Raw genomic sequence first — 72,089 nt, 5'->3', positions numbered from 1 at the left:
CGTATTTGGTTTTGGAGTTATGATTATAAACCTTTCATATTTAGTATGACAGTTACACTGTTATATTGGAAAAAAAAACTAACTTGTGTCTTTGCAAACCTTACAAAAGATAATTTTTCTAGTACAACTAACCAAAATACATATCTCTAGGCATTATTAGCCATTTTGCATTTGTTGTTTAGAAGTTATGTGTGAATACATTTTTATTGCTTTTTTCGCATTATCTCAGGATCCGAAGACTATTATAGTCATATTGAGTAAAAAACTACTTTTTGCATTTGCAAGATTTAAAAAAGCATATGTTTCGAGTAAAACTCCCAAAGATGCATTATTTCAGGCATTATTAGCCATTTTTCATGTGTGGTGTAGGAGTTATGTTTAAATAACTGTCATATTGAGTGTTACAGTATACAGTCCTATTGAGTAAAACCTCATTTTTGTATTTGCAAACCATTGAAAAACAACTGTATCTAGTAAAACTCACATGTATTCAATATCACAGGCATTTTTAGACATTTTGCACGTTTGGATTAGGAATTATGTTTGAATAAATTTTTATTGCTTTTTTCGCATTATCTCAGGATTCTAAGTACATTACTGTCAAATTGAGTAACACATCAAATTTTGTTTTTGCAAACCTTACCAAATGTTTTTTTTTTTCAGGAAAACTCTCGAAGATGCATTTCTTCAGGCATTATTAGACATTTTGCATGTGTATTTTTGGAGTTATGTTTCAAAAACTGTCATTTTGAGTGTGACCAATATGAGGCCAGTAAAATCTAATATTTGTATTTGTGATTCTTTCCAAAATACCTGGTTCTGCTAAAACTTACACAAATTCAATATTAAAGGCTTTTTAAGACAAATGTCATATTTGGTTTTGGAGTTATGATTATAAACCTTTCATATTTAGTATGACAGTTACACTGTTATATTGAATAAAAAAAACTAACTTCTGTCTTTGCAAACCTTACAAAAGATAATTTTTCTAGTACAACTAACAAAAAAATATATCTCTAGGCATTATTAGCCATTTTGCATGTGTTGTTTAGAAGTTATGTTTGAATACATTTTTATTGCTTTTTTCGCATTATCTCAGGATTCTAAGACTATTATAGTCATATTGAGTAAAAAACTACTTTTTGCATTTGCAAGATTTAAAAAAGCATATGTTTCGAGTAAAGCTCCCAAAGATGCATTATTTCAGGCATTATTAGCCATTTTTCATATGTGGTGTAGGAGTTATGTTTAAATAACTGTCATATTGAGTGTTACAGTATACAGTCATATTGAGTAAAACCTCATTTTTGTATTTGCAAACCATTGAAAAACAACTGTATCTAGTAAAACTCACATGTATTCAATATCACAGGCATTTTTAGACATTTTGCACGTTTGGATTAGGAATTATGTTTGAATACATTTTTATTGCTTTTTCGCATTATCTCAGGATTCTAAGTACATTACTGTCAAATTGAGTAACAAATCAAATTTTGTTTTTGCAAACCTTACCAAATGTTTTTTTTCTGGAAAATTCTCGAAGATGCATTTCTTCAGGCATTATTAGACATTTTGCATGTGTATTTTTGGAGTTATGTTTCAAAAACTGTCATTTTGAGTGTGACCAATATGAGGCCAGTAAAATCTTATATTTGTATTTGTGATTCTTTCCAAAATACCTGATTCTGCTAAAACTTACATCAATTCAATATTAAAGGCTTTTTAAGACAAATGTCATATTTGGTTTTGGAGTTATGATTATAAACCTTTCATATTTAGTATGACAGTTACACTGTTATATTGAATAAAAAAACTAACTTCTGTCTTTGCAAACCTTCCAAAAGATAATTTTTCTAGTACAACTAACAAAAAAATATATCTCTAGGCATTATTAACCATTTTGCATGTGTTGTTTAGAAGTTATGTTTGAATACATTTTTATTGCTTTATTTGCATTATCTCAGGATTCTAAGACGATTATAATCATATTGAGTAAAAAACTACTTTTTGCATTTGCAAGATTTAAAAAAGCATATGTTTCGAGTAAAACTCCCAAAGATGCATAATTTCAGGCATTATTAGCCATTTTTCATGTGTGGTGTAGGAGTTATGTTTAAATAACTGTCATATTGAGTGTTACAGTATACAGTCATATTGAGTAAAACCTCATTTTTGTATTTGCAAACCATTGAAAAACAACTGTATCTAGTAAAACTCACATGTATTCAATATCACAGGCATTTTTAGACATTTTGCACGTTTGGATGAGGAATTATGTTTGAATACATTTTTATTGCTTTTCTCGCATTATCTCAGGATTGTAAGTACATTACTGTCAAATTGAGTAACAAATCAAATTTTGTTTTTGCAAACCTTACCAAATGTTTTTTTTCTGGAAAACTCTCGAAGATGCATTTCTTCAGGCATTATTAGACATTTTGCATGTGTATTTTTGGAGTTATGTTTCAAAAACTGTCATTTTGAGTGTGACCAATATGAGGCCAGTAAAATCTTATATTTGTATTTGTGATTCTTTCCAAAATACCTGATTCTGCTAAAACTTACATAAATTCAATATTAAAGGCTTTTTAAGACAAATGTCGTATTTGGTTTTGGAGTTATGATTATAAACCTTTCATATTTAGTATGACAGTTACACTGTTATATTGAATAAAAAAACTAACTTCTGTCTTTGCAAACCTTCCAAAAGATCATTTTTGTAGTACAACTAACAAAAAAATATATCTCTAGGCATTATTAGCCATTTTGCATGTGTTGTTTAGAAGTTATGTTTGAATACATTTTTATTGCTTTTTTTGCATTTTCTTAGGATTCTAAGACTATTATAGTCATATTGAGTAAAAAACTACTTTTTGCATTTGCAAGATTTAAAAAAGCATATGTTTCGAGTAAAACTCCCAAAGATGCATAATTTCAGGCATTATTAGCCATTTTTCATGTGTGGTGTAGGAGTTATGTTTAAATAACTGTCATATTGAGTGTTACAGTATACAGTCATATTGAGTAAAACCTCATTTTTGTATTTGCAAACCATTGAAAAACAACTGTATCTAGTAAAACTCACATGTATTCAATATCACAGGCATTTTTAGACATTTTGCACGTTTGGATTAGGAATTATGTTTGAATACATTTTTATTGCTTTTCTCGCATTATCTCAGGATTCTAAGTACATTACTGTCAAATTGAGTAACAAATCAAATTTTGTTTTTGCAAACCTTACCAAATGTTTTTTTTTTCAGGAAAACTCTCGAAGATGCATTTCTTCAAGCATTATTAGACATTTTGCATGTGTATTTTTGGAGTTATGTTTCAAAAACTGTCATTTTGAGTGTGACCAATATGAGGCCAGTAAAATCTTATATTTGTATTTGTGATTCTTTCCAAAATACCTGATTCTGCTAAAACTTACATAAATTCAATATTAAAGGCTTTTTAAGACAAATGTCATATTTGGTTTTGGAGTTATGATTATAAACCTTTCCTATTTAGTATGACAGTTACACTGTTATATTGGGAAAAAAAACTAACGTGTGTCTTTGCAAACCTTACAAAAGATCATGTTTCTAGTACAACTAACCAAAATACATATCTCTAGGCATTATTAGCCATTTTGCATTTGTTGTTTAGAAGTTATTTTTGAATAAATTTTTATTGCTTTTTTCGCATTATCTCCGGATTCTAAGACTATTATAGTCATATTGAGTAAAAAACTACTTTTTGCATTTGCAAGATTTAAAAAAGCATATGTTTCGAGTAAAACTCCCAAAGATGCATTATTTCAGGCATTATTAGCCATTTTTCATGTGTGGTGTAGGAGTTATGTTTAAATAACTGTCATATTGAGTGTTACAGTATACAGTCATATTGAGTAAAACCTCATTTTTGTATATGCAAACCATTGAAAAACAACTGTATCTAGTAAAACTCACATGTATTCAATATCACAGGCATTTTTAGACATTTTGCACGTTTGGATTAGGAATTATGTTTGAATACATTTTTATTGCCTTTTTCGCATTATCTCAGGATTCTAAGTACATTACTGTCAAATTGAGTAACAAATCAAATTTTGTTTTTGCAAACCTTACCAAATGTTTTTTTTTTTCAGGAAAACTCTCGAAGATGCATTTCTTCAGGCATTATTAGACATTTTGCATGTGTATTTTTGGAGTTATGTTTCAAAAACTGTCATTTTGAGTGTGACCAATATGAGGCCAGTAAAATCTAATATTTGTATTTGTGATTCTTTCCAAAATACCTGGTTCTGCTAAAACTTACATAAATTCAATATTAAAGGCTTTTTAAGACAAATGTCATATTTGGTTTTGGAGTTATGATTATAAACCTTTCATATTTAGTATGACAGTTACACTGTTATATTGAATGAAAAAAACTAACTTCTGTCTTTGCAAACCTTACAAAAGATCATTTTTCTAGTACAACTAACAAAAAAATATATCTCTAGGCATTATTAGCCATTTTGCATGTGTTGTTTAGAAGTTATGTTTGAATACATTTGTATTGCTTTTTTCGCATTATCTCAGGATTCTAAGACTATTATAGTCATATTGAGTAAAAAACTACTTTTTGCATTTGCAAGATTTAAAAAAGCATATGTTTCGAGTAAAACTCCCAAAGATGCATTATTTCAGGCATTATTAGCCATTTTTCATGTGTGGTGTAGGAGTTATGTTTAAATAACTGTCATATTGAGTGTTACAGTATACAGTCATATTGAGTAAAACCTCATTTTTGTATATGCAAACCATTGAAAAACAACTGTATCTAGTAAAACTCACATGTATTCAATATCACAGGCATTTTTAGACATTTTGCACGTTTGGATTAGGAATTATGTTTGAATACATTTTTATTGCTTTTTTCGCATTATCTCAGGATTCTAAGTACATTACTGTCAAATTGAGTAACAAATCAAATTTTGTTTTTGCAAACCTTACCAAATGTTTTTTTTTTCAGGAAAACTCTCGAAGATGCATTTCTTCAGGCATTATTAGACATTTTGCGTGTGTATTTTTGGAGTTATGTTTCAAAAACTGTCATCTTGAGTGTGACCAATATGAGGCCAGTAAAATCTAATATTTGTATTTGTGATTCTTTCCAAAATACCTGATTCTGCTAAAACTTACATAAATTCAATATTAAAGGCTTTTTAAGACAAATGTCATATTTGGTTTTGGAGTTATGATTATAAACCTTTCATATTTAGTATGACAGTTACACTGTTATATTGAATAAAAAAACTAACTTGTGTCTTTGCAAACCTTACAAAAGATCATTTTTCTAGTACAACTAACAAAAAAACATATCTCTAGGCATTATTAGCCATTTTGCATGTGTTGTTTAGAAGTTATGTTTGAATACATTTTTATTGCTTTTTTCGCATTATCTCAGGATTCTAAGACTATTATAGTCATAGTGAGTAAAAAAACTACTTTTTGCATTTGCAAGATTTAAAAAAGCATATGTTTCGAGTAAAACTCCCAAAGATGCATTATTTCAGGCATTATTAGCCATTTTTCATGTGTGGTGTAGGAGTTATGTTTAAATAACTGTCAATATTGAGTGTTACAGTATACAGTCATATTGAGTAAAACCTCATTTTTGGATTTGCAAACCATTGAAAAACAACTGCATCTAGTAAAACTCACATGTATTCAATATCACAGGCATTTTTAGACATTTTGCACGTTTGGATTAGGAATTATGTTTGAATACATTTTTATTGCTTTTTTCGCATTATCTCAGGATTCTAAGTACATTACTGTCAAATTGAGTAACAAATCAAATTTTTTTTTGCAAACCTTACAAAATGTTTTTTTTTTTCAGGAAAACTCTCGAAGATGGATTTCTTCAGGCATTATTAGACATTTTGCATGTGTATTTTTGGAGTTATGTTTCAAAAACTGTCATTTTGAGTCTGACCAATATGAGGCCAGTAAAATCTAGTATTTGTATTTGTGATTCTTTCCCAAATACCTGATTCTGCTAAAACTCACAGAAATTCAATATTAAAGGCTTTTTCAGACAAATTTCATATTTGGTTTTGGAGTTATGATTATAAACCTTTCATATTTAGTATGACAGTTACACTGTTATATTGAATAAAAAAACTAACTTGTGTCTTTGCAAACCTTACAAAAGATCATTTTTCTAGTACAACTAACCAAAATACATATCTCTAGGCATTATTAGCCTCTTTGCATTTGTTGTTTAGAAGTTATGTTTGAATACATTTTTATTGCTTTTTTCGCATTATCTCAGGATTCTAAGACTATTATAGTCATATTGAGTAAAAAACTACTTTTTGCATTTGCAAGATTTAAAAAAGCATATGTTCCGAGTAAAACTCCCAAAGATGCATTATTTCAGGCATTATTAGCCAATTTTCATGTGTGGTGTAGGAGTTATGTTTAAATAACTGTCATATTGACTGTTACAGTATACAGTCATATTGAGTAAAACCTCATTTTTGTATTTGCATACCATTGAAAAACAACTGTATCTAGTAAAACTCACATGTATTCAATATCACAGGCATTTTTAGACATTTTGCACGTTTGGATTAGGAATTATGTTGGAGTACATTTTTATTGCTTTTTTCGCATTATCTCAGGATTCTAAGTACATTACTGGCAAATTGAGTAAAAATTACTTTTTGTTTTTGCAAACCCTACCAAATTTTTTTTTTTTTTTTCAGGAGAACTCTAAAAAATGTATTTCTTTAGGCATTATTAGACATTTTACATTTCTACTTTTGGAGTTATGTTTCAAAAACGGTCATTTTGAGTATCACCAATATGAGGCCAGTAAAACCAAATTTTTGTATTTCTGAACCTTTCCAAAATACATGTATCTAGTAAAACTCACATGTATTCAATATCACAGGCATTTCTTAGACATTTTGCACGTTTGGATTAGGAATTATATTGGAATACATTTTTATGGCTTGTTTCTTATTATCTCAGGATTCTAAGTACATTACTGTCAAATTGAGTAACAAATCAAATTTTGTTTTTGCAAACCTTACCAAATGTTTTTTTTTCCGGAAAACTCTCGAAGATGCATTTCTTCAGGCATTATTAGACATTTTGCATGTGTATTTTTGGAGTTATGTTTCAAAACTGTCATTTTGAGTGTAACCAATATGAGGCCAGTAAAATCTAATATTAGTATTTGTGATTCTTTCCAAAATACCTGATTCTGCTAAAACTTACATAAATTCAATATTAAAGGCTTTTTAAGACAAATTTCATATTTGGTTTTGGAGTTATGATTATAAACCTTTCATATTTAGTATGACCGTTACACTATAATATTGAATAAAAAAACTAACTTGTGTCTTTGCAGACCTTACAAAAGATCATTTTTCTAGTACAACTAACAAAAAAACATATCTCTAGACATTATTAGCCATTTTGCATGTGTTGTTTAGAAGTTATGTTTGAATACATTTTTATTGCTTTTTTCGCATTATCTCAGGATTCTAAGACTATTATAGTCATATTGAGTAAAAAAACTACTTTTTGCATTTGCAAGATTTAAAAAAAGCATATGTTTCGAGTAAAACTCCCAAAGATGCATTATTTCAGGCATTATTAGCCATTTTTCATGTGTGGTGTAGGAGTTATGTTTAAATAACTGTCATATTGAGTGTTACAGTATACAGTTATATTGAGTATAACCTCATTTTTGTATTTGCAAACCATTGAAAAACAACTGTATCTAGTAAAACTCACATGTATTCAATATCACAGGCATTTTTAGACATTTTGCACGTTTGGATTAGGAATTATGTTTGAATACATTTTTATTGCTTTTTTCTCATTATCTCAGGATTCTAAGTACATTACTGTCAAATTGAGTAACAAATCAAATTTTGTTTTTGCAACTCTCACCAAATGGTTTTTTTTTCAGGAAAACTCTCGAAGATGCTTTTCTTCGGGCATTATTAGATATTTTGCATGTGTATTTTTGGAGTAATGTTTCAAAAACTGTCATTTTGAGTGTAACCAATATGAGGCCAGTAAAGAGATATGTATTTTTGTTAGTTGTACTAGAAAAATGATCTTTTGTAAGGTTTGCAAAGACATAAGTTTTTTTTTTTTATTCAAATTTGATTTGTTACTCAATTTGACAGTAATGTACTTAGAATCCTGAGATAATGCGAAAAAAGCAATACAAATGTATTCCAACATAATTCCTAATCCAAACGTGCAAAATGTCTAAAAATGCCTGTGATATTGAATACATGTCAATCAATTCAATCAATTTTTTACTTATATAGCCCTAAATCACTAGTGTCTCAAAGGGCTGCACAAACCACCACGACATCCTCGGTAGGCCCACATAAGGGCAAGGAAAACTCACACCCAGTGGGACATTGGTGACAATAATGACCCAGTGGGACGTCGGTGACAATGATGACTATGAGAACCTTAGAGAGGAGGAAAGCAATGGATGTCGAGCAGGTCTAACATGATACTGTGAAAGTTCAATCCACAATGGATACAACACAGTCGCGAGAGTCCAGTCCAAAGAGGATCCAAGACACAGCAGCGAGAGTCCCGTTCACAGCGGAGCCAGCAGGAAACCATCCCAAGGGTAGCGGACCAGCAGCGCAGAGATGTCCCCAGCCGATACACAGAGGGACATAGAAGAAAAAGAAAAGAAACAGCAGATCAACTGGTCTAAAAAGGGAGTCTATTTAAAGGCTAGAGTATACAAATGAGTTTTAAGGTGAGACTTAAATGCTTCTACTGAGGTGGCATCGCGAACTGTTACCGGGAGGGCATTCCAGAGTACTGGAGCCCGAACGGAAAATGCTCTATAGCCCGCAGACTTTTTTTGGGCTTTGGGAATCACTAATAAGCCGGAGTCCTTTGAACGCAGATTTCTTGCCGGGACATATGGTACAATACAATCGGCAAGATAAGATGAAGCTAGACCGTGTAGTATTTTATACGTAAGTAGTAAAACCTTAAAGTCACATCTTAAGTGCACAGGAAGCCAGTGCAGGTGAGCCAGTACAGGCGTAATGTGATCAAACTTTCTTGTTCTTGTCAAAAGTCTAGCAGCCGCATTTTGTACCAACTGTAATCTTTTAATGCTAGACATGGGGAGACCCGAAAATAATACGTTACAGTAGTCGAGGCGAGACGTAACAAACGCATGGATAATGATCTCAGCGTCTTTAGTGGACAGAATGGAGCGAATTTTAGCGATGTTACGGAGATGAAAGAAGGCCGTTTTAGTAACGCTTTTAATGTGTGCCTCAAAGGAGAGAGTTGGGTCGAAGATAATACCCAGATTCTTTACCCTATCGCCATGTTTAATTGTTTGGTTGTAAAATGTTAGAGTTGTATTATTAAATAGAGTTCGGTGTCTAGCAGGACCGATAATCAGCATTTCCGTTTTTTTGGCGTTGAGTTGCAAAAAGTTAGCGGACATCCATTGTTTAATTTCATTAAGACACGCCTCCAGCTGACTACAATCCGGCGTGTTGGTCAGCTTTAGGGGCATGTAGAGTTGGGTGTCATCAGCATAACAGTGAAAGCTAATACCGTATTTGCGTATGATGTCACCTAGCGGCAGCATGTAGATGCTGAAGAGTGCAGGGCCAAGGACCGAACCCTGGGGAACTCCACACGTTACCTTAACGTAGTCCGAGGTCACATTGTTATGGGAGACACACTGCATCCTATCAGTAAGATAAGAGTTAAACCAAGACAGGGCTAAGTCTGACATACCAATTCGTGTTTTGATACGTTCTAATAAAATATTATGATCGACGGTATCGAAAGCAGCGCTAAGATCGAGGAGCAGCAACATAGATGACGCATCAGAATCCATCGTTAGCAATAGATCATTAGTCATTTTTGCGAGGGCTGTCTCCGTGGAGTGATTTGCCCTGAAAGCGGATTGAAAGGTTTCACATAGATTGTTAGACGCTAAGTGTTAATTTAACTGCTCCGCAACAATTTTTTCAAGGATTTTTGAAATAAAGGGAAGGTGAGACACCGGTCGGTAATTTACCATGAGGTCAGGATCGAGGTTAGGTCTTTTAAGAAGAGGATGAATAACCGCTTTTTTGAATGCTAGGGGAACAGTGCCCGAGGAGAGTGATAAGTTTATAATATTTAGCACTGATGGACCTAATAATACAAAGAGCTCCTTGATCAGTTTCCCAGGAAGAGGGTCAAGTAAACATGTTGTCTGTTTTATTCCATTTACACGTTGTAACAATTCCTCTAATGTTATTTCCTCAAAACGAGAGAAACTATTTTGGAGGGCAGTATCCGCCGTATATACAATCGTGTCAGTGTTAATAGAACCCCGTTGTAGCTGGGACGCATTGTCTTTAATCTCCTTTCTAATGACTTCAATTTTCTTACTAAAGAATTGCATAAAGTCATCAGCTGAGTGGGTTGAGCTACTGGAAGGAATCCCTTGTTGGGTTAGCGATGCTACCGTACTAAACAAAAATTTAGGATCGTTTTTATTACGGTGGATGAGATTTGAGTAATATTTAGCTTTAGCTAAGGTAAGCATGCGTTTATAAGTTATTAAACCATCACTCCATGATTGATGGTGCACCTCAAGTTTAGTCGTGCGCCATTTGCGTTCCAGCTTTCTACATAATAATTTCTGAGCTCTAGTTTCTTCTGTAAACCACGGGATGCGCTTTTTTGGAGCCTTTTTTAACTTTAGCGGTGCTATGTTATCAATGGTTTCGCGCAGGGCGTCGTTAAAGTTGTTAGTGAGGTTATCAATAGAGCCCACATACTTTGGGAATGGTGCCATTACCGAGGGCAGTAGGTCAGCAAGAGTTGTCGTTGTGGCTGTATTAATGTTGCGGCTGCTATAGCAGGTATTATTATTATTAGTTTGACGAACATGCGTCTGAACCTCGAATTTTATAAGGTAATGATCGGACAATACTTTAGTATACGGGAGTATCGTAACTTTGGAAACGGTGATGCCCCTGACAAGCACTAGGTCTATCGTATTACCGTTGCGATGCGTGGGTTCATTTATTATTTGTGTGAGTTTTACTATAGTACAGTTGTTTTTCTATGGTTTGCAAATAGAAATTTAGGTTTTACTCAATATGACTGTATACTGTCACACTCAATATGAGAGTTATTTAAACATAACTCCTACACCACACATGAAAAATGGCTAATAATGCCTGAAATAATGCATCTTTGGGAGTTTTACTCGGAACATATGCTTTTTTAAATCTTGCAAATGCAAAAAGTATTTTTTACTCAATATGACTATAATGTTCTTAGAATCCTGAGATAATGCGAAAAAGCAATACAAAAGTTTTCAAACATAACTTTTAAACAACACATGCAAAACGGCTAATAATTCCTAGAGATATATATCTTTGTTAGTTGTGGTAGAAAAATGATCTTTTGTAGGGTTCACTGTGAAAACAAAATCCTATTTGTATGGTTAGTTTACTCTAAATTTCTACTACAATTTTTAGATTTTTTTTTAAATAGGTTATAAATCTGTAGAATTGAAGACATTATCTGTAAATTTAAAAAACGCCTGTTATTTTAAGTAATATGCCAGTAATGACAAACTATGTATATTCCTTTTTTTTTAATAGAAAAATACCAAATTATTTATACATATTATTTTCTGTTTTCTCAAATTACTTTCAATTTCATGTAAAATTACAGTAATTAACTTTAATTAAATATGTAGCTTGTTATATAAAAGTATTTGTTCATACTAACAATCTAACAGTTTTATATGTAATTTTAAGGTAAATCAAATGTTTTCAATATTTATGTGTATTTTCACATTCAAGTCGAAAAATATATGTAGCCTCTTATAAAAGGTGTATGCTCAAACTGTAATATGACGTACATGAAATACTGCAAGAGATTCTTAATCAACAGTCAACAGCCGTACAGATCACACTGACGGTGGCCGTACAAACAACTTTAACAATGTTACAAATATGCGCCTCACTGTGGAGCCACATCAATCAAGACTGACAAACACATTTCAGGAGAACATCGTCACCGTAACACAACATTAACACAACAGAAACAATTCCTAGAATTCCATGTGTTACAATATACACCCCCACCACCTAACCCCGCCCAGCTCAACCAACGCACGGAGGGGGGCGGTGATGTTTTGGGGCACGGGGTTGGGTGGTAGCGGGATTGTAGCCCGGAAGAGTCAGCGCTGCTTGGGCTTCTGGGTATTTGTTATGTTGTGTTTATGTTTTATTACAGTGAGGATGTTTTCCTGAAATGTGTTTATCATTTTTGTTCGATGTGGGTTAACAGTGTGGTGCATATTTGTAACAGTGTTAAAGTTGTTTGTACAGCCACCGTCAGTGTGACCTGTGTGCCTGTTGACCAAGTATATCTTGCAGTCACTATCATATGCACAACAATACTGTGCGCATCACATACCTCAATTGGCACGCTTATGATTTGGTGAATGAGCGTACAAAAAAGCCCACCGCGGTACTACTTGTCATATTCGCCCGGCCAAGCTTTGAGTCAACCCTACATGAGGGTCAGTGAAATTCACAGTTGTTTTTCTATGGTTTGCAAATAGAAATTTAGGTTTTACTCAATATGACTGTATACTGTCACACTCAATATGAGAGTTATTTAAACATAACTCCTACACCACACATGAAAAATGGCTAATAATGCCTGAGATAATGCATCTTTGGGAGTTTTACTCGGAACATATGCTTTTTTAAATATTGCAAATGCAAAAACTATTTTTTACTCAATATGACTATAATGTTCTTAGAATCCTGAGATAATGCGAAAAAGCAATACAAAAGTTTTCAAACATAACTTTTAAACAACACATGCAAAACGCCTAATAATTCCTAGAGATATGTATCTTTGTTAGTTGTGGTAGAAAAATGATCTTTTGTAGGGTTCACTGGGAAAACAAAATCCTATTTGTATGGTTAGTTTACTCTAAATTTCTACTATAATTTTTAGATTTTTTTTAATAGGTTATAAATCTGTAGAATTGAAGACATTATCTGTAAATTAAGTAATATGCCAGTAATGACAAACTATGTATATTCCTTTTTTTTTATAGAAAAATACCAAATTATTTATACATATTATTTTCTGTTTTCTCAAATTACTTTCAATTTCATGTAAAATTACAGTAATTAACTTTAATTAAATATGTAGCTTGTTATATAAAAGTATTTGTTCATACTAACAATCTAACAGTTTTATATGTAATTTTAAGGTAAATCAAATGTTTTCAATATTTATGTGTATTTTCACATTCAAGTCGAAAAATATATGTAGCCTCTTTTAAAAGGTGTATGCTCAAACAGTAATATGACGTACATGAAATACTGCAAGAGATTCTTAATCAACAGTCAACAGCTGTACAGATCATACTGACGGTGGCCGTACAAACAACTTTAACAATATTCACCCCAAAACGTTTCATGAAAATTTCTGTAAATATAATATTTTTGATCATTATTTGGTTTACAATGTTTTACTTTAGTTTTATGGTTTTTGTTTGGCAGCCGTCGCTGCCAGTAAATGACCGTTTCTTTACAAAATTTATTTTTACAGTGTTTGCAAAGATTAAAGTTAGTTTTTTTTATTCAATATAACAGTAAAACTGTCATACTAAATATGAAAGGTTAATAAACAGAACTCCAAAACCAAACATGAAATCTGTCTAAAAAAGCCTGTAATATTGACTTTATGTGAGTTTTACCTGAATTAGGTATTTTGGAAAGGTTCACAAATATAAAAATTTGGTTTTACTGGCCTCACATTGGTCACACTCAATAAGACAGTTTTTGAACCCTATCTCCAAAAATACACATGCAAAATTACAAAAAAATGCCTGAAGAAATGTATCTTTGTGAGTTTTACTGGATAAAAAAAACATTTTGTAAGGGTTGCAAAAACAAAAAGAAATGTTTTGTAATGTTAGTGTAATTTTAAGGTAAATTAATTTTTTTTAATATTTATGTGTATTTTCACATTCAAGGCGAAAAATAGATGTAGCCTCTTATAAAAGGTTTATGCTCAAACTAACATTTACATTTTTTTCCCTGTAATATGACATACATGAGTGACTGCAAGCCATACTTAATCAACAGTCAACAGCCTTACAGATCACACTGACGGTGGCCGTACAAACAACTTTAACAATGTTACAAATATGCGCCACATTGTGGAGCCACATCAAACAAGAATGACAAACACATTTCAGGAGAACATCTTCACCGTAACACAACATTAACACAACAGAAACAATACCCAGAATTCCATGTGTTACAATATACACCCCCACCACCTAACCCCGCCCACCTCAACCAACGCACGGAGGGGGGCGGTGATGTTTTGGAGCGCGGGGTTGGGTGGTAGCAGGGGTGAAGCCCGGAAGAGTCAGCGCTGCATGGGCTTGTGGGTATTTGTTATGTTATGTTGTGTTTATGTTTTGTTACAGTGAGAATGTTTTCCTGGAATGTGTTTATCATTCTTGTTCGATGTGGATTCACAGTGTGGTGCATATTTTGTAACAGTGTTAAAGTTGTTTGTACAGCCACCAGCAGTGTGACCTGTGTGGCTGTTGACCAAGTATGTTTTGCAGTCACTATCAAGTGCATGACAATACCATGCACATCACACTCATCAGAAGGCATGCTGATGATTTGGTGAATGAGTGTATAAAAAGTCAACCGGCCAGACTTTGGGTCAATCCTACATGACGGTCAGTAAAATTCTCACTGTGAAATGGTAGGATCGATAAGTATGTTGCTCGGGTGGGGTAGCCATTCATGCAAGGTGAATCCACTTTGCATCAAGTTCCTGCATCCAGTGGCCCCCCGCTAAAGTCAATGAGACACCCCTGATCCGAACAATTCAGAAAACATCTGTAAAACAATGGTATTTTTCTGTGGAACCGCCAGCATTGTCACTTCACTAAAAGTGGTTGATCCTAATAATTTGAAAAAACTCTTTAGAATAAAGGTATTTTTCTGCAGAACTGTTTGCATCGTCACTTTATTAAAGGTGGTTGAGCTTAATAATTTAGTAAAAATCTGTAAAATTACGATATTTCACCCCAAAACGTTTCATGAAAATTTCTGTAAATATAATATTTTTGATCATTATTTGGCTTACAATGTTTTACTTTAGTTTTATGGTTTTTGTTTGGCAGCCGTAGCTGCCAGTAAATGACCGTTTTTTTTACAAAATTTATTTTTACAGTGTTTGCAAAGATAAAAGTATTTTTTTTTATTCAATATAACAGTATAACTGTCATACTAAATATGAAAGGTTAATAAACATAACTCCAAAACCAAACATGAAATCTGTCTAAAAAAGCCTGTAATATTGACTTTATGTGAGTTTTACCTGAATTAGGTATTTTGGAAAGGTTCACAAATACAAAAATTTGGTTTTACTGGCCTCACATTGGACACACTCAATAAGATAGTTTTTGAACCCTATCTCCAAAAATACACATGCAAAATTACAAAAAAATGCCTGAAGAAATGTATCTTTGTGAGTTTTACTGAATAAAAAAAACATTTTGGAAGGTTTGCAAAAACAAAAAGAAATGTTTTACCCAATTTGACAGTAATGTACTTAAAATCCTGAGATAATGCAAAAAGAGCAAATAAAAATGTATTCCAACATAATTCCTAATCCAAACGTGCAAAATGTCTAAAAATGCCTGTGATATTGAATCCATGTGAGTTTTACTAGATATAGTTGATTTTCTATGGTTTGCAAATCCAAAAATTAGGTTTTACTCAATATGACTGTATACTGTAACACTCAATATGACAGTTATTTAAACATAACTCCTACACCACACATGGCTAATAATGCCTGAAATAATGCATCTTTGGGAGTTTTACTCGAAACGATTGCTTTTTTAAATCTGTGCAATGCAAAAAATTGTTGTTTTACTCAATATGACAATAATGTTCTTGGAATCCTGAGATAATGCGAAAAAAGCAATACAAAAGTTTTCAAACACAACTTTTAAACAACACATGCAAAACGGCTAATAATGCCTAGAGATGTGTATCTTTGTTAGTTGTAGTAGAAAAAAGATCTTTTGTAAAGTTCACTGTAAAAAAAAAAAATCAAATTTTTATGGTTAGTTTACTCTAAATTTCTACTGTAATTTTTAAATTTTTTTAGATAGGTTATAAAACTGTAGAATTCATGACATTATCTGTAAATAAACAAACCGCCTGTTATTTTGAATTATATACCAGTAATGACGAACTATGTATATTCCTATTTTTTTACAGAAAAATACCAAATTAATTATACATATTATTTTCTGTTTTCTCAAATTACTTTCAATTTCATGTAAAATTACAGTAATTAACTTTAATTAAAAATGTAGCTTGTTATATAAAAGTATTTGTCCATACTAACAATCTAAAAGTTTTGTATGTAATTTTAAGGTAAATCAAATTTTTTTAATATTTATGTGTATTTTCACATTCAAGGCGAAAAATATATGTAGCCTCTTATAAAAGGTTTATGCTCAAACTAACTATTACATTTTTTTCCCTGTAATATGACATACATGAATGACTGCAAGACATACTTAATCAACAGTCAACAGCCTTACAGATCACACTGACGGTGGCCGTACAAACGACTTTAACAATGTTACAAATATGCGCCACACTGTGGAGCCACATCAAACAAGACTGACAAATACATTTCAGGAGATCATCTTCACCGTAACACAACATTAACACAACAGAAACAATACCCAGAATTCCATGTGTTACAATACACACCCCCACCACCTAACCCCGCCCACCTCAACCAACGCACGGAGGGGGGCGGTGATGTTTTGGGGCGCGGTGTTGGGTGGTAGCGTGGATGTAGCCCGGAAGAGATAGCGCTGCATGGTTTTGTGGGTATTTGTTATGTTGTGTTTATGTTTTATTACAGTGAGGATGTTTTCCTGAAATGTGTTTATCATTCTTGTTCAATGTGGGTTCACAGTGTGGTGCATATTTGTAACAGTGTTAAATTTGTTTGTGCAGCCACCGTCAGTGTGACCTGTGTGGCTGTTGACCAAGTATATCTTGCAGTCACTATCATATGCACAACACATGCAAAATGGCTAATAATGACTAGAGATATGTTTTTTTGTTAGTTGTACTAGAAAAATGATCTTTTGTAAGGTTTGCAAAGACACAAGTTAGTTTTTTTATTCAATATAACAGTGTAACTGTCATACTAAATATGAAAGGTTTATAATCATAACTCCAAAACCAAATACGAAATTTGTCTTAAAAAGCCTTTAATATTGAATTTATGTAAGTTTTAGCAGAATCAGGTATTTTGGAAAGAATCACAAATACAAATATAAGATTTTACTGGCCTCATATTGGTCACACTCAGAATTACAGTTTTTGAAACACAACTCCAAAAATACACATGCAAAATGTCTAATAATGCCCGAAAAAAAGCATCTTCGAGAGTTTTCCAGAAAAAAAACATTTGGTAAGGTTTGCAAAAACAAAATTTGATTTGTTTCTCAATTTGACAGTAATGTACTTAGAATCCTGAGATAATGCGAAAAAAGCAATAAAAATGTATTCAAACATAATTCCTAATCCAAACGTGCAAAATGTCTAAAAATGCCTGTGATATTGAATACATGTGAGTTTTACTAGATACAGTTGTTTTTCAATGGTTTGCAAATACAAAAATGAGGTTTTACTCAATATGACTGTATACTGTAACACTCAATATGACAGTTATTTAAACATAACTCCTACACCACACATGAAAAATGGCTAATAATGCCTGAAATAATGCATCTTTGGGTGTTTTACTCGAAACATATGCTTTTTTAAATCTTGCAAATGCAAAAAGTAGTTTTTTACTCAATATGACTATAATAGTCTTAGAATCCTGAGATAATGCGAAAAAAGCGATAAAAATGTATTCAAACATAACTTCTAAACAACAAATGCAAAATGGCTAATAATGCCTAGAGATATGTATTTTGGTTAGTTGTACTAGAAAAATTATCTTTTGTAAGATTTGCAAAGACACAAGTTAGTTTTTTTATTCAATATAACAGTGTAACTGTCATACTAAATATGAAAGGTTTATAATCATAACTCCAAAACCAAATATGAAATGTGTCTTAAAAAGCCTTTAATATTGAATTTATGTGAGTTTTAGCAGAATCAGGTATTTTGGAAAGAATCACAAATACAAATATTAGATTTTACTGGCCTCATATTGGTCACACTCAAAATGACAGTTTTTGAAACATAACTCCAAAAATACACATGCAAAATGTCTAATAATGCCTGAAGAAATGCATCTTCGAGAGTTTTCCAGAAAAAAAACATTTGGTAAGGTTTGCAAAAACAAAATTTGATTTGTTACTCAATTTGACAGTAATGTACTTAGAATCCTGAGATAATGCGAAAAAAGCAATAAAAATGTATTCCAACATAATTCCTAATCCAAACGTGCAAAATGTCTAAAAATGCCTGTGATATTGAATACATATAAGTTTTACTAGATACAGTTGTTTTTCAATGGTTTGCAAATACAAAAATGAGGTTTTACTCAATATGACTGTATACTGTAACACTCAATATGACAGTTATTTAAACATAACTCCTACACCACACATGAAAAATAGCTAATAATGCCTGAAATAATGCATCTTTGGGAGTTTTACTCGAAACATATGCTTTTTTAAATCTTGCAAATGCAAAAAGTAGTTTTTTTACTCAATATGACTATAATAGTCTTAGAATCCTGAGATAATGTGAAAAAAGCAATAAAAATGTATTCAAACATAACTTCTAAACAACACATGCAAAATGGCTAATAATGCCTAGAGATATGTTTTTTTGTTAGTTGTACTAGAAAAAATATCTTTTGTAAGGCTTGCAAAGACACAAGTTATTTTTTTTATTCAATATAACAGTGCAACTGTCATACTAAATATGAAAGGTTTATAATCATAACTCCAAAACCAAATATGAAATTTGTCTTAAAAAGCCTTTAATATTGAATTTATGTAAGTTGTAGCAGAATCAGGTATTTTGGAAAGAATCACAAATACAAATATTAGATTTTACTGGCCTCATATTGGTCACACTCAAAATGACAGTTTTTGAAACACAACTCCAAAAATACACATGCAAAATGTCTAATAATGCCCGAAAAAAAGCATCTTCGAGAGTTTTCCAGAAAAAAAAACATTTGGTAAGGTTTGCAAAAACAAAATTTGATTTGTTACTCAATTTGACAGTAATGTACTTAGAATCCTGAGATAATGCGAAAAAAGCAATAAAAATGTACTCCAACATAATTCCTAATCCAAACGTGCAAAATGTCTAAATATGCCTGTGATATTGAATACATATAAGTTTTACTAGATACAGTTGTTTTTCAATGGTTTGCAAATACAAAAATGAGGTTTTACTCAATATGACTGTATACTGTAACACTCAATATGACAGTTATTTAAACATAACTCCTACACCACACATGAAAAATGGCTAATAATGCCTGAAATAATGCATCTTTGGGAGTTTTACTCGAAACATATGCTTTTTTAAATCTTGCAAATGCAAAAAGTAGTTTTTACTCAATATGACTATAATAGTCTTAGAATCCTGAGATAATGCGAAAAAAGCAATAAAAATGTATTCAAACATAACTTCTAAACAACAAATGCAAAATGGCTAATAATGCCTAGAGATATGTATTTTGGTTAGTTGTACTAGAAAAATGATCTTTTGTAAGGTTTGCAAAGACACAAGTTAGTTTTTTTATTCAATATAACAGTGTAACTGTCATACTAAATATGAAAGGTTTATAATCATAACTCCAAAACCAAATATGAAATCTGTCTTAAAAAGCCTTTTAATATTGAATTTATGTAAGTTTTAGCAGAATCAGGTATTTTGGAAAGAATCACAAATACAAATATTAGATTTTACTGGCCTCATTTTGGTCACACTCAAAATGACAGTTTTTGAAACACAACTCCAAAAATACACATGCAAAATGTCTAATAATGCCTGAAAAAAAGCATCTTCGAGAGTTTTCCAGAAAAAAAAACATTTGGTAAGGTTTGCAAAAACAAAATTTGATTTGTTACTCAATTTGACAGTAATGTACTTAGAATCCTGAGATAATGCGAAAAAAGCAATAAAAATGTATTCAAACATAATTCCTAATCCAAACGTGCAAAATGTCTAAAAATGCCTGTGATATTGAATACATGTGAGTTTTACCACAAACAGTTGTTTTTCAATGGTTTGCAAATACAAAAATGAGGTTTTACTCAATATGATTGTATACTGTAACACTCAATATGACAGTTATTTAAACATAACTCCTACACCACACATGAAAAATGGCTAATAATGCCTGAAATAATGCATCTTTGGGAGTTTTACTCGAAACATATGCTTTTTTAAATCTTGCAAATGCAAAAAGTAGTTTTTACTCAATATGACTATAATAGTCTTAGAATCCTGAGATAATGCGAAAAAAGCAATAAAAATGTATTCAAACATAACTTCTAAACAACAAATGCAAAATGGCTAATAATGCCTAGAGATATGTATTTTGGTTAGTTGTACTAGAAAAATGATCTTTTGTAAGGTTTGCAAAGACACAAGTTAGTTTTTTTATTCAATATAACAGTGTAACTGTCATACTAAATATGAAAGGTTTATAATCATAACTACAAAACCAAATATGAAATGTGTCTTAAAAAGCCTTTAATATCCAATTTATGTTGATTTTAGCAGAATCAGGTATTTTGGAAAGAATCACAAATACAAATATTAGATTTTACTGGCCTCATATTGGTCACACTCAAAATTACAGTTTTTGAAACATAACTCCAAAAATACACATGCAAAATGTCTAATAATGCCTGAAGAAATGCATCTTCGAGAGTTTTCCAGAAAAAAAACATTTGGTAAGGTTTGCAAAAACAAAATTTGATTTGTTACTCAATTTGACAGTAATGTACTTAGAATCCTGAGATAATGCGAAAAAAGCAATAAAAATGTATTCCAACATAATTCCTAATCCAAACGTGCAAAATGTCTAAAAATGCCTGTGATATTGAATACATATAAGTTTTACTAGATACAGTTGTTTTTCAATGGTTTGCAAATACAAAAATGAGGTTTTACTCAATATGACTGTATACTGTAACACTCAATATGACAGTTATTTAAACATAACTCCTACACCACACATGAAAAATAGCTAATAATGCCTGAAATAATGCATCTTTGGGAGTTTTACTCGAAACATATGCTTTTTTAAATCTTGCAAATGCAAAAAGTAGTTTTTTACTCAATATGATTATAGTAGTCTTAGAATCCTGAGATAATGCGAAAAAAGTAAAAAAAATGTATTCAAACATAACTTCTAAACAACACGTGCAAAATAGCTAATAATGCCTAGAGATATGTTTTTTTGTTAGTTGTACTAGAAAAATGATCTTTTGTAAGGTTTGCAAAGACACAAGTTAGTTTTTTTATTCAATATAACAGTGTAACTGTCATACTAAATATGAAAGGTTTATAATCATAACTCCAAAACCAAATATGAAATTTGTCTTTAAAAGCCTTTAATATTGAATTTATGTAAGTTTTAGCAGAATCAGGTATTTTGGAAAGAATCACAAATACAAATATTAGATTTTACTGGCCTCATATTGGTCACACTCAAAATGAGAGTTTTTTGAAACATAACTCCAAAAATACACATGCAAAATGTCTAATAATGCCTGAAGAAATGCATCTTCGAGAGTTTTCCTGAAAAAAAAAAAATTGGTAAGGTTTGCAAAAACAAAATTTGATTTGTTACTCAATTTGACAGTAATGTACTTAGAATCCTGAGATAATGCGAAAAAAGCAATAAAAATGTATTCCAACATAATTCCTAATCCAAACGTGCAAAATGTCGAAAAATGCCTGTGATATTGAATACATGTGAGTTTTACTAGATACAGTTGTTTTTCTATGGTTTGCAAATACAAAAATGAGGTTTTACTCAATATGACTGTATACTGTAACACTCAATATGACAGTTATTTAAACATAACTCCTACACCACACATGAAAAATGGCTAATAATGCCTGAAATAATGCATCTTTGGGAGTTTTACTCGAAACATATGCTTTTTTAAATCTTGCAAATGCAAAAAGTAGTTTTTTACTCAATATGACTTTAATAGTCTTAGAATCCTGAGATAATTTGAAAAAAGCAATAAAAATGTATTCAAACATGACTTCTAAACAACACATGCAAAATTGCTAATAATGCCTAGAGATATGTTTTTTGTTAGTTGTACTAGAAAAAAGATCTTTTGTAAGGTTTGCAAAGACACAAGTTAGTTTTTTTAATTCAATATAACAGTGTAACTGTCATACTAAATATGAAAGGTTTATAATCATAACTCCAAAACCAAATATGAAATCTGTCTTAAAAAGCCTTTTAATATTGAATTTATGTAAGTTTTAGCAGAATCAGGTATTTTGGAAAGAATCACAAATACAAATATTAGATTTTACTGGCCTCATATTGGTCACACTCAAAATGACAGTTTTTGAAACACAACTCCATAAATACACATGCAAAATGTCTAATAATGCCTGAAAAAAAGCATCTTCGAGAGTTTTCCAGAAAAAAAAACATTTGGTAAGGTTTGCAAAAACAAAATTTGATTTGTTACTCAATTTGACAGTAATGTACTTAGAATCCTGAGATAATGCGAAAAAAGCAATAAAAATGTATTCAAACATAATTCCTAATCCAAACGTGCAAAATGTCTAAAAATGCCTGTGATATTGAATACATGTGAGTTTTACCACAAACAGTTGTTTTTCAATGGTTTGCAAATACAAAAATGAGGTTTTACTCAATATGACTGTATACTGTAACACTCAATATGACAGTTATTTAAACATAACTCCTACACCACACATGAAAAATGGCTAATAATGCCTGAAATAATGCATCTTTGGGAGTTTTACTCGAAACATATGCTTTTTTAAATCTTGCAAATGCAAAAAGTAGTTTTTACTCAATATGACTATAATAGTCTTAGAATCCTGAGATAATGCGAAAAAAGCAATAAAAATGTATTCAAACATAACTTCTAAACAACAAATGCAAAATGGCTAATAATGCCTAGAGATATGTATTTTGGTTAGTTGTACTAGAAAAATGATCTTTTGTAAGGTTTGCAAAGACACAAGTTAGTTTTTTTATTCAATACAACAGTGTAACTGTCATACTAAATATGAAAGGTTTATAATCATAACTCCAAAACCAAATATGAAATTTGTCTTAAAAAGCCTTTAATATTGAATTTATGTAAGTTTTAGCAGAATCAGGTATTTTGGAAAGAATCACAAATACAAATATTAGATTTTACTGGCCTCATATTGGTGACAGTCAAAATGACAGTTTTTGAAACATAACTCCAAAAATACACATGCAAAATGTCTAATAATGCCTGAAGAAATGCATCTTCGAGAGTTTTCCTGAAAAAAAAACATTTGGTAAGGTTTGCAAAAACAAAATTTGATTTGTTACTCAATTTGACAGTAATGTTCTTAGAATCCTGAGATAATGCGAAAAAAGCAATAAAAATGTATTCAAACATAATTCCTAATCCAAACGTGCAAAATGTCTAAAAAATGCCTGTGATATTGAATACATGTGAGTTTTACTAGATACAGTTGTTTTTCAATGGTTTGCAAATACAAAAATGAGGTTTTACTCAATATGACTGTATACTGTAACACTCAATATGACAGTTATTTAAACATAACTCCTACACCACACATGAAAAATGGCTAATAATGCCTGAAATAATGCATCTTTGGGAGTTTTACTCGAAACATATGCTTTTTTAAATCTTGCAAATGCAAAAAGTAGTTTTTTACTCAATGTGACTATAATAGTCTTAGAATCCTGAGATAATGCGAAAAAAGCAATAAAAATGTATTCAAACATAACTTCTAAACAACACATGCAAAATGGCTAATAATGCCTAGAGATATGTTTTTTTGTTAGTTGTACTAGAAAAATGATCTTTTGTAAGGTTTGCAAAGACAAAAGTTAGTTTTTTTATTCAATATAACAGTGTAACTGTCATACTAAATATGAAAGGTTTATAATCATAACTCCAAAACCAAATATGAAATTTGTCTTAAAAAGCCTTTAATATTGAATTTATGTAAGTTTTAGCAGAATCAGGTATTTTGGAAAGAATCACAAATACAAATATTAGATTTTACTGGCCTCATATTGGTCACACTCAAAATGACAGTTTTTGAAACATAACTCCAAAAATACACATGCAAAATGTCTAATAATGCCTGAAGAAATAGATCTTCGAGAGTGTTCCTGAAAAAAAAAAACATTTGGTAAGGTTTGCAAAAACAAAATTTGATTTGTTACTCAATTTGACATTAATGTACTTAGAATCCTGAGATAATGCGAAAAAAGCAATAAAAATGTATTCAAACATTCTTCCTAATCCAACGTGCAAAATGTCTAAAAATGCCTGTGATATTGAATACATGTGAGTTTTACTAGATACAGTTGTTTTTCAATGGTTTGCAAATACAAAAATGAGGTTTTACTCAATATAACTGTATACTGTAACACTCAACATGACAGTTATTTAAACATAACTCCTACACCACACATGAAAAATGGCTAATAATGCCTGAAATAATGCATCTTTGGGAGTTTTACTCGAAACATATGCTTTTTTAAATCTTGCAAATGCAAAAAGTAGTTTTTTCACTCAATATGACTATAATAGTCTTAGAATCCTGAGATAATGCGAAAAAAGCAATAAAAATGTATTCAAACATAACTTCTAAACAACACATGCAAAATGGCTAATAATGCCTAAAGATGTGTTTTTTTGTTAGTTGTACTAGAAAAAATGATCTTTTGTAAGGTCTGCAAAGACACAAGTTAGTTTTTTTATTCAATATAACAGTGTAACTGTCATACTAAATATGAAAGGTTTATAATCATAACTCCAAAACCAAATATGAAATTTGTCTTAAAAAGCCTTTAATATTGAATTTATGTAAGTTTTAGCAGAATCAGGTATTTTGGAAAGAATCACAAATACAAATATCAGATTTTACTGGCCTCATATTGGTGACAGTCAAAATGACAGTTTTTGAAACATAACTCCAAAAATACACATGCAAAATGTCTAATAATGCCTGAAGAAATGCATCTTCGAGAGTTTTCCAGAAAAAAACATTTGGTAAGGTTTGCAAAAACAAAATTTGATTTGTTACTCAATTTGACAGTAATGTACTTAGAATCCTGAGATAATGCGAAAAAAGCAATAAAAATGTATTCCAACATAATTCCTAATCCAAACGTGCAAAATGTCTAAAAATGCCTGTGATATTGAATACATGTGAGTTTTACTAGATACAGTTGTTTTTCAATGGTTTGCAAATACAAAAATGATGTTTTACTCAATATGACTGTATACTGTAACAGTCAATATGACAGTTATTTAAACATAACTCCTACACCACACATGAAAAATGGCTAATAATGCCTGAAATAATGCATCTTTGGGAGTTTTACTCGAAACATATGCTTTTTTAAATCTTGCAAATGCAAAAAGTAGTTTTTTTACTCAATATGACTATAATAGTCTTAGAATCTGAGATAATGCGAAAAAAGCAATAAAAATGTATTCAAACATAACTTCTAAACAACACATGCAAAATGGCTAATAATGCCTAGAGATATGTTTTTTTGTTAGTTGTACTAGAAAATGATCTTTTGTAAGGTTTGCAAAGACAAAAGTTAGTTTTTTTATTCAATATAACAGTGTAACTGTCATACTAAATATGAAAGGTTTATAATCATAACTCCAAAACCAAATATGAAATTTGTCTTAAAAAGCCTTTAATATTGAATTTATGTAAGTTTTAGCAGAATCAGGTATTTTGGAAAGAATCACAAATACAAATATTAGATTTTACTGGCCTCATATTGGTGACAGTCAAAATGACAGTTTTTGAAACATAACTCCAAAAATACACATGCAAAATGTCTAATAATGCCTGAAGAAATGCATCTTCGAGAGTGTTCCTGAAAAAAAAAACATTTGGTAAGGTTTGCAAAAACAAAATTTGATTTGTTACTCAATTTGACAGTAATGTACTTAGAATCCTGAGATAATGCGAAAAAAGCAATAAAAATGTATTCAAACATAATTCCTAATCCAAACGTGCAAAATGTCTAAAAATGCCTGTGATATTGAATACATGTGAGTTTTACTCGATACAGTTGTTTTTCAATGGTTTGCAAATACAAAAATGAGGTTTTACTCAATATAACTGTATACTGTAACACTCAAAATGACAGTTATTTAAACATAACTCCTACACCACACATGAAAAATGGCTAATAATGCCTGAAATAATGCATCTTTGGGAGTTTTACTCGAAACATATGCTTTTTTAAATCTTGCAAATGCAAAAAGTAGTTTTTTTACTCAATATGACTATAATAGTCTTAGAATCTGAGATAATGCGAAAAAAGCAATAAAAATGTATTCAAACATAACTTCTAAACAACACATGCAAAATGGCTAATAATGCCTAGAGATATGTTTTTTTGTTAGTTGTACTAGAAAATGATCTTTTGTAAGGTTTGCAAAGACAAAAGTTAGTTTTTTTATTCAATATAACAGTGTAACTGTCATACTAAATATGAAAGGTTTATAATCATAACTCCAAAACCAAATATGAAATTTGTCTTAAAAAGCCTTTAATATTGAATTTATGTAAGTTTTAGCAGAATCAGGTATTTTGGAAAGAATCACAAATACAAATATTAGATTTTACTGGCCTCATATTGGTGACAGTCAAAATGACAGTTTTTGAAACATAACTCCAAAAATACACATGCAAAATGTCTAATAATGCCTGAAGAAATGCATCTTCGAGAGTGTTCCTGAAAAAAAAAAACATTTGGTAAGGTTTGCAAAAACAAAATTTGATTTGTTACTCAATTTGACAGTAATGTACTTAGAATCCTGAGATAATGCGAAAAAAGCAATAAAAATGTATTCAAACATAATTCCTAATCCAAACGTGCAAAATGTCTAAAAATGCCTGTGATATTGAATACATGTGAGTTTTACTCGATACAGTTGTTTTTCAATGGTTTGCAAATACAAAAATTAGGTTTTACTCAATATAACTGTATACTGTAACACTCAAAATGACAGTTATTTAAACATAACTCCTACACCACACATGAAAAATGGCTAATAATGCCTAAAATAATGCATCTTTGGGAGTTTTACTCGAAACATATGCTTTTTTAAATCTTGCAAATGCAAAAAGTAGTTTTTTTACTCAATATGACTATAATAGTCTTAGAATCTGAGATAATGCGAAAAAAGCAATAAAAATGTATTCAAACATAACTTCTTAACAACACATGCAAAATGGCTATTAATGCCTAGAGATATGTTTTTTTGGTAGTTGTACTAGAAAAATTATCTTTTGTAAGGTTTGCAAAGACACAAGTTAGTTTTTTTATTCAATATAACAGTGTAACTGTCATACTAAATATGAAAGGTTTATAATCATAACTCCAAAACCAAATATGAAATGTGTCTTAAAAAGCCTTTAATATTGAATTTATGTGAGTTTTAGCAGAATCAGGTATTTGGGAAAGAATCACAAATACAAATATTAGATTTTACTGGCCTCATATTGGTGACAGTCAAAATGACAGTTTTTGAAACATAACTCCAAAAATACACATGCAAAATGTCTAATAATGCCTGAAGAAATGCATCTTCGAGAGTGTTCCTGAAAAAAAAAAACATTTGGTAAGGTTTGCAAAAACAAAATTTGATTTGTTACTCAATTTGACAGTAATGTACTTAGAATCCTGAGATAATGCGAAAAAAGCAATAAAAATGTATTCAAACATAATTCCTAATCCAAACGTGCAAAATGTCTAAAAATGCCTGTGATATTGAATACATGTGAGTTTTACTCGATACAGTTGTTTTTCAATGGTTTGCAAATACAAAAATTAGGTTTTACTCAATATAACTGTATACTGTAACACTCAAAATGACAGTTATTTAAACATAACTCCTACACCACACATGAAAAATGGCTAATAATGCCTGAAATAATGCATCTTTGGGAGTTTTACTCGAAACATATGCTTTTTTAAATCTTGCAAATGCAAAAAGTAGTTTTTTTACTCAATATGACTATAATAGTCTTAGAATCTGAGATAATGCGAAAAAAGCAATAAAAATGTATTCAAACATAACTTCTAAACAACACATGCAAATGGCTAATAATGCCTAGAGATATGTTTTTTTGTTAGTTGTACTAGAAAATGATCTTTTGTAAGGTTTGCAAAGACAAAAGTTAGTTTTTTTATTCAATATAACAGTGTAACTGTCATACTAAATATGAAAGGTTTATAATCATAACTCCAAAACCAAATATGAAATTTGTCTTAAAAAGCCTTTAATATTGAATTTATGTAAGTTTTAGCAGAATCAGGTATTTTGGAAAGAATCACAAATACAAATATTAGATTTTACTGGCCTCATATTGGTGACAGTCAAAATGACAGTTTTTGAAACATAACTCCAAAAATACACATGCAAAATGTCTAATAATGCCTGAAGAAATGCATCTTCGAGAGTGTTCCTGAAAAAAAAAACATTTGGTAAGGTTTGCAAAAACAAAATTTGATTTGTTACTCAATTTGACAGTAATGTACTTAGAATCCTGAGATAATGCGAAAAAAGCAATAAAAATGTATTCAAACATAATTCCTAATCCAAACGTGCAAAATGTCTAAAAATGCCTGTGATATTGAATACATGTGAGTTTTACTCGATACAGTTGTTTTTCAATGGTTTGCAAATACAAAAATGAGGTTTTACTCAATATAACTGTATACTGTAACACTCAAAATGACAGTTATTTAAACATAACTCCTACACCACACATGAAAAATGGCTAATAATGCCTGAAATAATGCATCTTTGGGAGTTTTACTCGAAACATATGCTTTTTTAAATCTTGCAAATGCAAAAAGTAGTTTTTTACTCAATATGACTTTAATAGTCTTAGAATCCTGAGATAATTTGAAAAAAGCAATAAAAATGTATTCAAACATGACTTCTAAACAACACATGCAAAATTGCTAATAATGCCTAGAGATATGTTTTTTGTTAGTTGTACTAGAAAATGATCTTTTGTAAGGTTTGCAAAGACAAAAGTTAGTTTTTTTATTCAATATAACAGTGTAACTGTCATACTAAATATGAAAGGTTTATAATCATAACTCCAAAACCAAATATGAAATTTGTCTTAAAAAGCCTTTAATATTGAATTTATGTAAGTTTTAGCAGAATCAGGTATTTTGGAAAGAATCACAAATACAAATATTAGATTTTACTGGCCTCATATTGGTGACAGTCAAAATGACAGTTTTTGAAACATAACTCCAAAAATACACATGCAAAATGTCTAATAATGCCTGAAGAAATGCATCTTCGAGAGTGTTCCTGAAAAAAAACAACATTTGGTAAGGTTTGCAAAAACAAAATTTGATTTGTTACTCAATTTGACAGTAATGTACTTAGAATCCTGAGATAATGCGAAAAAAGCAATAAAAATGTATTCAAACATAATTCCTAATCCAAACGTGCAAAATGTCTAAAAATGCCTGTGATATTGAATACATGTGAGGTTTACTCGATACAGTTGTTTTTCAATGGTTTGCAAATACAAAAATTAGGTTTTACTCAATATAACTGTATACTGTAACACTCAAAATGACAGTTATTTAAACATAACTCCTACACCACACATGAAAAATGGCTAATAATGCCTGAAATAATGCATCTTTGGGAGTTTTACTCGAAACATATGCTTTTTTAAATCTTGCAAATGCAAAAAGTAGTTTTTTTACTCAATATGACTATAATAGTCTTAGAATCTGAGATAATGCGAAAAAAGCAATAAAAACGTATTCAAACATAACTTCTAAACAACACATGCAAAATGGCTAATAATGCCTAGAGATATGTTTTTTTGTTAGTTGTACTAGAAAATGATCTTTTGTAAGGTTTGCAAAGACAAAAGTTAGTTTTTTTATTCAATATAACAGTGTAACTGTCATACTAAATATGAAAGGTTTATAATCATAACTCCAAAACCAAATATGAAATTTGTCTTAAAAAGCCTTTAATATTGAATTTATGTAAGTTTTAGCAGAATCAGGTATTTTGGAAAGAATCACAAATACAAATATTAGATTTTACTGGCCTCATATTGGTGACAGTCAAAATGACAGTTTTTGAAACATAACTCCAAAAATACACATGCAAAATGTCTAATAATGCCTGAAGAAATGCATCTTCGAGAGTGTTCCTGAAAAAAAAAAACATTTGGTAAGGTTTGCAAAAACAAAATTTGATTTGTTACTCAATTTGACAGTAATGTACTTAGAATCCTGAGATAATGCGAAAAAAGCAATAAAAATGTATTCAAACATAATTCCTAATCCAAACGTGCAAAATGTCTAAAAATGCCTGTGATATTGAATACATGTGAGTTTTCCTCGATACAGTTGTTTTTCAATGGTTTGCAAATACAAAAATTAGGTTTTACTCAATATAACTGTATACTGTAACACTCAAAATGACAGTTATTTAAACATAACTCCTACACCACACATGAAAAATGGCTAATAATGCCTAAAATAATGCATCTTTGGGAGTTTTACTCGAAACATATGCTTTTTTAAATCTTGCAAATGCAAAAAGTAGTTTTTTTACTCAATATGACTATAATAGTCTTAGAATCTGAGATAATGCGAAAAAAGCAATAAAAATGTATTCAAACATAACTTCTTAACAACACATGCAAAATGGCTAATAATGCCTAGAGATATGTTTTTTTGGTAGTTGTACTAGAAAAATTATCTTTTGTAAGGTTTGCAAAGACACAAGTTAGTTTTTTTATTCAATATAACAGTGTAACTGTCATACTAAATATGAAAGGTTTATAATCATAACTCCAAAACCAAATATGAAATGTGTCTTAAAAAGCCTTTAATATTGAATTTATGTGAGTTTTAGCAGAATCAGGTATTTGGGAAAGAATCACAAATACAAATATTAGATTTTACTGGCCTCATATTGGTCACACTCAAAATGACAGTTTTTGAAACATAACTCCAAAAATACACATGCAAAATGTCTAATAATGCCTGAAGAAATGCATCGTCGAGAGTTTTCCTGAAAAAAAAACATTTGGTAAGGTTTGCAAAAACAAAATTTGATTTGTTACTCAATTTGACAGTAATGTTCTTAGAATCCTGAGATAATGCGAAAAAAGCAATAAAAATGTATTCAAACATAATTCCTAATCCAAACGTGCAAAATGTCTAAAAATGCCTGTGATATTGAATACATGTGAGTTTTACTAGATACAGTTGTTTTTCAATGGTTTGCAAATACAAAAATGAGGTTTTACTCAAAATGACTGTATACTGTAACACTCGATATGACAGTTATTTAAACATAACTCCTACACCACACATGAAAAATGGCTAATAATGCCTGAAATAATGCATCTTTGGGAGTTTTACTCTAAACATATGCTTTTTTAAATCTTGGAAAATTCAAAAAGTAGTTTTTTACTCAATATGACTATAATAGTCTTAGAATCCTGAGATAATGCGAAAAAAGCAATAAAAATGTATTCAAACATAACTTCTAAACAACACATGCAAAATGGCTAATAATGCCTAAAGATATGTTTTTTTGTTAGTTGTACTAGAAAAATGATCTTTTGTAAGGTTTGCAAAGACAAAATTTAGTTTTTTTATTCAATATAACAGTGTAACTGTCATACTAAATATGAAAGGTTTATAATCATAACTCCAAAACCAAATATGAAATGTGTCTTAAAAAGCCTTTAATATTGAATTTATGTGAGTTTTAGCAGAATCAGGTATTTGGGGACGAATCACAAATACAAATATTAGATTTTACTGGCCTCATATTGGTCACACTCAAAATGACAGTTTTTGAAACATAACTCCAAAAATACACATGCAAAATGTCTAATAATGCCTGAAGAAATGCATCTTCGAGAGTTTTCCAGAAAAAAAAACATTTGGTAAGGTTTGCAAAAACAAATTTTGATTTGTTACTCAATTTGACAGTAATGTACTTAGAATCCTGAGATAATGCGAAAAAAGCAATAAAAATGTATTCCAACATAATTCCTAATCCAAACGTGCAAAATGTCTAAAAATGCCTGTGATATTGAATACATATAAGTTTTACTAGATACAGCTGTTTTTCAATGGTTTGCAAATACAAAAATGAGGTTTTACTCAATATGACTGTATACTGTAACACTCAATATGACAGTTATTTAAACATAACTCCTACACCCCACATGAAAAATAGCTAATAATGCCTGAAATATTGGACTTGTCCAGGGTGTACCCCGCCTTCCGCCCAATTGTAGCTGAGATAGGCGCCAGCGCCCCCCGTGACCCCAAAAGGGAAAAAGCTGTAGAAATGGCTGGCTGGCTGGCCTGAAATAATGCATCTTTGGGAGTTTTACTCGAAACATATGCTTTTTTAAATCTTGCAAATGCAAAAAGTAGTTTTTTACTCAATATGACTATAATAGTCTTAGAATCCTTAGATAATGCGAAAAAAGCAATAAAATGTATTCAAACATAACTTCTAAACAACACATGCAAAATGGCTAATAATGCCTAGAGATATGTTTTTTTGTTAGTTGTACTAGAAAAATTATCTTTTGTAAGATTTGCAAAGACACAAGTTATTTTTTTTATTCAATATAACAGTGTATCTGTCATACTAAATATGAAAGGTTTATAATCATAACTCCAAAACCAAATATGAAATTTGTCTTAAAAAGCCTTTAATATTGAATTTATGTAAGTTTTAGCAGAATCAGGTATTTTGGAAAGAATCACAGATACAAATATTAGATTTTACTGGCCTCATATTGGTCACACTCAAAATGAGAGTTTTTGAAACATAACTCCAAAAATACACATGCAAAATGTCTAATAATGCCTGAAGAAATGCATCTGCGAGAGTTTTCCTGAAAAAAAAAAAAAATGGTAAGGTTTGCAAAAAAAATTTGATTTGTTACTCAATTTGACAGTAATGTACTTAGAATCCTGAGATAATGCGAAAAAAGCAATACAAATGTATTCAAACATAATTCCTAATCCAAACGTGCAAAATGTCTAAAAATGCCTGTGATATTGAATACATGTGAGTTTTACTAGATGCAGTTGTTTTTCAATGGTTTGCAAATACAAAAATGAGGTTTTACTCAATATGACTGTATACTGTAACACTCAATATGACAGTTATTTAAACATAACTCCTACACCACACATGAAAAATGGCTAATAATGCCTGAAATAATGCATCTTTGGGAGTTTTACTCGAAACATATGCTTTTTTAAATCTTGCAAATGCAAAAAGTAGTTTTTTACTCAATATGACTATAATAGTCTTAGAATCCTGAGATAATGCGAAAAAAGCAATAAAAATGTATTCAAACATAACTTCTAAACAACACATGCAAAATGGCTAATAATGCCTAGAGATATGTTTTTTTGGTAGTTGTACTAGAAAAATGATCTTTTGTAAGGTTTGCAAAGACAAAATTTAGTTTTTTTATTCAATATAACAGTGTAACTGTCATACTAAATATGAAAGTTTTAAAATCATAACTCCAAAACCAAATATGAAATTTGTCTTAAAAAGCCTTTAATATTGAATTCATTTAAGTTTTAGCAGAATCAGGTATTTTGGAAAGAATCACAAATACAAATATTAGATTTTACTGGCCTCATATTGGTCACACTCAAAATGACAGTTTTTGAAACATAACTCCAAAAATATACATGCAAAATGTCTAATAATGCCTGAGGAAATGCATCTTCGAGAGTTTTCCTGGAAAAAAAAACATTTGGTAAGGTTTGCAAAAACAAAATTTGATTTGTTACACAATTTGACAGTAATGTACTTAGAATCCTGAGATAATGCGAAAAAAGCAATAAAAATGTATTCAAACATAATTCCTAATCCAAATGTGCATAATGTCTAAAAATGCCTGTGATATTGAATACATGTGAGTTTTACTAGATACAGTTGTTTTTCAATGGTTTGCAAATACAAAAATTAGGTTTTACTCAATATGACTGTATACTGTAACACTCAATATGACAGTTATTTAAACATAACCTACACCACAAATGAAAATTGGCTAATAATGCCTGAAATAATGCATCTTTGGGAGTTTTACTCGAAACATATGCTTTTTTAAATCTTGCAAATGCAAAAAGTAGTTTTTTACTCAATATGACTATAATAGTCTTAGAATCCTGAGATAATGCGAAAAAAGCAATAAAAATGTATTCAAACATAACTTCTAAACAACACATGCAAAATGGCTAATAATGCCTAGAGATATGTTTTTTTTCTTAGTTGTACTAGAAAAATGATCTTTTGTAAGGTTTGCAAAGACACAAGTTAGTTTTTTTATTCAATATAACAGTGTAACTGTCATATTAAATATGAAAGGTTTATAATCATAACTCCAAAACCAAATATGAAATGTGTCTTAAAAAGCCTTTAATATTGAATTTATGTGAGTTTTAGCAGAATCAGGTATTTTGGAAAGAATCACAAATACAAATATTAGATTTTACTGGCCTCATATTGGTCACACTCAAAATGACAGTTTTTGAAACATAACTCCAAAAATACACATGCAAAATGTATAATAATGCCTGAAGAAATGCATCTTCGAGAGTTTTCCAGAGAAAAAACATCTGGCAAGGTTTGCAAAAAAAAAAATTTATTTGTTACTCAATTTGACAGTAATGTACTTAGAATCCTGAGATAATGCGAAAAAAGCAATAAAAATGTATTCAAACATAATTCCTAATCCAAATGTGCAAAATGTCTAAAAATGCCTGTGATATTGAATACATGTGAGTTTTACTAGATACAGTTGTTTTTCAAAGGTTTGCAAATACAAAAAGGAGGTTTTACTCAATATGACTGTATACTGTAAGACTCAATATGACAGTTATTTAAACATAACTCCTACACCACACATGAAAAATGGCTAATAATGCCTGAAATAATGCATCTTTGGGAGTTTTACTCGAAACATATGCTTTTTTAAATCTTGCAAATGCAAAAAGTAGTTTTTTATTCAATATGACTATAATAGTCTTAGAATCCTGAGATAATGCGAAAAAAGCAATAAAAATGTATTCAAACATAACTTCTAAACAACACATGTAAAATGGCTAATAACGCCTAGAGATATGTTTTTTTGTTAGTTGTACTAGAAAAATGATCTTTTGTAAGGTTTGCAAAGACAAAAGTTAGTTTTTTTATTCAATATAACAGTGTAACTGTCATACTAAATATGAAAGGTTTATAATCATAACTCCAAAACCAAATATGAAATGTGTCTTAAAAAGCCTTTAATATTGAATTTATGTGAGTTTTAGCAGAATCAGGTATTTGGGGACGAATCACAAATACAAATATTAGATTTTACTGGCCTCATATTGGTCACACTCAAAATGACAGTTTTTGAAACATAACTCCAAAAATACACATGCAAAATGTCTAATAATGCCTGAAGAAATGCATCTTCGAGAGTTTCCCAGAAAAAAAACATTTGGTAAGGTTTGCAAAAACAAATTTTGATTTGTTACTCAATTTGACAGTAATGTACTTAGAATCCTGAGATAATGCGAAAAAAGCAATAAAAATGTATTCCAACATAATTCCTAATCCAAACGTGCAAAATGTCTAAAAATGCCTGTGATATTGAATACATGTAAGTTTTACTAGATACAGTTGTTTTTCAATGGTTTGCAAATACAAAAATGAGGTTTTACTCAATATGACTGTATACTGTAACACTCAATATGACAGTTATTTAAACATAACTCCTACACCCCACATGAAAAATAGCTAATAATGCCTGAAATATTGGGCTTGTCCAGGGTGTACCCCGCCTTCCGCCCAATTGTAGCTGAGATAGGCGCCAGCGCCCCCCGTGACCCCAAAATGGAAAAAGCGGTAGAAATGGCTGGCTGGCTGGCCTGAATAAATGCATCTTTGGGAGTTTTACTCGAAACATATGCTTTTTTAAATCTTGCAAATGCAAAAAGTAGTTTTTTACTCAATATGACTATAATAGTCTTAGAATCCTTAGATAATGCGAAAAAAGCAATAAAATGTATTCAAACATAACTTCTAAACAACACATGCAAAATGGCTAATAATGCCTAGAGATGTGTTTTTTTGTTAGTTGTACTAGAAAAATGATCTTTTGTAAGGTTTGCAAAGACACAAGTTATTTTTTTTATTCAATATAACAGTGTAACTGTCATACTAAATATGAAAGGTTTATAATCATAACTCCAAAACCAAATATGAAATTTGTCTTAAAAAGCCTTTAATATTGAATTTATGTAAGTTTTAGCAGAATCAGGTATTTTGGAAAGAATCACAAATACAAATATTAGATTTTACTGGCCTCATATTGGTCACACTCAAAATGAGAGTTTTTGAAACATAACTCCAAAAATACACATGCAAAATGTCTAATAATGCCTGAAGAAATGCATCTTCGAGAGTTTTCCTGAAAAAAAAAAAATTGGTAAGGTTTGCAAAAATAATTTTAATTTGTTACTCAATTTGACAGTAATGTACTTAGAATCCTGAGATAATGCGAAAAAAGCAATACAAATGTATTCAAACATAATTCCTAATCCAAACATGCAAAATGTCTAAAAATGCCTGTGATATTGAATACATGTGAGTTTTACTAGATACAGTTGTTTTTCAATGGTTTGCAAATACAAAAATGAGGTTTTACTCAATATGACTGTATACTGTAACACTCAATATGACAGTTATTTAAACATAACTCCTACACCACACATGAAAAATGGCTAATAATGCCTGAAATAATGCATCTTTGGGAGTTTTACTCGAAACATATGCTTTTTTAAATCTTGCAAATGCAAAAAGTAGTTTTTTACTCAATATGACTATAATAGTCTTAGAATCCTGAGATAATGCGAAAAAAGCAATAAAAATGTATTCAAACATAACTTCTAAACAGCACATGCAAAATGGCTAATAATGCCTAGAGATATGTTTTTTGGTTAGTTGTACTAGAAAAATGATCTTTTGTAAGGTTTGCAAAGACACAAGTTAGTTTTTTTATTCAATATAACAGTGTAACTGTCATACTAAATATGAAAGGTTTATAATCATAACTCCAAAACCAAATATGAAATTTGTCTTAAAAAGCCTTTAATATTGAATTTATGTAAGTTTTAGCAGAATCAGGTATTTTGGAAAGAATCACAAATACAAATATTAGATTTTACTGGCCTCATATTGGTCACACTCAAAATGACAGTTTTTGAAACATAACTCCAAAAATACACATGCAAAATGTCTAATAATGCCTGAAGAAATGCATCTTCGAGAGTGATCCTGAAAAAAAAAACATTTGGTAAGGTTTGCAAAAACAAAATTTGATTTGTTACTCAATTTGACATTAATGTACTTAGAATCCTGAGATAATGCGAAAAAAGCAATAAAAATGTATTCAAACATTATTCCTAATCCAAACGTGCAAAATGTCTAAAAATGCCTGTGATATTGAATACATGTGAGTTTTACTAGATCCAGTTGTTTTTCAATGGTTTGCAAATACAAAAATGAGGTTTTACTCAATATAACTGTATACTGTAACACTCAATATGACAGTTATTTAAACATAACTCCTACACCACACATGGAAAATGGCTAATAATGCCTGAAATAATGCATCTTTCGGAGTTTTACTCGAAACATATGCTTTTTTAAATCTTGCAAATGCAAAAAGTAGTTTTTTTACTCAATATGACTATAATAGTCTTAGAATCCTGAGATAATGCGAAAAAAGCAATAAAAATGTATTCAAACATAACTTCTAAACAACACATGCAAAATGGCTAATAATACCTAAAGATGTGTTTTTTTGTTAGTTGTACTAGAAAAATGATCTTTTGTAAGGTCTGCAAAGACACAAGTTAGTTTTTTTATTCAATATAACAGTGTAACTGTCATACTAAATATGAAAGGTTTATAATCATAACTCCAAAACCAAATATGAAATGTGTCTTAAAAAGCCTTTAATATTGAATTTATGTGAGTTTTAGCAGAATCATCTATTTGGGAAAGAATCACAAATACAAATATTAGATTTTACTGGCCTCATATTGGTCACACTCAAAATGACAGTTTTTGAAACATAACTCCAAAAATACACATGCACAATGTCTAATAATGCCTGAAGAAATGCATCTTCGAGAGTTTTCCAGAAAAAAACATTTGGTAAGGTTTGCAAAAACAAAATTTGATTTGTTACTCAATTTGACAGTAATGTACTTAGAATCCTGAGATAATGCGAAAAAAGCAATAAAAATGTTTTCAAACATAATTCCTAATCCAAACGTGCAAAATGTCTAAAAATGCCTGTGATATTGAATACATGTGAGTTTTACTAGATACAGTTGTTTTTCAATGGTTTGCAAATACAAAAATGAGGTTTTACTCAATATGACTGTATACTGTAACACTCAATATGACAGTTATTTAAACATAACTCCTACACCACACATGAAAAATGGCTAATAATGCCTGAAATAATGCATCTTTGGGAGTTTTACTCGAAACATATGCTTTTTTAAATCTTGCAAATGCAAAAAGTAGTTTTTTACTCAATATGACTATAATAGTCTTAGAATCCTGAGATAATGCGAAAAAAGCAATAAAAATGTATTCAAACATAACTTCTAAACAACACATGTAAAATGGCTAATAACGCCTAGAGATATGTTTTTTTGTTAGTTGTACTAGAAAAATGATCTTTTGTAAGGTTTGCAAAGACAAAAGTTAGTTTTTTTATTCAATATAACAGTGTAACTGTCATACTAAATATGAAAGGTTTATAATCATAACTCCAAAACCAAATATGAAATTTGTCTTAAAAAGCCTTTAATATTGAATTCATGTAAGTTTTAGCAGAATCAGGTATTTTGGAAAGAATCACAAATACAAATATTAGATTTTACTGGCCTCATATTGGTGACAGTCAAAATGACAGTTTTTGAAACATAACTCCAAAAATACACATGCAAAATGTCTAATAATGCCTGAAGAAATGCATCTTCGAGAGTGTTCCTGAAAAAAAAAACATTTGGTAAGGTTTGCAAAAACAAAATTTGATTTGTTACTCAATTTGACAGTAATGTACTTAGAATCCTGAGATAATGCGAAAAAAGCAATACAAATGTATTCAAACATAATTCCTAATCCAAACGTGCAAAATGTCTAAAAATGCCTGTGATATTGAATACATGTGAGTTTTACTAGATACGGTTGTTTTTCAATGGTTTGCAAATACAAAAATTAGGTTTTACTCAATATAACTGTATACTGTAACACTCAAAATGACAGTTATTTAAACATAACTCCTACACCACACATGAACAATGGCTAATAATGCCTGAAATAATGCATCTTTGGGAGTTTTACTCGAAACATATGCTTTTTTAAATCTTGCAAATGCAAAAAGTAGTTTTTTTACTCAATATGACTATAATAGTCTTAGAATCTGAGATAATGCAAAAAAAGCAATAAAAATGTATTCAAACATAACTTCTTAACAACACATGCAAAATGGCTAATAATGCCTAGAGATATGTTTTTTTGGTAGTTGTACTAGAAAAATGATCTTTTGTAAGGTTTGCAAAGACACAAGTTAGTTTTTTTATTCAATATAACAGTGTAACTGTCATACTAAATATGAAAGGTTTATAATCATAACTCCAAAACAAAATATGAAATGTGTCTTAAAAAGCCTTTAATATTGAATTTATGTGAGTTTTAGCAGAATCAGGTATTTGGGAAAGAATCACAAATACAAATATTAGATTTTACTGGCCTCATATTGGTCACACTCAAAATGACAGTTTTTGAAACATAACTCCAAAAATACACATGCAAAATGTCTAATAATGCCTGAAGAAATGCATCTTCGAGAGTTTTCCTGAAAAAAAAAACATTTGGTAAGGTTTGCAAAAACAAAATTTGATTTGTTACTCAATTTGACAGTAATGTTCTTAGAATCCTGAGATAATGCGAAAAAAGCAATAAAAATGTATTCAAACATAATTCCTAATCCAAACGTGCAAAATGTCTAAAAATGCCTGTGATATTGAATACATGTGAGTTTTACTAGATACAGTTGTTTTTCAATGGTTTGCAAATACAAAAATGAGGTTTTACTCAATATGACTGTATACTGTAACACTCAATATGACAGTTATTTAAACATAACTCCTACACCACACATGAAAAATGGCTAATAATGCCTGATATAATGCATCTTTGGGAGTTTTACTCGAAACATATGCTTTTTTAAATCTTGCAAATGCAAAAAGTAGTTTTTTACTCAATATGACTATAATAGTCTTAGAATCCTGAGATAATGCGAAAAAAGCAATAAAAATGTATTCAAACATAACTTCTAAACAACACATGTAAAATGGCTAATAATGCCTAGAGATATGTTTTTTTGTTAGTTGTACTAGAAAAATGATCTTTTGTAAGGTTTGCAAAGACAAAAGTTAGTTTTTTTATTCAATATAACAGTGTAACTGTCATACTAAATATGAAAGGTTTATAATCATAACTCCAAAACCAAATATGAAATTTGTCTTAAAAAGCCTTTAATATTGAATTTATGTAAGTTTTAGCAGAATCAGGTATTTTGGAAAGAATCACAAATACAATATTAGATTTTACTGGCCTCATATTGGTGACAGTCAAAATGACAGTTTTTGAAACATAACTCCAAAAATACACATGCAAAATGTCTAATAATGCCTGAAGAAATGCATCTTCGAGAGTGTTCCTGAAAAAAAAAACATTTGGTAACGTTTGCAAAAACAAAATTTGATTTGTTACTCAATTTGACAGTAATGTACTTAGAATCCTGAGATAATGCGAAAAAAGCAATAAAAATGTATTCAAACATAATTCCTAATCCAAACGTGCAAAATGTCTAAAAATGCCTGTGATATTGAATACATGTGAGTTTTACTAGATACGGTTGTTTTTCAATGGTTTGCAAATACAAAAATGAGGTTTTACTCAATATAACTGTATACTGTAACACTCAATATGACAGTTATTTAAACATAACTCCTACACCACACATGAAAAATGGCTAATAATGCCTGAAATAATGCATCTTTGGGAGTTTTACTCGAAACATATGCTTTTTTAAATCTTGCAAATGCAAAAAGTAGTTTTTTTACTCAATATGACTATAATAGTCTTAGAATCTGAGATAATGCGAAAAAAGCAATAAAAATGTATTCAAACATAACTTCTTAACAACACATGCAAAATGGCTAATAATGCCTAGAGATATATTTTTTGGTAGTTGTACTAGAAAAATGATCTTTTGTAAGGTTTGCAAAGACACAAGTTAGTTTTTTTATTCAATATAACAGTGTAACTGTCATACTAAATATGAAAGGTTTATAATCATAACTCCAAAACCAAATATGAAATGTGTCTTAAAAAGCCTTTAATATTGAATTTATGTGAGTTTTAGCAGAATCAGGTATTTGGGAAAGAATCACAAATACAAATATTAGATTTTACTGGCCTCATATTGGTCACACTCAAAATGACAGTTTTTGAAACATAACTCCAAAAATACACATGCAAAATGTCTAATAATGCCTGAAGAAATGCATCTTCGAGAGTTTTCCTGAAAAAAAAACATTTGGTAAGGTTTGCAAAAACAAAATTTGATTTGTTACTCAATTTGACAGTAATGTACTTAGAATCCTGAGATAATGCGAAAAAAGCAATAAAAATGTATTCAAACATAATTCCTAATCCAAACGTGCAAAATGTCTAAAAATGCCTGTGATATTGAATACATGTGAGTTTTACTAGATACAGTTGTTTTTCAATGGTTTGCAAATACAAAAATGAGGTTTTACTCAATATGACTGTATACTGTAACACTCAATCCTGAGATAATGCGAAAAAAGCAATAAAAATGTACTCCAACATAATTCCTAATCCAAACGTGCAAAATATGCATTATTTCAGGCATTATTAGCCATTTTTCATGTGTGGTGTAGGAGTTATGTTTAAATAACTGTCATATTGAGTGTTACAGTATACAGTCATATTGAGTAAAACCTCATTTTTGTATTTGCAAACCATTGAAAAACAACTGTATCTAGTAAAACTCACATGTATTCAATATCACAGGCATTTTTAGACATTTTGCACGTTTGGATTAGGAATTATGTTTGAATACATTTTTATTGCTTTTTTCTGGAAAACTCTCGAAGATGCATTTCTTCAGGCATTATTAGACATTTTGCATGTGTATTTTTGGAGTTATGTTTCAAAAACTGTCATTTTGAGTGTGACCAATATGAGGCCAGTAAAATCTAATATTTGTATTTGTGATTCTTTCCCAAATACATGATTCTGCTAAAACTCACATAAATTCAATATTAAAGGCTTTTTAAGACACATTTCATATTTGGTTTTGGAGTTATGATTATAAACCTTTCATATTTAGTATGACAGTTACACTGTTATATTGAATAAAAAAACTAACTTGTGTCTTTGCAAACCTTACAAAAGATCATTTTTCTAGTACAACTAACAAAAAAACATATCTTTAGGCATTATTAGCCATTTTGCATGTGTTGTTTAGAAGTTATGTTTGAATACATTTTTATTGCTTTTTTCGCATTATCTCAGGATTCTAAGACTATTATAGTCATATTGAGTAAAAAAAACTACTTTTTGCATTTGCAAGATTTAAAAAAGCATATGTTCCGAGTAAAACTCCCAAAGATGCATTATTTCAGGCATTATTAGCCATTTTTCATGTGTGGTGTAGGAGTTATGTTTAAATAACTGTCATATTGAGTGTTACAGTATACAGTTATATTGAGTAAAACCTCATTTTTGTATTTGCAAACCATTGAAAAACAACTGTATCTAGTAAAACTCACATGTATTCAATATCACAGGCATTTTTAGACATTTTGCACGTTTGGATTAGGAATTATGTTGGAATAGATTTTTATTGCTTTTTTCGCATTATCTCAGGATTCTAAGTACATTACTGTCAAATTGAGTAACAAATCAAATTTTGTTTTTGCAAACCTTACCAAATGTTTTTTTTTTCAGGAACACTCTCGAAGATGCATTTCTTCAGGCATTATTAGACATTTTGCATGTGTATTTTTGGAGTTATGTTTCAAAAACTGTCATTTTGAGTGTGACCAATATGAGGCCAGTAAAATCTAATATTTGTATTTGTGATTCTTTCCAAAATACCTGATTCTGCTAAAACCTACATAAATTCAATATTAAAGGCTTTTTTAAGACACATTTCATATTTGGTTTTGGAGTTATGATTATAAACCTTTCATATTTGCCATATGATATATGGCAAGATGGCGGCGCCCGGACGGGCTGCGACACTGCGGTGCTCTTGCTAAAGATGGAACATTTGGCGGAAATGCCGGACAGTTCTGCAGACTTCATGGCTGGCTCGCATCGTGGTCACTCCGTGATCACGTACGACCGCCAGACACTTCTGGATATGGACATATCGGGCCGTTTTGGACTGATAGACGCGGGCGTGCTAAACATGCTAACTAGCATGGGGATACGTCGGCGGCTACATCCAGCGGCCTGTGAAGCAGCGGAGTCTAGTAGCAGCGGGGGCCGTCTACGGAGCAGACGCCAGCGGTGTGATCGGAAACGCGGATGTCGAGCGGGGCTAAAAACAAAGCAGAAGGCTAATCCCCACAGAACACCACTTCCCTCCACCCTGAAGACGGATTTAAATAAAGGATGCGAGACTACTGGTCTGGGTAAGGAGTCAGTTAAATTAGAACAAGTTTTTTCTGCTTTGAGTGTTTCAGAGTTGGACATGTGTTTTACTGAGGTGGCTAACTATGATGCGTGCAGTTTATCAAAGCAACAAACAAACAATCGGAAAATCCCCGTTACTGAGGAGGCTAACCATGATGCGTGCAGTTTATCAAAGCAACATCAAACAATCGGAACATTCCCGTCGTATCAATTCCTAGATATGGTCGTAATTATACTGAATGCACTGGGCATAATAAACACAACATTATTAATATTGCTACTACGGATAATTTGATCAAAAATTCCCTAAAACAGCCCACTACCTATAATATAGGTTTTTTAAACATAAGATCATTGTCTCCCAAAACGTTGTTAGTTAATGATATCATCAGAGACAAAAATCTTAACGTCATCGGTCTCAGTGAAACCTGGCTTAAACCAAACGACTTTTTTGCGCTAAATGAGGCATGTCCTCCTAACTTTACACATGTGCATATTGCCCGTCCGCTTAAAAGGGGTGGGGGGGGGTCGCACTAATATACAACGAAAACTTTTACCTTAGTCCTAACATAAATAATAAATATAAATCGTTTGAGGTGCTTACTATGAGGTCTGTCACACCGCTGCCTCTACACCTGGCTGTTATCTACCGCCCCCCAGGGCCCTGTTCGGACTTTATCAATGAATTCTCAGAGTTCGTTGCTGATCTAGTGACACACGCCGATAATATAATCATAATGGGGGACTTTAATATCCATATGAATACCCCATCGGACCCACCGTGCGTAGCGCTCCAGACTATAATTGATAGCTGTGGTCTCACACAAATAATAAATGAACCCACGCATCGCAACGGTAATACGATAGACCTAGTGCTTGTCAGGGGTATCACCGCTTCCAAAGTTACGATACTCCCGTATACTAAAGTATTGTCCGATCATTACCTTATAAAATTCGAGGTTCAGACGCATGTTCGTCAAACTAATAATAATAATAACTGCTATAGTAGCCGCAACATTAATACGGCCACAACGACAACTCTTGCTGACCTACTGCCCTCGGTAATGGCACCATTCCCAAAGTATGTGGGCTCTATTGATAACCTCACTAACAACTTTAACGACGCCCTGCGCGAAACCATTGATAACATAGCACCGCTAAAGTTAAAAAAGGCTCCAAAAAAGCGTACCCCGTGGTTTACAGAAGAAACTAGAGCTCAGAAATTATTATGCAGAAAGCTGGAACGCAAATGGCGCACGACTAAACTTGAGGTGCACCATCAAGCATTTAGTGATGGTTTAATAACTTATAAACGCATGCTTACCTTAGCTAAAGCTAATTATTACTCAAATCTCATCCACTGTAATAAAAACGATCCTAAATTTTTGTTTAGTACGGTAGCATCGCTAACCCAACAAGGGACTCCTTCCAGTAGCTCCACCCACTCAGCTGATGACTTTATGCAATTCTTTAGTAAGAAAATTGAAGTCATTAGAAAGGAGATTAAAGACAATGCGTCCCAGCTACAACGGGGTTCTATTAACACTGACACAATTGTATATACGGCGGATACTGCCCTCCAAAATAGTTTCTCTCGTTTTGAGGAAATAACATTAGAGGAATTGTTACAACGTGTAAATGGAATAAAACAAACAACATGTTTACTTGACCCTCTTCCTGGGAAACTGATCAAGGAGCTCTTTGTATTATTAGGTCCATCAGTGCTAAATATTATAAACTTATCACTTTCCTCGGGCACTGTTCCCCTAGCATTCAAAAAAGCGGTTATTCATCCTCTTCTTAAAAGACCTAACCTCGATCCTGACCTCATGGTAAACTACCGACCGGTGTCTCACCTTCCCTTTATTTCAAAAATCCTCGAAAAAATTGTTGCGGAGCAGTTAAATGAACACTTAGCGTCTAACAATCTATGTGAAACCTTTCAATCCGGTTTCAGGGCAAATCACTCGACGGAGACAGCCCTCGCAAAAATGACTAATGATCTATTGCTAACGATGGATTCTGATGCGTCATCTATGTTGCTGCTCCTCGATCTTAGCGCTGCTTTCGATACCGTCGATCATAATATTTTATTAGAACGTATCAAAACACGAATTGGTATGTCAGACTTAGCCCTGTCTTGGTTTAACTCTTATCTTACTGATAGGATGCAGTGTGTCTCCCATAACAATGTGACCTCGGACTACGTTAAGGTAACGTGTGGAGTTCCCCAGGGTTCGGTCCTTGGCCCTGCACTCTTCAGCATCTACATGCTGCCGCTAGGTGACATCATACGCAAATACGGTGTTAGCTTTCACTGTTATGCTGATGACACCCAACTCTACATGCCCCTAAAGCTGACCAACACGCCGGATTGTAGTCAGCTGGAGGCGTGTCTTAATGAAATTAAACAATGGATGTCCGCTAACTTTTTGCAACTCAACGCCAAAAAAACGGAAATGCTGATTATCGGTCCTGCTAGACACCGAACTCTATTTAATAATACAACTATAACATTTGACAACCAAACAATTAAACAAGGCGACACGGTAAAGAATCTGGGTATTATCTTCGACCCAACTCTCTCCTTTGAGGCACACATCAAAAGCGTTACTAAAACGGCCTTCTTTCATCTCCGTAATATCGCTAAGATTCGCTCCATTCTGTCCACTAAAGACGCTGAGATCATTATCCATGCGTTTGTTACGTCTCGCCTCGACTACTGTAACGTATTATTTTCGGGTCTCCCCATGTCTAGCATTAAAAGATTACAGTTGGTACAAAATGCGGCTGCTAGACTTTTGACAAGAACAAGAAAGTTTGATCACATTACGCCTGTACTGGCTCACCTGCACTGGCTTCCTGTGCACTTAAGATGTGACTTTAAGGTTTTACTACTTACGTATAAAATACTACACGGTCTAGCTCCATCCTATCTTGCCGATTGTATTGTACCATATGTCCCGGCAAGAAATCTGCGTTCAAAGGACTCCGGCTTGTTAGTGATTCCCAAAGCCCAAAAAAAGTCTGCGGGCTATAGAGCGTTTTCCGTTCGGGCTCCAGTACTCTGGAATGCCCTCCCGGTAACAGTTCGAGATGCCACCTCAGTAGAAGCATTTAAGTCTCACCTTAAAACTCATTTGTATACTGTAGCCTTTAAATAGACTCCCTTTTTAGACCAGTTGATCTGCTGTTTCTTTTCTTTTTCTTCTATGTCCCACTCACCTGTGGAGGGGGGTCCGGTCCGATCCGGTGGCCATGTACTGCTTGCCTGTGTATCGGCTGGGGACATCTCTGCGCTGCTGATCCGCCTCGACATCTCTGCGCTGCTGATCTGCCTCCGCTTGGGATGGTTTCCTGCTGGCTCCGCTGTGAACGGGACTCTCGCTGCTGAGTTGGACCCGCTTTGGACTGGACTCTCGCGACTGTGTTGGATCCATTGTGGATTGAACTTTCACAGTATCATGTTAGACCCGCTCGACATCCATTGCTTTCCTCCTCTCTAAGGTTCTCATGATCATTATTGTCACAGACGTCCCACTGGATCATTATTGTCACCGATGTCCCACTGGGTGTGAGTTTTCCTTGCCCTTATGTGGGCCTACCGAGGATGTCGTGGTGGTTTGTGCAGCCCTTTGAGACACTAGTGATTTAGGACTATATAAGTAAACATTGATTGATTGATTGATATTTAGTATGACAGTTATACTGTTATATTGAATAAAAAAACTAACTTGTGTCTTTGCAAACCTTACAAAAGATCATTTTTTCTAGTACAACTAACAAAAAAACATATCTCTAGGCATTATTAGCCATTTTGCATGTGTTGTTTAGAAGTTTTTTTTTAATACATTTTTATTGCTTTTTTCGCATTATCTCAGGATTCTAAGACTATTATAGTCATATTGAGTAAAAAAAACTACTTTTTGCATTTGCAAGATTTAAAAAAGCATATGTTTCGAGTAAAACTCCCAAAGATGCATTATTTCAGGCATTATTAGCCATTTTTCATGTGTGGTGTAGGAGTTATGTTTAAATAACTGTCATATTGAGTGTTACAGTATACAGTTATATTGAGTAAAACCTCATTTTTGTATTTGCAAACCATTGAAAAACAACTGTATCTAGTAAAACTCACATGTATTCAATATCACAGGCATTTTTAGACATTTTGCACGTTTGGATTAGGAATTATGTTTGAATACATTTTTATTGCTTTTTTCGCATTATCTCAGGATTCTAAGTACATTACTGTCAAATTGAGTAACAAATCAAATTTTGTTTTTGCAAACCTTACCAAATGTTTTTTTCTGGAAAACTCTCGAAGATGCATTTCTTCAGGCATTATTAGACATTTTGCATGTGTATTTTTGGAGTTATGTTTCAAAAACTGTCATTTTGAGTGTGACCAATATGAGGCCAGTAAAATCTAATATTTGTATTTGTGATTCTTTCCAAAATACCTGATTCTGCTAAAACTCACATAAATTCAATGTTAAAGGCTTTTTAAGACAAATTTCATATTTGGTTTTGGAGTTATGATTATACACCTTTCATATTTAGTATGACAGTTACACTGTTATATTGAATAAATAACTAACTTGTGTCTTTGCAAACCTTACAAAAGATCATTTTTCTAGTACAACTAACAAAAAAACATATCTCTAGGCATTATTAGCCATTTTGCATTTGTTGTTTAGAAGTTATGTTTGAATACATTTTTATTGCTTTTTTCGCATTATCTCAGGATTCTAAGACTATTATAGTCAAATTTAGTAAAAAAAACTACTTTTTGCATTTGCAAGATTTAAAAAAGCATATGTTTCGAGTAAAACTCCCAAAGATGCATTATTTCAGGCATTATTAGCCATTTTTCATGTGTGGTGTAGGAGTTATGTTTAAATAACTGTCATATTGAGTGTTACAGTATACAGTCATATTGAGTAAAACCTCATTTTTGTATTTGCAAACCATTGAAAAACAACTGTATCTAGTGAAACTCACATGTATTCAATATCACAGGCATTTTTAGACATTTTGCACGTTTGGATTAGGAATTATGTTTGAATACATTTTTATTGCTTTTTTCGCATTATCTCAGGATTCTAAGTACATTACTGTCAAATTGAGTAACAAATCAAATTTTGTATTTGCAAACCTTACCAAATGTTTTTTTTTTCAGGACAACTCTCGAAGATGCATTTCTTCAGGCATTATTAGACATTTTGCATGTGTATTTTTGGAGTTATGTTTCAAAAACTGTCATTTTGAGTGTGACCAATATGAGGCCAGTAAAATCTAATATTTGTATTTGTGATTCTTTCCAAAATACCTGATTCTGCTAAAACTCACATAAATTCAATATTAAAGGCTTTTTAAGACAAATTTCATATTTGGTTTTGGAGTTATGATTATAAACCTTTCATATTTAGTATGACAGTTACACTGTTATATTGAATAAAAAACTAACTTGTGTCTTTGCAAACCTTACAAAAGATCATTTTTCTAGTACAACTAACCAAAATACATATCTCTAGGCATTATTAGCCATTTTGCATTTGTTGTTTAGAAGTTATGTTTGAATACATTTGTATTGCTTTTTTCGCATTATCTCAGGATTCTAAGACTATTATAGTCATATTGAGTAAAAAAACTACTTTTTGCATTTGACAGATTTAAAAAAGCATATGTTTCGAGTAAAACTCCCAAAGATGCATTATTTCAGGCATTATTAGCTATTTTTCATGTGTGGTGTAGGAGTTATGTTTAAATAACTGTCATATTGAGTGTTACAGTATACAGTCATATTGAGTAAAACCTCATTTTTGAATTTGAAAACCATTGAAAAACAACTGTATGTAGTAAAACTTATATGAATTAAATATCACAGGCATTTTTAGACATTTTGCACGTTTGGATTAGGAATTATGTTGGAGTACATTTTTATTGCTTTTTTCGCATTATCTCAGGATTCTAAGTACATTACTGTCAAATTGAGTAACAAATCAAATTTTGTTTTTGCAAACCTTACCAAATGTTTTTTTTCTGGAAAACTCTCGAAGATGCATTTCTTCAGGCATTATTAGACATTTTGAATGTGCATTTTTGGAGTTATGTTTCAAAAACTCTCATTTTGAGTGTGACCAATATGAGGCCAGTAAAATCTAATATTTGTATTTGTGATTCTTTCCCAAATACCTGATTCTGCTAAAACTTACATAAATTCAATATTAAAGGCTTTTTAAGACACATTTCATATTTGGTTTTGGAGTTATGATTATAAACCTTTCATATTTAGTATGACAGTTACACTGTTATATTGAATAAAAAAACTAACTTGTGTCTTTGCAAACCTTACAAAATATCATTTTTCTAGTACAACTAACAAAAAAACATATCTTTAGGCATTATTAGCCATTTTGCATGTGTTGTTTAGAAGTTATGTTTAAATACATTTTTATTGCTTTTTTCGCATTATCTCAGGATTCTAAGACCATCATAGTCATATTGAGTAAAAAAACTACTTTTTGCATTTGCAAGATTTAAAAAAGCATATGTTTCGAGTAAAACTCCCAAAGATGCATTATTTCAGGCATTATTAGCCATTTTTCATGTGTGGTGTAGGAGTTATGTTTAAATAACTGTCATATTGAGTGTTACAGTATACAGTATATTGAGTAAAACCTCATTTTTGTATTTGCAAACCATTGAAAAACAACTGTATCTAGTAAAACTCACATGTATTCAATATCACAGGCATTTTTAGACATTTTGCACGTTTGGATTAGGAATTATGTTGGAATACATTTTTATTGCTTTTTTCGCATTATCTCAGGATTCTAAGTACATTACTGTCAAATTGAGTAACAAATCAAATTTTGTTTTTGCAAACCTTACCAAATGTTTTTTTTTTTCAGGAACACTCTCGAAGATGCATTTCTTCAGGCATTATTAGACATTTTGCATGTGTATTTTTGGAGTTATGTTTCAAAAACTGTCATTTTGAGTGTGACCAATATGAGGCCAGTAAAATCTAATATTTGTATTTGTGATTCTTTCCAAAATACCTGATTCTGCTAAAACTTACATAAATTCAATATTAAAGGCTTTTTAAGACACATTTCATATTTGGTTTTGGAGTTATGATTATAAACCTTTCATATTTAGTATGACAGTTATACTGTTATATTGAATAAAAAAACAAACTTTTGTCTTTGCAAACCTTACAAAAGATAATTTTTCTAGTACAACTAACAAAAAAACATATCTCTAGGCATTATTAGCCATTTTGCATGTGTTGTTTAGAAGTTATGTTTGAATACATTTTTATTGCTTTTTTCGCATTATCTCAGGATTCTAAGACTATTATAGTCATATTGAGTAAAAAACTACTTTTTGCATTTGCAAGATTTAAAAAAGCATATGTTTCGAGTAAAACTCCCAAAGATGCATTATTTCAGTTATTATTAGCCATTTTTCATGTGTGGTGTAGGAGTTATGTTTAAATAACTGTCATATTGAGTGTTACAGTATACAGTCATATTGAGTAAAACCTCATTTTTGTATTTGCAAACCATTGAAAAACAACTGTATCTAGTAAAACTCACATGTATTCAATACCACAGGCATTTTTAGACATTTTGCACGTTTGGATTAGGAATTATGTTGGAATACATTTTTATTGCTTTTTTTGCATTATCTCAGGATTCTAAGTACATTACTGTCAAATTGAGTAACAAATCAAACTTTGTTTTTGCAAACCTTACCAAATGTTTTTTTTCTGGAAAACTCTCGAAGATGCATTTCTTCAGGCATTATTAGACATTTTGCATGTGTATTTTTGGAGTTATGTTTCAAAAACTGTCATTTGAGTGTGACCAATATGAGGCCAGTAAAATCTAATATTTGTATTTGTGATTCTTTCCAAAATACCTGATTCTGCTAAAACTCACATAAATTCAATATTAAAGGCTTTTTAAGACACATTTCATATTTGGTTTTGGAGTTATGATTATAAACCTTTCATATTTAGTATGACAGTTACACTGGTATATTGAATAAAAAACTAACTTGTGTCTTTGCAAACCTTACAAAAGATCATTTTTATAGTACAACTAACCAAAATACATATCTCTAGGCATTATTAGCCATTTTGCATGTGTTGTTTAGAAGTTATGTTTGAATACATTTTTATTGCTTTTTTCGCATTATCTCAGGATTCTAAGACTATTATAGTCAAATTTAGTAAAAAAACTACTTTTTGCATTTGCAAGATTTAAAAAAGCATATGTTTCGAGTAAAACTCCCAAAGATGCATTATTTCAGGCATTATTAGCCATTTTTCATGTGTGGTGTAGGAGTTATGTTTAAATAACTGTCATATTGAGTGTTACAGTATACAGTCATATTGAGTAAAACCTCATTTTTGTATTTGCAAACCATTGAAAAACAACTGTATCTAGTGAAACTCACATGTATTCAATATCACAGGCATTTTTAGACATTTTGCACGTTTGGATTAGGAATTATGTTTGAATACATTTTTATTGCTTTTTTCGCATTATCTCAGGATTCTAAGTACATTACTGTCAAATTGAGTAACAAATCAAATTTTGTATTTGCAAACCTTACCAAATGTTTTTTTTTTCAGGACAACTCTCGAAGATGCATTTCTTCAGGCATTATTAGACATTTTGCATGTGTATTTTTGGAGTTATGTTTCAAAAACTGTCATTTTGAGTGTGACCAATATGAGGCCAGTAAAATCTAATATTTGTATTTGTGATTCTTTCCAAAATACCTGATTCTGCTAAAACTCACATAAATTCAATATTAAAGGCTTTTTAAGACAAATTTCATATTTGGTTTTGGAGTTATGATTATAAACCTTTCATATTTAGTATGACAGTTACACTGTTATATTGAATAAAAAACTAACTTGTGTCTTTGCAAACCTTACAAAAGATCATTTTTCTAGTACAACTAACCAAAATACATATCTCTAGGCATTATTAGCCATTTTGCATTTGTTGTTTAGAAGTTATGTTTGAATACATTTGTATTGCTTTTTTCGCATTATCTCAGGATTCTAAGACTATTATAGTCATATTGAGTAAAAAAACTACTTTTTGCATTTGACAGATTTAAAAAAGCATATGTTTCGAGTAAAACTCCCAAAGATGCATTATTTCAGGCATTATTAGCTATTTTTCATGTGTGGTGTAGGAGTTATGTTTAAATAACTGTCATATTGAGTGTTACAGTATACAGTCATATTGAGTAAAACCTCATTTTTGAATTTGAAAACCATTGAAAAACAACTGTATGTAGTAAAACTTATATGAATTAAATATCACAGGCATTTTTAGACATTTTGCACGTTTGGATTAGGAATTATGTTGGAGTACATTTTTATTGCTTTTTTCGCATTATCTCAGGATTCTAAGTACATTACTGTCAAATTGAGTAACAAATCAAATTTTGTTTTTGCAAACCTTACCAAATGTTTTTTTTCTGGAAAACTCTCGAAGATGCATTTCTTCAGGCATTATTAGACATTTTGAATGTGCATTTTTGGAGTTATGTTTCAAAAACTCTCATTTTGAGTGTGACCAATATGAGGCCAGTAAAATCTAATATTTGTATTTGTGATTCTTTCCCAAATACCTGATTCTGCTAAAACTTACATAAATTCAATATTAAAGGCTTTTTAAGACACATTTCATATTTGGTTTTGGAGTTATGATTATAAACCTTTCATATTTAGTATGACAGTTACACTGTTATATTGAATAAAAAAACTAACTTGTGTCTTTGCAAACCTTACAAAATATCATTTTTCTAGTACAACTAACAAAAAAAACATATCTTTAGGCATTATTAGCCATTTTGCATGTGTTGTTTAGAAGTTATGTTTAAATACATTTTTATTGCTTTTTTCGCATTATCTCAGGATTCTAAGACCATTATAGTCATATTGAGTAAAAAAAACTACTTTTTGCATTTGCAAGATTTAAAAAAGCATATGTTTCGAGTAAAACTCCCAAAGATGCATTATTTCAGGCATTATTAGCCATTTTTCATGTGTGGTGTAGGAGTTATGTTTAAATAACTGTCATATTGAGTGTTACAGTATACAGTATATTGAGTAAAACCTCATTTTTGTATTTGCAAACCATTGAAAAACAACTGTATCTAGTAAAACTCACATGTATTCAATATCACAGGCATTTTTAGACATTTTGCACGTTTGGATTAGGAATTATGTTGGAATACATTTTTATTGCTTTTTTCGCATTATCTCAGGATTCTAAGTACATTACTGTCAAATTGAGTAACAAATCAAATTTTGTTTTTGCAAACCTTACCAAATGTTTTTTTTTTTCAGGAACACTCTCGAAGATGCATTTCTTCAGGCATTATTAGACATTTTGCATGTGTATTTTTGGAGTTATGTTTCAAAAACTGTCATTTTGAGTGTGACCAATATGAGGCCAGTAAAATCTAATATTTGTATTTGTGATTCTTTCCAAAATACCTGATTCTGCTAAAACTTACATAAATTCAATATTAAAGGCTTTTTAAGACACATTTCATATTTGGTTTTGGAGTTATGATTATAAACCTTTCATATTTAGTATGACAGTTATACTGTTATATTGAATAAAAAAACAAACTTTTGTCTTTGCAAACCTTACAAAAGATAATTTTTCTAGTACAACTAACAAAAAAACATATCTCTAGGCATTATTAGCCATTTTGCATGTGTTGTTTAGAAGTTATGTTTGAATACATTTTTATTGCTTTTTTCGCATTATCTCAGGATTCTAAGACTATTATAGTCATATTGAGTAAAAAACTACTTTTTGCATTTGCAAGATTTAAAAAAGCATATGTTTCGAGTAAAACTCCCAAAGATGCATTATTTCAGTTATTATTAGCCATTTTTCATGTGTGGTGTAGGAGTTATGTTTAAATAACTGTCATATTGAGTGTTACAGTATACAGTCATATTGAGTAAAACCTCATTTTTGTATTTGCAAACCATTGAAAAACAACTGTATCTAGTAAAACTCACATGTATTCAATACCACAGGCATTTTTAGACATTTTGCACGTTTGGATTAGGAATTATGTTGGAATACATTTTTATTGCTTTTTTTGCATTATCTCAGGATTCTAAGTACATTACTGTCAAATTGAGTAACAAATCAAACTTTGTTTTTGCAAACCTTACCAAATGTTTTTTTTCTGGAAAACTCTCGAAGATGCATTTCTTCAGGCATTATTAGACATTTTGCATGTGTATTTTTGGAGTTATGTTTCAAAAACTGTCATTTTGAGTGTGACCAATATGAGGCCAGTAAAATCTAATATTTGTATTTGTGATTCTTTCCAAAATACCTGATTCTGCTAAAACTCACATAAATTCAATATTAAAGGCTTTTTAAGACACATTTCATATTTGGTTTTGGAGTTATGATTATAAACCTTTCATATTTAGTATGACAGTTACACTGGTATATTGAATAAAAAACTAACTTGTGTCTTTGCAAACCTTACAAAAGATCATTTTTATAGTACAACTAACCAAAATACATATCTCTAGGCATTATTAGCCATTTTGCATGTGTTGTTTAGAAGTTATGTTTGAATACATTTTTATTGCTTTTTTCGCATTATCTCAGGATTCTAAGACTATTATAGTCATATTGAGTAAAAAAACTACTTTTTGCATTTGCAAGATTTAAAAAAGCATATGTTTCGAGTAAAACTCCCAAAGATGCATTATTTCAGGCATTATTAGCCATTTTTCATGTGTGGTGTAGGAGTTATGTTTAAATAACTGCCATATTGAGTGTTACAGTATACAGTCATATTGAGTAAAACCTCATTTTTGTATTTGCAAACCATTGAAAAACAACTGTATCTAGTAAAACTCACATGTATTCAATATCACGGGCATTTTTAGACATTTTGCACGTTTGGATTAGGAATTATGTTTGAATACATTTTTATTGCTTTTTTCGCATTATCTCAGGATTCTAAGTACATTACTGTCAAATTGAGTAACAAATCAAATTTTGTTTTTGCAAACCTCACCAAATGTTTTTTTTTTTCAGGAAAACTCTCGAAGATGCTTTTCTTCGGGCATTATTAGATATTTTGCATGTGTATTTTTGGAGTTATGTTTCAAAAACAGTCATTTTGAGTGTAACCAATATGAGGCCAGTAAAGAGATATGTATTTTTGTATGATCTTTTGTAAGGTTTGCAAAGACATAAGTTTTTTTTTTTATTCAAATTTGATTTGTTACTCAATTTGACAGTAATGTACTTAGAATCCTGAGATAATGCGAAAAAAGCAATAAAAATGTATTCCAACATAATTCCTAATCCAAACGTGCAAAAATGTCTAAAAATGCCTGTGATATTGAATACATGTGAGTTTTACTATAGTACAGTTGTTTTTCTATGGTTTGCAAATAGAAATTTAGGTTTTACTCAATATGACTGTATACTGTCACACTCAATATGAGAGTTATTTAAACATAACTCCTACACCACACATGAAAAATGGCTAATCATGCCTGAAATAATGCATCTTTGGGAGTTTTACTCGGAACATATGCTTTTTTAAATCTTGCAAATGCAAAAAGTATGTTTTACTCAATATGACTATAATGTTCTTAGAATCCTGAGATAATGCGAAAAAGCAATACAACAGTTTTCAAACATAACTTTTAAACAACACATGCAAAACGGCTAATAATTCCTAGAGATATGTATCTTTGTTAGTTGTGGTAGAAAAATGATCTTTTGTAGGGTTCACTGTGAAAACAAAATCCTATTTGTATGGTTAGTTTACTCTAAATTTCTACTATAATTTTTAGATTTTTTTTAAATAGGTTATAAATCTGTAGAATTGAAGACATTATCTGTAAATTAAAACAACGCCTGTTATTTTAAGTAATATGCCAGTAATGACAAACTATGTATATTCCTTTTTTTTTTATAGAAAAATACCAAATTATTAATACATATTATTTTCTGTTTTCTCAAATTACTTTCAATTTCATGTAAAATTACAGTAATTAACTTTAATTAAATATGTAGCTTGTTATATAAAAGTATTTGTTCATACTAACAATCTAACAGTTTTATATGTAATTTTAAGGTAAATCAAATGTTTTCAATATTTATGTGTATTTTCACATTCAAGTCGAAAAATATATGTAGCCTCTTATAAAAGGTGTATGCTCAAACTGTAATATGACGTACATGAAATACTGCAAGAGATTTTTAATCAACAGTCAACAGCCGTACAGATCACACTGACGGTGGCCGTACAAACAACTTTAACAATGTTACAAATATGCGCCTCACTGTGGAGCCACATCAATCAAGACTGACAAACACATTTCAGGAGAACATCGTCACCGTAACACAACATTAACACAACAGAAACAATTCCTAGAATTCCATGTGTTACAATATACACCCCCACCAACTAACCCCGCCCAGCTCAACCAACGCACGGAGGGGGGCGGTGATGTTTTGGGGCACGGGGTTGGGTGGTAGCGGGATTGTAGCCCGGAAGAGTCAGCGCTGCTTGGGCTTCTGGGTATTTTTTATGTTGTGTTTATGTTTTATTACAGTGAGGATGTTTTCCTGAAATGTGTTCATCATTCTTGTTCGATGTGGGTTCACAGTGTGGTGCATATTTGTAACAGTGTTAAAGTTGTTTGTACAGCCACCGTCAGTGTGACCTGTGTGGCTGTTGACCAAGTATATCTTGCAGTCACTATCATATGCACAACAATACCGTGCGCATCACATGCCTCAATTGGCACGCTTATGATTTGGTGAATGAGCGTACAAAAAAGCCCACCGCGGTACTACTTGTCATATTCGCCCGGCCAAGCTTTGAGTGAACCCTACATGAGGGTCAGTGAAATTCACAGTTGTTTTTCTATGGTTTGCAAATAGAAATTTAGGTTTTACTCAATATGACTGTATACTGTCACACTCTATATGAGAGTTATTTAAACATAACTCCTACACCACACATGAAAAATGGCTAATAATGCCTGAGATAATGCATCTTTGGGAGTTTTACTCGGAACATATGCTTTTTTAAATATTGCAAATGCAAAAACTATTTTTTACTCAATATGACTATAATGTTCTTAGAATCCTGAGATAATGCGAAAAAGCAATACAAAAGTTTTCAAACATAACTTTTAAACAACACATGCAAAACGCCTAATAATTCCTAGAAATATGTATCTTTGTTAGTTGTGGTAGAAAAATGATCTTTTGTAGAGTTCACTGGGAAAACAAAATCCTATTTGTATGGTTAGTTTACTCTAAATTTCTACTATAATTTTTAGATTTTTTTTAATAGGTTATAAATCTGTAGAATTGAAGACATGATCTGTAAATTAAGTAATATGCCAGTAATGACAAACTATGTATATTCCTATTTTTTTTTATAGAAAAATACCAAATTATTTATACATATTATTTTCTGTTTTCTCAAATTACTTTCAATTTCATGTAAAATTACAGTAATTAACTTTAATTAAATATGTAGCTTGTTATATAAAAGTATTTGTTCATACTAACAATCTAACAGTTTTATATGTAATTTTAAGGTAAATCAAATGTTTTCAATATTTATGTGTATTTTCACATTCAAGTCGAAAAATATATGTAGCCTCTTATAAAAGGTGTATGCTCAAACTGTAATATGACGTACATGAAATACTGCAAGAGATTCTTAATCAACAGTCAACAGCCGTACAGATCATACTGACGGTGGCCGTACAAACAACTTTAACAATATTCACCCCAAAACGTTTCATGAAAATGTCTGTAAATATAATATTTTTGATCATTATTTGGTTTACAATGTTTTACTTTAGTTTTATGGTTTTTGTTTGGCAGCCGTCGCTGCCAGTAAATGACCGTTTCTTTACAAAATTTATTTTTACAGTGTTTGCAAAGATAAAAGTTAGTTTTTTTTATTCAATATAACAGTAAAACTGGGCTTCACGGTGGCAGAGGGGTTAGTGCGTCTGCCTCACAATACGAAGGTCCTGCAGTCCTGGGTTCAAATCCAGGCTCGGGATCTTTCTGTGTGGAGTTTGCATGTTCTCCCCGTGAATGCGTGGGTTCCCTCCGGGTACTCCGGCTTCCTCCCACTTCCAAAGACATGCACCTGGGGATAGGTTGATTGGCAACACTAAATTGGCCCTAGTGTGTGAATGTGAGTGTGAATGTTGTCTGTCTATCTGTGTTGGCCCTGCGATGAGGTGGCGACTTGTCCAGGGTGTACCCTGCCTTCCGCCCGATTGTAGCTGAGATAGGCGCCAGCGCCCCCCGCGACCCCAAAAGGGAATAAGCGGTAGAAAATGGATGGATGGATAACAGTAAAACTGTCATACTAAATATGAAAGGTTAATAAACATAACTCCAAAACCAAACATGAAATCTGTCTAAAAAAGCCTGTGATATTGACTTTATGTGAGTTTTACCTGAATTAGGTATTTTGGAAAGGTTCACAAATACAAAAATTTGGTTTTACTGGCCTCACATTGGTCACACTCAATAATAATAATTAATAATAATAATTATTGTAATTTTAAGGTAAATTAATTTTTTTTAATATTTATGTGTATTTTCACATTCAAGGCGAAAAATATATGTAGCCTCTTATAAAAGGTTTATGCTCAAACTAACATTTACATTTTTTTCCCTGTAATATGACATACACGAGTGACTGCAAGACATACTTAATCAACAGTCAACAGCCTTACAGATCACACTGACGGTGGCCGTACAAACAACTTTAACAATGTTACAAATATGCGCCACATTGTGGAGCCACATCAAACAAGAATGACAAACACATTTCAGGAGAACATCTTCACCGTAACACAACATTAACACAACAGAAACAATACCCAGAATTCCATGTGTTACAATATACACCCCCACCACCTAACCCCGCCCACCTCAACCAACGCACGGAGGGGGGCGGTGATGTTTTGGGGCGCGGGGTTGGGTGGTAGCAGGGTGTAGCCCGGAAGAGTCAGCGCTGCATGGGCTTGTGGGTATTTGTTATGTTATGTTGTGTTTATGTTTTGTTACAGTGAGGATGTTTTCCTGAAATGTGTTTATCATTCTTGTTCGATGTGGATTCACAGTGTGGTGCATATTTTGTAACAGTGTTAAAGTTGTTTGTACAGCCACCAGCAGTGTGACCTGTGTGGCTGTTGACCCAGTATGTTTTGCAGTCACTATCAAGTGCATGACAATACCATGCACATCACACTCATCAGAAAGCATGCTGATGATTTGGTGAATGAGTGTATAAAAAGTCAACCGGCCAGACTTTGCGTCAATTCTACATGACGGTCAGTAAAATTCTCACTGCGAAATGGTAGGATCGATAAGTATGTTGCTAGGGTGGTGTAGCCATTCATGCAAGGTGAATCCACTTTGCATCAAGTTCCTGCATCCAGTGGCCCCCTGCTAAAGTCAATGAGACACCCCTGATCCGAACAATTCAGAAAACATCTGTAAAACAATGGTATTTTTCTGTGGAACCGCCAGCATTGTCACTTCACTAAAAGTGGTTGATCGTAATAATTTGGAAAAACTCTTTAGAATAAAGGTATTTTTCTGCAGAACTGTTTGCATCGTCACTTTATTAAAGGTGGTTGAGCTTAATAATTTAGTAAAAATCTGTAAAATTACGATATTTCACCCCAAAACGTTTCATGAAAATTTCTGTAAAAATAATATTTTTGATCATTATTTGGTTTACAATGTTTTACTTTAGTTGTATGGTTTTTGTTTGGCAGCCGTAGCTGCCAGTAAATGACCGTTTTTTTTACAAAATTTATTTTTAAAGTGTTTGCAAAGATAAAAGTAATTTTTTTTATTCAATATAACAGTAAAACTGTCATACTAAATATGAAAGGTTAATAAACATAACTCCAAAACCAAACATGAAATCTGTCTAAAAAAGTCTGTAATATTGACTTTATGTGAGTTTTACCTGAATTAGGTAATTTGGAAAGGTTCACAAATACAAAAATTTGGTTTTACTGGCCTCACATTGGTCACACTCAATAAGATAGTTTTTGAACCCTATCTCCAAAAATACACATGCAAAATTACAAAAAAATGCCTGAAGAAATGTATCTTTGTGAGTTTTACTGAATAAAAAAAACATTTTGGAAGGTTTGCAAAAACAAAAAGAAATGTTTTACCCAATTTGACAGTAATGTACTTAAAATCCTGAGATAATGCAAAAAGAGCAAATAAAAATGTATTCCAACATAATTCCTAATCCAAACGTGCAAAATGTCTAAAAATGCCTGTGATATTGAATCCATGTGAGTTTTACTAGATATAGTTGATTTTCTATGGTTTGCAAATCCAAAAATTAGGTTTTACTCAGTATGACTGTATACTGTAACACTCAATATGACAGTTATTTAAACATAACTCCTACACCACACATGAAAAATGGCTAATAATGCCTGAAATAATGCATCTTTGGGAGTTTTACTCGAAACGATTGCTTTTTTAAATCTGTGCAATGCAAAAAATCGTTGTTTTACTCAATATGACAATAATGTTCTTGGAATCCTGAGATAATGCGAAAAAAGCAATAAAAAAGTTTTCAAACACAACTTTTAAACAACACATGCAAAACGGCTAGTAATGCCTAGAGATGTGTATCTTTGTTAGTTGTAGTAGAAAAATTATCTTTTGTAAGGTTCACTGTAAAAAAAAAAATTAAATTTTTATGGTTAGTTTACTCTAAATTTCTACTGTAATTTTTCAATTTTTTTAGATAGGTAATAAAACTGTAGAATTCATGACATTATCAGTAAATAAACAAACCGCCTGTTATTTTGAATAATATACCAGTAATGACGAACTATGTATATTCCTATTTTTTTACAGAAAAATACCAAATTAATTATACATATTATTTTCTGTTTTCTCAAATTACTTTCAATTTCATGTAAAATTACAGTAATTAACTTTAATTAAACATGTAGCTCGTTATATAAAAGTATTTGTCCATACTTACAATCTAAAAGTTTTATATGTAATTTTAAGGTAAATTCATTTTTTTTTAAATTTATGTGTATTTTCACATTCAAGGCGAAAAATATATGTAGCCTCTTATAAAAGGTGTATGCTCAAACTAACTATTACATTTTTTTCCCTGTAATATGACATACATGAATGACTGCAAGACATACTTAATCAACAGTCAACAGCCGTACAGATCACACTGACGGTGGCCGTACAAACGACTTTAACAATGTTACAAATATGCGCCACACTGTGGAGCCACTTCAAACAAGACTGACAAATACATTTCAGGAGAACATCTTCACCGTAACACAACATTAACACAACAGAAACAATACCCAGAATTCCATGTGTTACAATACACACCCCCACCACCTAAACCCGCCCACCTCAACCAACGCACGGAGGGGGGCAGTGATGTTTTGGGGCGCGGTGTTGGGTGGTAGCGTGGATGTAGCCCGGAAGAGATAGCGCTGCATGGTTTTGTGGGTATTTGTTATGTTGTGTTTATGTTTTATTACAGTGAGGATGTTTTCCTGAAATGTGTTTATCATTCTTGTTCAATGTGGGTTCACAGTGTGGTGCATATTTGTAACAGTGTTAAAGTTGTTTGTGCAGCCACCGTCAGTGTGACCTGTGTGGCTGTTGACCAAGTATATCTTGCAGTCACTATCATATGCACAACACATGCAAAATGGCTAATAATGACTAGAGATATGTTTTTTTGTTAGTTGTACTAGAAAAATGATCTTTTGTAAGGTTTGCAAAGACACAAGTTAGTTTTTTTATTCAATATAACAGTGTAACTGTCATACTAAATATGAAAGGTTTATAATCATAACTCCAAAACCAAATATGAAATTTGTCTTAAAAAGCCTTTAATATTGAATTTATGTAAGTTTTAGCAGAATCAGGTATTTTGGAAAGAATCACAAATACAAATATTAGATTTTACTGGCCTCATATTGGTCACACTCAGAATTACAGTTTTTGAAACACAACTCCAAAAATACACATGCAAAATGTCTAATAATGCCCGAAAAAAAGCATCTTCGAGAGTTTTCCAGAAAAAAAAACATTTGGTAAGGTTTGCAAAAACAAAATTTGATTTGTTACTCAATTTGACAGTAATGTACTTAGAATCCTGAGATAATGCGAAAAAAGCAATAAAAATGTATTCCAACATAATTCCTAATCCAAACGTGCAAAATGTCTAAAAATGCCTGTGATATTGAATACATGTGAGTTTTACTAGATACAGTTGTTTTTCAATGGTTTGCAAATACAAAAATGAGGTTTTACTCAATATGACTGTATACTGTAACACTCAATATGACAGTTATTTAAACATAACTCCTACACCACACATGAAAAATGGCTAATAATGCCTGAAATAATGCATCTTTGGGTGTTTTACTCGAAACATATGCTTTTTTTAAATCTTGCAAATGCAAAAAGTAGTTTTTTACTCAATATGACTATAATAGTCTTAGAATCCTGAGATAATGCGAAAAAAGCAATAAAAATGTATTCAAACATAACTTCTAAAAAACAAATGCAAAATGGCTGATAATGCCTAGAGATATGTATTTTGGTTAGTTGTACTAGAAAAATGATCTTTTGTAAGGTTTGCAAAGACACAAGTTAGTTTTTTTATTCAATATAACAGTGTAACTGTCATACTAAATATGAAAGGTTTATCATAACTCCAAAACCAAATATGAAATGTGTCTTAAAAAGCCTTTAATATTGAATTTATGTGAGTTTTAGCAGAACCAGGTATTTTGGAAAGAATCACAAATACAAATATTAGATTTTACTGGCCTCATATTGGTCACACTCAAAATGACAGTTTTTGAAACATAACTCCAAAAATACACATGCAAAATGTCTAATAATGCCTGAAGAAATGCATCTTCGAGAGTTTTCCAGAAAAAAAACATTTGGTAAGGTTTGCAAAAACAAAATTTGATTTGTGTCTCAATTTGACAGTAATGGACTTAGAATCCTGAGATAATGCGAAAAAAGCAATAAAAATGTATTCCAACATAATTCCTAATCCAAACGTGCAAAATGTCTAAAAATGCCTGTGATATTGAATACATATAAGTTTTACTAGATACAGTTGTTTTTCAATGGTTTGCAAATACAAAAATGAGGTTTTACTCAATATGACTGTATACTGTAACACTCAATATGACAGTTATTTAAACATAACTCCTACACCACACATGAAAAATGGCTAATAATGCCTGAAATAATGCATCTTTGAGAGTTTTACTCGAAACATATTCTTTTTTAAATCTTGCAAATGCAAAAAGTAGTTTTTTACTCAATATGACTATAATAGTCTTAGAATCCTGAGATAATGCGAAAAAATTAATAAAAATGTATTCAAACATAACTTCTAAACAACACATGCAAAATGGCTAATAATGCCTAGAGCTATGTTTTTTTGTTAGTTGTACTAGAAAAATGATCTTTTGTAAGGTTTGCAAAGACAAAAGTTAGTTTTTTTAATCAATATAACAGTGTAACTGTCATACTAAATATGAAAGGTTTATAATCATAACTCCAAAACCAAACATGAAATTTGTCTTAAAAAGCCTTTAATATTGAATTTATGTAAGATTTAGCAGAATCAGGTATTTTGGAAAGAATCACAAATACAAATATTAGATTTTACTGGCCTCATATTGGTCACACTCAAAATGACAGTTTTTGAAACATAACTCCAAAAATACACATGCAAAATGTCTAATAATGCCTGAAGAAATACATCTTCGAGAGTGTTCCTGAAAAAAAAACATTTGGTAAGGTTTGCAAAAACAAAATTAGATTTGTTACTCAATTTGACAGTAATGTACTTAGAATCCTGAGATAATGCGAAAAAAGCAATAAAGATGTATTCAAACATAATTCCTAATCCAAACGTGCAAAATGTCTAAAAATGCCTGTGATATTGAATACATTTGAGTTTTACTAGATACAGTTGTTTTTCAATGGTTTGCAAATACAAAAATGAGGTTTTACTCAATATAACTGTATACTGTAACACTCAAGATGACAGTTATTTAAACATAACTCCTACACCACACATGAAAAATGGCTAATAATGCCTGAAATAATGCATCTTTGGGAGTTTTACTCGAAACATATGCTTTTTTAAATCTTGTAAATGCAAAAAGTAGTTTTTTTACTCAATATGACTATAATAGTCTTAGAATCCTGAGATAATGCGAAAAAAGCAATAAAAATGTATTCAAACATAACTTCTAAACAACACATGCAAAATGGCTAATAATGCCCAAAGATATGTTTTTTTGTTAGTTGTACTAGAAAAAATATCTTTTGTAAGGTTTGCAAAGACTCAAGTTAGTTTTTTTATTCAATATAACAGTGTAACTGTCATACTAAATATGAAAGGTTTATAATCATAACTCCAAAACCAGTTATGAAATGTGTCTTAAAAAGCCTTTAATATTGAATTTATGTGAGTTTTAGCAGAATCAGGTATTTGGGAAAGAATCACAAATACAAATATTAGATTTTACTGGCCTCATATTGGTCGGACTCAAAATGAGAGTTTTTGAAACATAACTCCAAAAATACACATGCAAAATGTCTAATAATGCCTGAAGAAATGCATCTTCGAGAGTTTGCCAGAAAAAAAAAATTTGGTAGGGTTTGCAAAAACAAAATTTGATTTGTTACTCAATTTGACAGTAATGTACTTAGAATCCTGAGATAATGCGAAAAAAGCAATAAAAATGTACTCCAACATAATTCCTAATCCAAACGTGCAAAATGTCTAAAAATGCCTGTGATATTTAATACATATAAGTTTTACTAGATACAGTTGTTTTTCAATGGTTTGCAAATACAAAAATGAGGTTTTACTCAATATGACTGTATACTGTAACACTCAATATGACAGTTATTTAAACATAACTCCTACACCACACATGAAAAATAGCTAATAATGCCTAAAATAATGCATCTTTAGGAGTTTTACTCGAAACATATGCTTTTTTAAATCTTGCAAATGCAAAAAGTAGTTTTTACTCAATATGACTATAATAGTCTTAGAATCCTGAGATAATGCGAAAAAAGCAATAAAATGTATTCAAACATAACTTCTAAACAACAAATGCAAAATGGCTAATAATGCCTAGAGATATGTATTTTGGTTAGTTGTACTAGAAAAATTATCTTTTGTAAGGTTTGCAAAGACACAAGTTAGTTTTTTATTCAATATAACAGTGTAACTGTCATATTAAATATGAAAGGTTTATAATCATAACTCCAAAACCAAATATGAAATTTGTCTTAAAAAGCCTTTAATATTGAATTTATGTGAGTTTTAGCAGAATCAGGCATTTTGGAAAGAATCACAAATACAAATATTAGATTTTACTGGCCTCATATTGGTCACACTCAAAATGACAGTTTTTGAAACATAACTCCAAAAATACACATGCAAAATGTCTAATAATGCCTGAAGAAATGCATCTTCGAGAGTTGTCCTCAAAAAAAAACATTTGGTAAGGTTTGCAAAAACAAAATTTGATTTGTTACTCAATTTGACAGTAAAGTACTTAGAATCCTGAGATAATGCGAAAAAAGCAATAAAAATGTACTCCAACATAATTCCTAATCCAAACGTGCAAAATGTCTAAAAATGCCTGTGATATTGAATACATGTGAGTTTTACTAGATACAGTTGTTTTTCAATGGTTTGCAAATACAAAAATGAGGTTTTACTCAATATAACTGTATACTGTAACACTCAATATGACAATTATTTAAACATAACTCCTACACCTAACATGAAAAATGGCTAATAATGCCTGAAATAATGCATCTTTGGGAGTTTTACTCGAAACATATGCTTTTTTAAATCTCGCAAATGCAAAAAGTAGTTTTTTTACTCAATATGACTATAATAGTCTTAGAATCCTGAGATAATGCGAAAAAAGCAATAAAAATGTATTCAAAAAAAACTTCTAAACAACACATGCAAAATGGCTAATAATGCCTGAAATAATGCATCTTTGGGAGTTTTACTCGAAACATATGCTTTTTTAAATCTCGCAAATGCAAAAAGTAGTTTTTTTTACTCAATATGACTATAATAGTCTTAGAATCCTGAGATAATGCGAAAAAAGCAATAAAAATGTATTCAAAAAAAACTTCTAAACAACACATGCAAAATGGCTAATAATGCCTAGAGATATGTTTTTTTGTTAGTTGTACTAGAAAAATTATCTCTTGTAAGGTTTGCAAAGACACAAGTTACTTTTTTTATTCAATATAACAGTGTAACTGTCATACTAAATATGAAAGGTTTATAATCATAACTCCAAAACCAAATATAAAGTTTGTCTTAAAAAGCCTTTAATATTGAATTTATGTGAGTTTTAGCAGAATCAGGTATTTTGGAAAGAATCACAAATACAAATATTAGATTTTACTGGCCTCATATTAGTCACACTCAAAATGACAGTTTTTGAAACATAACTCCAAAAATACACATGCAAAATGTCTAATAATGCCTGAAGAAATGCATCTTCGAGAGTTGTCCTCAAAAAAAACATTTGGTAAGGTTTGCAAAAACAAAATTTGATTTGTTACTCCATTTGACAGTAAAGTACTTAGAATCCTGAGATAATGCGAAAAAAGCAATAAAAATGTACTCCAACATAATTCCTAATCCAAACGTGCAAAATGTCTAAAAATGCCTGTGATATTGAATACATGTGAGTTTTACTAGATACAGTTGTTTTTCAATGGTTTGCAAATACAAAAATGAGGTTTTACTCAATATAACTGTATACTGTAACACTCAAGATGACAGTTATTTAAACATAACTCCTACACCACACGTGAAAAATGGCTAATAATGCCTGAAATAATGCATCTTTGGGAGTTTTACTCGAAACATATGCTTTTTTAAATCTTGCACATGCAAAAAGTAGTTTTTTTACTCAATATGACTATAATAGTCTTAGAATCCTGAGATAATGCGAAAAAAGCAATAAAAATGTATTCAAACATAACTTCTAAACAACACATGCAAAATGGCTAATAATGCCTAAAGATATGTTTTTTTGTTAGTTGTACTAGAAAAATGATCTTTTGTAAGGTTTGCAAAGACACAAGTTAGTTTTTTATTCAATATAACAGTGTAACTGTCATACTAAATATGAAAGGTTTATAATCATAACTCCAAAACCAAATATGAAATTTGTCTTAAAAAGCCTTTAATATTGAATTTATGTAAGTTTTAGCAGAATCAGGTATTTTGGAAAGAATCACAAATACAAATATTAGATTTTACTGGCCTCATATTGGTCACACTCAAAATGACAGTTTTTGAAACATAACTCCAAAAATACACATGCAAAATGTCTAATAATGCCTGAAGAAATGCATCTTCGAGAGTTTTCCTGAAAAAAAAAAAATTTGGTAAGGTTTGCAAAAAAAAATTTGATTTGTTACTCGATTTGACAGTAATGTACTTAGAATCCTGAGATAATGCGAAAAAAGCAATACAAATGTATTCAAACATCATTCCTAATCCAAACGTGCAAAATGTCTAAAAATGCCTGTGATATTGAATACATGTGAGTTTTACTAGATACAGTTGTTTTTCAATGGTTTGCAAATACAAAAATGAGGTTTTACTCAATATGACTGTATACTGTAACACTCAATATGACAGTTATTTAAACATAACTCCTACACCACACATGAAAAAGAGCTAATAATGCCTGAAATAATGCATATTTGGGAGTTTTACTCGAAACATATGCTTTTTTAAATCTTGCAAATGCAAAAAGTAGTTTTTTACTCAATATGACTATAATAGTCTTAGAATCCTGAGATAATGCGAAAAAAGCAATAAAAAAGTATTCAAACATAACTTCTAAACAACAAATGCAAAATGGCTAATAATGCCTAGAGATATGTTTTTTTGTTAGTTGTACTAGAAAAATTATCTTTTGTAAGGTTTGCAAAGACTCAAGTTAGTTTTTTTATTCAATATAACAGTGTAACTGTCATACTAAATATGAAAGGTTTATAATCATAACTCCAAAACCAAATATGAAATTTGTCTTAAAAAGCCTTTAATATTGAATTTATGTGAGTTTTAGCAGAATCAGGCATTTTGGAAAGAATCACAAATACAAATATTAGATTTTACTGGCCTCATATTGGTCACACTCAAAATGACAGTTTTTGAAACATAACTCCAAAAATACACATGCAAAATGTCTAATAATGCCTGAAGAAATGCATCTTCGAGAGTTGTCCTCAAAAAAAAACATTTGGTAAGGTTTGCAAAAACAAAATTTGATTTGTTACTCAATTTGACAGTAAAGTACTTAGAATCCTGAGATAATGCGAAAAAAGCAATAAAAATGTACTCCAACATAATTCCTAATCCAAACGTGCAAAATGTCTAAAAATGCCTGTGATATTGAATACATGTGAGTTTTACTAGATACAGTTGTTTTTCAATGGTTTGCAAATACAAAAATGAGGTTTTACTCAATATAACTGTATACTGTAACACTCAATATGACAATTATTTAAACATAACTCCTACACCTAACATGAAAAATGGCTAATAATGCCTGAAATAATGCATCTTTGGGAGTTTTACTCGAAACATATGCTTTTTTAAATCTCGCAAATGCAAAAAGTAGTTTTTTTACTCAATATGACTATAATAGTCTTAGAATCCTGAGATAATGCGAAAAAAGCAATAAAAATGTATTCAAAAAAAACTTCTAAACAACACATGCAAAATGGCTAATAATGCCTGAAATAATGCATCTTTGGGAGTTTTACTCGAAACATATGCTTTTTTAAATCTCGCAAATGCAAAAAGTAGTTTTTTTTACTCAATATGACTATAATAGTCTTAGAATCCTGAGATAATGCGAAAAAAGCAATAAAAATGTATTCAAAAAAAACTTCTAAACAACACATGCAAAATGGCTAATAATGCCTAGAGATATGTTTTTTTGTTAGTTGTACTAGAAAAATTATCTCTTGTAAGGTTTGCAAAGACACAAGTTACTTTTTTTATTCAATATAACAGTGTAACTGTCATACTAAATATGAAAGGTTTATAATCATAACTCCAAAACCAAATATAAAGTTTGTCTTAAAAAGCCTTTAATATTGAATTTATGTGAGTTTTAGCAGAATCAGGTATTTTGGAAAGAATCACAAATACAAATATTAGATTTTACTGGCCTCATATTAGTCACACTCAAAATGACAGTTTTTGAAACATAACTCCAAAAATACACATGCAAAATGTCTAATAATGCCTGAAGAAATGCATCTTCGAGAGTTGTCCTCAAAAAAAACATTTGGTAAGGTTTGCAAAAACAAAATTTGATTTGTTACTCCATTTGACAGTAAAGTACTTAGAATCCTGAGATAATGCGAAAAAAGCAATAAAAATGTACTCCAACATAATTCCTAATCCAAACGTGCAAAATGTCTAAAAATGCCTGTGATATTGAATACATGTGAGTTTTACTAGATACAGTTGTTTTTCAATGGTTTGCAAATACAAAAATGAGGTTTTACTCAATATAACTGTATACTGTAACACTCAAGATGACAGTTATTTAAACATAACTCCTACACCACACGTGAAAAATGGCTAATAATGCCTGAAATAATGCATCTTTGGGAGTTTTACTCGAAACATATGCTTTTTTAAATCTTGCACATGCAAAAAGTAGTTTTTTTACTCAATATGACTATAATAGTCTTAGAATCCTGAGATAATGCGAAAAAAGCAATAAAAATGTATTCAAACATAACTTCTAAACAACACATGCAAAATGGCTAATAATGCCTAAAGATATGTTTTTTTGTTAGTTGTACTAGAAAAATGATCTTTTGTAAGGTTTGCAAAGACACAAGTTAGTTTTTTATTCAATATAACAGTGTAACTGTCATACTAAATATGAAAGGTTTATAATCATAACTCCAAAACCAAATATGAAATTTGTCTTAAAAAGCCTTTAATATTGAATTTATGTAAGTTTTAGCAGAATCAGGTATTTTGGAAAGAATCACAAATACAAATATTAGATTTTACTGGCCTCATATTGGTCACACTCAAAATGACAGTTTTTGAAACATAACTCCAAAAATACACATGCAAAATGTCTAATAATGCCTGAAGAAATGCATCTTCGAGAGTTTTCCTGAAAAAAAAAAAATTTGGTAAGGTTTGCAAAAAAAAATTTGATTTGTTACTCGATTTGACAGTAATGTACTTAGAATCCTGAGATAATGCGAAAAAAGCAATACAAATGTATTCAAACATCATTCCTAATCCAAACGTGCAAAATGTCTAAAAATGCCTGTGATATTGAATACATGTGAGTTTTACTAGATACAGTTGTTTTTCAATGGTTTGCAAATACAAAAATGAGGTTTTACTCAATATGACTGTATACTGTAACACTCAATATGACAGTTATTTAAACATAACTCCTACACCACACATGAAAAAGAGCTAATAATGCCTGAAATAATGCATATTTGGGAGTTTTACTCGAAACATATGCTTTTTTAAATCTTGCAAATGCAAAAAGTAGTTTTTTACTCAATATGACTATAATAGTCTTAGAATCCTGAGATAATGCGAAAAAAGCAATAAAAAAGTATTCAAACATAACTTCTAAACAACAAATGCAAAATGGCTAATAATGC

The sequence above is a fragment of the Nerophis ophidion genome, linkage group LG19, assembly GCF_033978795.1.
Source record: "Nerophis ophidion isolate RoL-2023_Sa linkage group LG19, RoL_Noph_v1.0, whole genome shotgun sequence".
NCBI classification, from domain to species: Eukaryota; Metazoa; Chordata; class Actinopteri; order Syngnathiformes; family Syngnathidae; genus Nerophis; species Nerophis ophidion.
This window is presented reverse-complemented; position numbering follows the sequence as displayed.